We start from the raw sequence: 58,911 nt of genomic DNA, 5'->3' as shown, positions 1-58,911 counted from the left end.
CATTACAAAGACTGAATGGCATAGCATGGAATGTATACAAGCCATCTCTTGTTTAAAAACTGTCTTAGACTTGCTTTCATTATATACCTTAACTTGCCAGTAATTAGGGTCCAGATCCCAGATGTTCAACCAATGATAACCTTTTAATGTACTCAGACTTTCATCTATTAATTTTTAAGGAAAGGTGTAAATGCAAATTACTGTGTCACCCATCTAAAATCAATGCAGCATCTTGGAGTACCTTTCTTCTTCCAAACAATCACTATTAAACACTATTGTGTTTCGGTGTTTGGAACCTCCTTAATACCCCAAGAACGTTGGTGTGGTGATTACTTTATCAGACATCATCACCTTTGTCTATATAATCACAATTGTATGATTCAGTTGACCACAAATATATCAGCATATTAATCTTATAAAACACTGAGGTTTTAGCTGTGTTGGATCTAGATTTTTAGTACGATTCCAACCAACGACCTCAGTTGTGTTGACAGTTACGTATTTTCTTTTGTCCATGTTATAACAATCGCAATCATAAAGCTACCACTAGTGTCAGTTACTTCCACTTCACTCATCATACTCACAACCATTCCAATCTACAGTTGAAAAGCTAATTATTCAAAGTTACAAAGGAGCTTTCGGATTTAATAACCTGTTGAAAAATAACTGTCAAAGCCAACAGGAAATAGTTTATCTCAGGCATGGCTTTTATAACAAACTGTGTACATGAAGGTAATGCAACTTGTGCAGTACACTCTTCCTAAATTCGATCTGATCAGAATTGGATAACTTTTCTATGGAAAATAAGCTTACGTGCTGCACAGTCGAAATTGATGGACAAGCTCCACAGCACGTTTAAATATGATGATTAAAAATGAATACTTAGTTCCGTAAGCCACACCTTCTAGACTGAGACGGAGGTTCCGACTTCCCTCTAATATCTCATCCAATGGCATTTGATAGAATGAAGTCGAAATCTGTTAGCTGTTGTGATAGTTTCACTCAAAGTGCTAAATGCTTAAAAAATGTAATGTATATTAGGGTTCTGGTAATTCCTGAGTCAACCAAAAACACAACCTTTTACCTTTGTACCCTCGTAGGCAAATAACAATCTATACCCAAACAAACGGAGTTGGATCTCTCAATCCATACTTTGGATGTGCTGCAAATCATTTGCCACAGCAGCCATTGTTTGTTGCTGGTCGCACTGCTTCTACTGATCTGGTGGTCTATCCTACTGAACATTTTAGACAATTTTTTGCTATAAAAATAGTTTACTCTTAAACACCCAGTTTTATTTTCCACTTATGTAAACCAGATGGCTGCAGTTGAAAACCAGAGAAAGCATAATTTTATAACAAAATATGTTTTTCAGATAATAATTCACTCAACTAATATTTTACGTAAAAACAAACAGCAAATATCATTTCAGACAAAGAATATACATAAGCTTCGAATTACTAGTACTGTGAAACAGAAAGTTGATTGGTACTAATTTTTCTACTTAACTACATAATTTAATTCCAATATTCTTTGTCACATTTAACTCCCATATACTTTATACTCGTATTTAAATAAATTATTTCATTCCCATGTTCTTTACTATATTTTGTACTTTCATCTGTCTACAAATTTCCGTGTAAGAGACATTTAAACATAAATTTTATGAATAATAAAAATCTCATTGCTTATAACTTTGTAATATCTAATTCGAAATACAATCTGGAAGTTTTTGTTTTTTCTGAATAATTGTTTGACCTTGACTCCAGTACACAGGATTTGTACAATGCTAACACATTTTTTTCTTAAACTAAATCTAACAAACTCTACAGCTCTTAAAGACAATTATTTGCTTCCCTACCTCAAATAGCTCTTTACTTCTCCATTTTCACAAGCTATTTTATTAATTCTGAATGGCTAGATGCCAAAAACGCTATAACCTTTCAAGGGCATTCCAAGCCCTGCTTAGAGACAGGCTATCTAGCTATAACAATTGACCCCAAGTTTATTTAAAAATAAATATAGTTAAAAATTATTTCAAGATATGTATGTTTTGTTTTCTGTTTTGTTTGTTTTTCTGAATTAAGCACAAAGCTACACAATGGGCTATCTGTGCTCTGCCCACCAAGGTATCGAAAGCCACTGGGGAGCTCAAGATATATATATTATTTATCTGTAAAATATTTTGATATAAACACACACCTATCATCCACTGCAACAAAGTAGTAAGGATTAAGATTTACAATGGCAACAGAATTTTAAATGATGATTCTTTTTGTTACGCCCCGCATTGACTCAGCGGTATGTCTGCGGACTAACAACACTAATCAGCGGGTTTCAATACTCGTGGTGGGCAGAGCACAGATAACCCATTGTGTAGCTTTGTGCTTAATTCAAAACAACAATAACATTTTGTTAGTTACTAAAAACTGAAGTAAACCTTGTGTTTCAGTTCAAATAAATTTCTTGTTGTAAGATAATTTAATGAGAGAACATTATATAACTTTATCATGTAAAGTAATCATGGTTTTTATGCTTTGAATAACCCCGTGGGGGCGTTATAATGTTACAGTCAATCCCACTGACGAATGTTAGTAAAAGAGTAGCCCAAGGGTTGGCGGTGAGTGGTGATGACTTACTGCCTTCCCTCTAGTCTTACACTGCAAAATTAGGGACCTCTAGCGCAGATAGCCCTCGTGTAGCTTTGCGCGAAATTAAAAAAAAACACGCAAAAAAAAACAAAAACAGTATTAAGATCTCCTTAACCGAGCAATAATTGTTTTAGTTCTCGTACAGATTAGTTTGTTTCTTTCTATTTAAATAGTTGAAGTGAGCTATTATTAATCTGAAAGAAACAGCGACAAAGAATTAATAATAATAAAAATGATTTAACCATTTCCGTCTGAAATGTGAAATTTATTATTTACGAGACTATTTCTTCTTCAATACAGTACTAAATATACACGGTACTACAAACAACAGATAGCAAAAATCAATATTTTAATTTACAAGTTAAAATTACTATCTTCAATCCTTCATTTTATATTTCTTTCATAAATTAAGTAACTATATCTTTCGTTTTGTTAAACCTAAAATGAAAATGTAATGGAGCAGACAGAAAAAATAAACTTGGTGTGTAAATAGATCAAATTTAACCTTCTCTTACTTCACTTCTTCATTAATTAGATATCATTAGAAACATTCGACAGGCACTAGCCCTTAGTACTTTTCAGACGTCAATTTGAACATGTATTTGATCAAGCTTGTATTTTATGAAATGGTCGAAGAAGTCTGAATAGAAACTGTTTCTCCCAGGTCGCGCACAACGACCAAATACATGTCCAGACAGCTTGATTATTTTGTGAAACTTCCTGTGCAATATCAACTGCCGGTTAGCAGGTGTTGTGTAGAAATTAAGATTTCATGAACATGTGCAGGTTGCCTGTGTCAAAAAACCTATAATTTTTAACATGCTTAAACATAGTTGGTGTATAAATATATATCAGTGACAACTGCACTGAATTAGAATGTATTTTGATGTATATATAGTACATGAGATTATTTTTATATTCCTAGAACTTTCTCCCTTGTATTGAAAATATTAGTAATAAAGCTGTTTTATAGCCGTGTAACTGCTGTATGAATGTTTTTGTTTGTTTGTTTTTAAATTTCGCGCAAAGCTACACGAGGGCTACATGCGCTAGCCGTCCCTAATTTTGCAGTGTAAGACTAGAGGGAAGGCAGCTAGTCGTCACCACCCACCGCCAACTCTTGGGTTACTCTTTTACCAACAAACAGTGGGACTGACAGTAACATTATAACGCCTCCACGGCTATAAGGGCGAGCATGTTTGATTTGACGGGAATTCGAACTCGCAACCCACAGATTTCGAGACAGGCGAGCCCCTTAAACACCTAGCCATTCCGGGCCAATGTTCTTTATAATTTAATGTATTTGCAAAGAGACATATATTGAAGTGTGTGTGTTTTCTTATAGCAAAGCCACATCGGGCTATCTGCAGAGCCCACCAAGGGGAATCGGACCGCTGATTTTAGCGTTGTAAATCCGTAGACTTACTGCTGTACCAGCGGGAGGCACATATATTGATAGTTTTATATTGCGTTTTTTTCTTTCTTCCAACACTTTCCAATCGACCGCTATTCCTTCATTGGTCAACAAACTTACTTTTACAGTTGGTTGAGCTGTACCTTTGTCCACTACGTCCAGATACCTTTTCATTTTTTTTCTAATTTCGGTATTTTAAAGGATTTTATGAGATCAAATGTCAAACAGTCCCAAAATGTATATTTTGGCCTCTTGTGCGATCATACAGCAATCAAGATGAAAACTGGTACAAATATAAATTTTCAACCGCTCAACACACTGACATACAAACAAATTGGGTTCTTTTCAAGAGGATTAGAATTCACAAAGCATAATTTTATGGATTTCTGACAATTACTTTGCCATTTTTCGGTCAATTTACGTGGACTTTTTTTTACAGGTCCCACAAGGAGATATAGATAGTTATGGAATTTTTGTCTTTTGGTCAATTTTTCAGTGAGAAAAGCATTGCATGGAGTTGTTATAAACTGTTTACATGTATGTCAACCAACCTTTATGAGATTTGGTACATAAATACTTTATTGTAGGTCTCATGCAGTGATATAAATAGTTTTCGATTTTCTGTTTTTCACGGTATTTATGATGTCAAAATTGGCTTGTTGGGAATGCGTGACTTAGACATCTATTCGCTCTCGAATGTTGGCCTCTTTAAATTGACATTTATCTTATTACATGCATGACTATATGAATGCTAATATATAATTAAGTCATACAATAAGTACACGGGAACCTATTATATATATTTTTAACAGCCAACAGTATAGTTTTTTATTTGTTTAGAATTAAGCACGAAGTTACACAATGGGCTATTTGTGCTCTGCCCACCACGGATATCAAAATCCGGTTTTAAACGGTGTTAATCCGCAGACGTACCATTGTGCAATTGGGGTCCAACAGTAGAGATCACCTACCACAATTTTTTCTTTTTTTATTGTCATTTGTTTCCTGGTTCACCAGAGCAAAACTGGTTAAACTGACATTTATCTAGTTAAACATTAAATCAGTATAATTTTAATTAAGAATAATACATTTCAGTAAAACACGTGAAATATGTATTACTTAAGTGGTTTATTGCTCAACAGTTCTTTGTTAATCAACCGACTCAATAAAGTAATGTTGAATTATTTGAAAGTCTGTGGAATTAAAAGAATAAAACCACTGGTTCGTGTTCCTTAATGAATATAGCATTTAACTCGATGTGGTTTTGCTAAACAAAAACACGAACACACACGATTAGTGTTTTGTTTATTGTTAAGCATAAAGCTACTCAATAAGCTACCTGTGATGTGCCCACCATGGGTATCGAAACCCGATTCACAGTGTTACAAATTCTCAGACTTACCGCAGAGCAGATAGGAGTTTCAGATTAGTACATTATAATCGATAATAATTATCATGAAATGTTTTCGTCGTCAGTAGAAATGAAACATTCCCTGCAGATAATTAATGTTTTTGTGAGCTTTAGTTTGGTTTGTTTTGAATTTCGCACGAAGCTACACAAGGACTATCTGCGCTAGCCGTCCCTAATTTTGCAGTGTAAGACTAGAGGGAAGGTTTATTGAAAATTTATTTCTGGTTTGTGGGATAGGTTGGCTCATTGGATATAAAACTGGTTAAATAAAAGAAAGCAGAGAATTGTCATAAAAGTAGTTCAGTCAAACTGGTTCCATGTCACAAGTATAGTGGATGGAATGGCCTAGACGCACCAACAGGTTCCTTGTTTTCCTTACATTGAATATAGTATGTATGATTGGAAAAAAAAAATCACTTTTTGAATGCTCTCAAACGTTTAAGTAATATACTGAAAATTTTAATTACTATATATTGAGTGATCCACAGTACTATCTCACTTCGAAGTTTAGTCATTAGTCAAAAAACGTACAATTCATTTTGTACTTTGTGAAACTTAAAAGAACAAGCAATATATAGATATATGATGATGACAAGACAGATTAAATTTGTAAACGACAAGCTATACTTCTATTTCAAGTTTCTAATGGGTTGATTTGCTTCTTTTTTTTTATAGTAAAAGCGCCATCTACAATAGTAGAGATCAGCTCCTTATGAAATGAGAATTGGACGATTTCCAGGTTTTTTTTTTTTTTTTTTTTTTTTTATTATCAGGGGCTGGTATTTAAATACAGCTATGAAGGGTCTAATAGTTATTTGCTGTCTATAATGTATAGATTATTGAGTCAGTACAATTGTTAACCTTTAATTACTGGCATGCATTTAGATACAAGATGCAAAGTAAATGTTACTGTCATTCTAACATCTCTTTCGTTAATGAGCTTTTTCTTAGTGTGCCCTTTGTGACCCTTAGAGATAAGTAATTTTTAATAATTTTCACAATTGAAATTTAGGGTGTCCAATCAATGACAAGTTAAAAATTTTCAAAATATTGCAGCTCTAAATAAACACTTCGTAAGCACAGCAAAAACATAGGTTAAAAAAGGAAGAGATTTTTCATTACATTTACCATCTTCCAATAAGTAATTTTGAAAACCAATTAAATTTCGTTTTAATTGCCTTTATAGCCTTATCCCATATAATTATTTCAAAAACAATATCAAGTGTTTATGTTTGATTTTGAAAACTTAACATCATACATACACAAAAGTTAAAGAAACTTAAAAATATTTACTGATCAGGTCATGCATTATATATCTTAATGTATGAATATAATAGTTTTTTTATCTTAAAGGAAATGTTACAAAAACAGTTCAGTTCATAACTCTTATTTAAAATCTCTGTTTAATTATATAAAACTGAGTAACTGCTTAGTGTTTGGTACAAAAGAAAAACCACATTAAATAATAGTATGATATTAAGGCAAAAAACACTTGTGATCCCTGAAATAAATTCATTGTATAAAAATATATTATATATATTTGCAAAGATTTTAGCATGTAATTGCAATACTGTACTCTTCTTAAATAAATTCAATTTTTTTCTTTACATTCTATAAAATCCTATTACTATTTGTTAAATGTAATATTGTACAGCAGCAGTGTTAAGGTGACCACTGTTTACATAGTACTAGTACAAAAATAGCAGAGAGAGCTCTGTAACATTGTATTTTGCCTAAATTCTGTACCAGTTCCATTAAAGTAGAATGTTTTGTTTGTTGAAAATATAAGTTGAACTAATTCATACTTTTAGTCTCTATTTACTTCAGTAGTTTCTGTATACAATGAGAGAATTACTTGGGATGCAGACAGCTATTCAAGATGAAATTCCAATAACAACATGAAGTAGTTTATAAAACTCGGATTAGATGATAACTACATTCAGGTTAAAGTATTTCCAGTGATATTGTATAATTTAGTTTCCACAAATTTTTCAGATATCTCTTAAATATTCAAGTGACATTAATAAATGTGTAGAAATCACCATCATATATAAAATACTGTTAAAAAAGTAAAATCAAACACTAAAAACATCAAACTACCCAGCAAAATACTCAATTTCCAACATATCAAAAACGTTTTTAAACTTTTTGAGAATCAAATATTCAAATAACATTGAGTATAGAAAGTATCAATATGTATGTATAAGAAAATAAAATAAAAATCACAGAAGACAGTTATGAATTCACTGCATTAACAATATCTTCACCACAGGTTGCAGAACACCCGTTTCATTTCAAAATAAATGAGTGCATTTACATAACATTATTGAATATATTCAGTACCTACTAGAAAATACAAAATAATACAGACAAAATTAAATGTGAATGTGTTAAAGGTGACTGTACATAAATCTTTTTACACTAACTGATAAAAGCTATTGTAACTTAATGCATGTATTAACTGAGAAAAAAAAATTAAACTTATTAATTATATTCTTCAAACTTAAATTGACAAACCCATAAAGTGGTAAAATGGACTCTTGTCACTGGAAGTTGAAATAAGTATGTAATAAACACATGAAAAATGAAAATATCAATTACAACCATGAAAATGTATACATGGTTTTCATACCTTAAGAATAATAACAGCTTGTATAAAATTTGATGGAAACAATTCAATTTGTAAAATATGTACACATTTTGTCAATAAATTTAGAAAAAAAAACAATCTTTACTCCCCAGTTTTGACTTTAACAGCACTAGCAGTATAAGAATTATTTGATTTAAAATATATGTTAACATACTATGTTCATATAATATGTGCAGACAAAATATAAATTAAAAATTCAACAAAAATAAGCCCCATCATCCATTAGTACATGTAAAGGTATTAACTTTTTATTATATAATTTATTTTCTATCTTTTGAAACAAGTTCATTCAATTTGTATTCATAATTAATTTTTCAGTTTCATATTGTTTTATTTTCTTGAAAAATAGAACAGTTAGAGGGGGATATGATTGAAATGTTTAAGATTGTAAAAGGAATTGAAAGTGTTAATGCATAACCTTTTTTTCACATTTAACAGTGAAAATAGTATGACTAGGGGACAAGTATACATTTTGGCAGGGTAGGAATCATCTTCAGCTAAGACAGGGTTGCCTTCATACGTTTTAGAGACAGTAAATTTAAGTGAGTTTAAGGGCAAACTTGATAAGTACCTTAATGACATGGGCTGAAGATATCTTCATTTAGTTTATAGGGTGGAATAGTTAAGATGGGCCAATAGGCTCCACAATGTTATTTTACAGATGTATTGTAAATATTATTTTCAAAATAATCCCTTAACAAAAGCAAAATATAGTGTTGCTAAATAACTTGGATTAAGAGGAATGAATAATATAAAAAAACAAAACAACACCTTTCTCTTTACGAATAACAATAACCTATGACTTCAAAACAACAAGAGAGATAAGTCTCATGTTTGGTTTGTCTGTCACTTGTTAAGCCAATGTGAACTATCTTAGTTGCTGAAAGACAGACCCAAAGCAGTTGATGGATCTTGAGAATATGTCTGTTCACTGGAGGACTGATGAGCCAACATTGATATTCCATCAAAAGAACTGTACAAGACAAAGACATAGACCACATTTTAACGCTACACTAACATAGAATATATTTAACATATTACTCTTCTAATGTGCACATGTAATTCTCAACAAGTACTGAAATGTTTCTTTGATATTGAATAATTAATTTTTATTATTTAGTAACACAAATATTTTCATTTAAGTCATTCCTTACATTGAGGAAATGAAATTAGTTAAAGAAAAACAAAACTCTTAATTAAAATAAAGTACAGAACAATGTTTCAACCTTCTTAAGCCATCTTCATGTTAACAAAGAGAGTTAACAAATTCTCTTTCCGTGATGGCAAGAAAACCCACTTGTAGAGAAAATTATATGTAAAAACGGCTGGTATGGGTAGAGAAAGCGAACAACATTTCAATCTTCTTCAGTCATCGTCAGGTTCACAAAAACGTTGTTCATTTTCTCTACCCATACTAGTCGTTTTTACATACATAAAATTCTCTTTGTTAACCTGAAGATGACTTAAGAAGGTCAAAACATTGTTCTGTACTTTATTTTAATTAAAGTTTTAATATCCATACCAACTGTCTTGAGAATAAATTTTTTACTTCAAGTGATTTTCTTGTCATCATGAAAAAAAAAACCTTTGAAAAATTTAGAGACAACTCCAATTTATAGTTGTAGAACTATAAAGTAGTGGATACCTTTTTTTTCAAAATGATTATTCCCTAACCTCTAAAGTTAGTTGATTTTTATCTATTTTCTGACACATTTATAACAAGTTTTACACTTCAGGGAAACATTGCACTTTGTATTCAACCTAACTGGATTTGATAATAGCTCATTATGAAGGCATACTACTGGACATTAATTGTTAGCTTAATCAATGTTTGTACTATATTTCGTCATAGCATGTGCTATTTGAGGTAGGATTACACCAAAACACAAAGTGTCTTATGAAAAATGGTATTTTAATATTCAACAGTAATTGAACTGAAAAGCACAATTTTATTTTTCAGTACACAACATACTCACACAACAGTAACTTCTGTTAAATTTGGATTTTTTCTGAAATCCTCACTAATTTGCTGAATGTGGCAGCTAAACACAAAGTCCTTTCTTTGTGTAGGACTGAGCTTAGGTATATCGCCTAAAAAACAAAATTAATATTTACTATGACTTTCTTAGAAAAAGCAATTCAGTTCCAGTAAGAATGGCACACCTATAATTATCAACAAAAAGTTTCACTTCAGTCTAATAATTCTATTTTTGAATGAGATTATTCACTTATAATTTACATAAATCACTAACATACAAAGGTTTTATGTGTTTATCAAAAATTACCTCCTGTTACTTCTAAGGGTTAGTTATTATAATAACTGGTTCTTAACTACATTGTACAATTAATAGTTAAAAGAAAATTATCTATAACTGAAGAAAATGCACTTTTAATAAAACTAATATACAATAATAAACATAAAACCTATTAGACATGAGAGGCTAGCAAAATGCTCTTCCATCAAGAAAAATTAAATTAGTGAGGTTTTAACTGTGCTCCTTTATGTGATTTCTAAGCATTACTTTGTTCAATGTCCCACAAGTGCTTTCTAAATAATTATCTAAAAGTTCAAGATGTTAATCACATATCAGCAATAAGATACTATAAACTGTGTACATAACTTTGTCAATAAACATCATATTTATTTCACTGCTGTATTTAAATAATTTTGACAACTATTTAACAAGGAAGTATTTTTGAAATTCAAATATATTACCAGACTTGCAAAATATTTTCTTAGGTAAACCTTTTTCATTTGCATAATCCATTTCCAAAATTGCATATTTCATTTATGAAAAATGCAAGTAAATCTAAAAACTGTGTAATAAAATGTTAAGCTCACTTGCAGTATTTAAATTATAGGTTTTATATGGCTCATTGATTATTCATGCTTTACAACAAAAAAATCTGTTATAATTAAGGTAACATATTTGTGTTACGTGGGTATCAGATTACTTCTTTTTCTTTGGTTCTTATTTCTGTTCACAAACTGGAATTAAAAATTAAGTATTATGTTAGTGTACCTGCTAACATTTCATTCAAATAATTTACAAAGGAGCAAATATCTGACTTCAAGAGGTGGGTTTACTTTTGTTATTGAGAAATATTTATAACTCTGAATCTACACCTAATATAAATATTGATTATTTGTAAATTTTAAAAGTATTACTCTGACTTAGGATGTTATTCTGCTGAGTGTTTTTAGCCTTCTCAATTTGCTCATCGATTTTTGGTATCTTTATATCCTCTTTTTAACATGGTAATATTTCAAAATTAAAATATCATTAACACCTTTTCACACACACTCTCACCATTGGCTCCATTGCACCAGAAATGAGATGCTCACAACAGTACACAGAGAAGCAAACAATTCCTGGAAAACCAGATGACCCCCATGATGTCACTAAACTCTCTCTCTCTATATATATATCACTTGTTCAATCACATTACCACTCCCAGTTTGCCTTTAAAGAAAAGAGGTCAACCCTTTGAAAGCACTCAGGTTATAGGGTTTCTACTTCATTTTTATCAAGACATTTTGGACCTACGTATTCTGGTTTTAGAACATCATGAACCAACCATACTATATTCATCATATCCATTTCAGATGATTAGATAATGAACTAGCAGAAAAATGTGGTGTTTACAAATATTAAGCCTAATACTAGTGCCTTATAAGTACAATTATAACATTGGAAGTTGTTGATTTCATATCCATTTTTCTGTGTTAGACATTAAAGATGAGTGATTCACACATCAAGACAATTGTGTAAACTTGGAAAAATGGAATAATAATTGGTGCAATTAGCACAGGCATGTATCACAACACAAAGAGAAGAATAATACAAACCAGTTTTGTGATGTCACAACTAATTAAAAGCTATGTTTTCACCTAATGCTTTTCATAAATAGTCTCAGTAAGGCTGTGACAATTAACTAATAACTAATCAAAATGTACCTGATAGTTTCCTTCCAATAATGTCAAACACCACTTCATGTTCAACAGGGAGATCTTTGTTGAAACTCTGATTTTCTTCTAGAAAACTTTGTTTTAAGGTTACTTCTAAGTTCCCAAGGTGACTCAAACCCATATTCCACTATTTATTACAAAGAAAATTATTTTATTACCAAATAGAATTCTAACATGTTCCACAAAATAAATTATAGATTACAAAGTAAAAAAGGATTTACACATTATCATATATTTTTATTTTCATGCATATAGTTTTTATATGTAGACACTCACAAACACATTTTGTTTTAATCCAGCACACAATTTTTTTGACATATTACCATTAGTTTTTATTTGTAAATTTTCAATTGAAAAAGTTCTTTTATTAGGTTGAGGAATAATTCGTGAGCGTTTTTAAATAATTTCATTCAAGCATTACATGCAAGACTATACAATACTTCAATGCATGAACACATTACACCCAAAACATTTATTATGATACTTTATTTTATGTAATACCTAGGTATATAGTATGCATTGTTTTAAACGAAATTGCAAGAAATTAAATGCGAAAAGCAGATGGTGTCGAAAATGCTCGATTTTGTCCACTTGACATTCCATTTAATGAGCTGAAAATGAAAGCAAAAATTAAAGACATATGAAAATCAAACACACCATCTATTGAGCAAAAAATTATCTACAAAATGACATGAAATAATTTGCGAAAGCGTTTCATTTATGAATATATTTTTTAACTTGAAAAAACGCTCACGAATTATTCCTCAACCCAATAAATCCTAATTTATATCTACAAATCAGCTCAAGCTGAGTAGTTTATGTTTTGAATACAAAGTAATGTACATACAAAATGAATTAAGCAAGATTTTAAATATAAATGTTCAATATTGCAGTGTAGTGTAGTATTTTAAAATGGTTATCCAAAATATTTAGTAAAACGTTTTTTCCTCTACAGTTCTTTAAAAAAATTGTCACTCACAACATTATTTTTTTCTGTAAAAACAGGTTATTATTTTAAATTATTAAGCAATTACTGCTATCTTCTGGGAAAAGTAAAAATATTTTCCCATTATAACAATTTTTCACAGGAACTATGGTTTGGTTAAATTTGTTTACTCAAGTTGTAATTTTCCTATTCAGAATATGCATTTCCAATGCTCCATACACAAGATTAGCTATTCTCATTCACTGCTGCCCTCTATATGCAAACTTTTTATTTATCCATGCCACAAACCTTCTGCTCCCTCCCTATTGGAAGCAAGTGATTCTAATGTATCTCTCAGTTAAATCACCAAGTGTCACTACTCCACCAATAGGAGCACAGCTCTCATGTGACATGTGGCCCTCCTCCTATATACCTATACTGAATTATCACTTTGAAGTTTGGCAGAAAAAACAAGTACTAAAAGTGTATGGGAAGAAAGGGTGGAAAGTCTGAATGGAGAGAAGTATGTATCAGAAATACATTTTCAGCATAGGAAAATTATAGCTTCTGATGTGTTACTTCCTTCTTTTCATAAGATTGGCAATAATCCCACACTGATTAGGAGAAGGGACCAGTGAAAAGGAAGATAGACATGCTTTCCAAAAGTGTCTGAAGGATAACTCCATAGATGAGAGAGTCAGAACTGAAAAAGGAAACTACATCACTTCTGAGCCAGATGTATTCTTTACCCATGTGTGGAATGTGTGAGATATCAGGGCAAAATGAGAGGATTATATCTGAGTGAGAGAGAATGTGGTAGGAAAGTGATCCTAACCAGAGTAAGATATTGTAATTTAATTCTATTATACAATGAAAAACTTGGATAAGCAAAGATGCACCCCTGAATCTAGAGTGACAGAAGCTCCAATACGTTTATATGTAATGACTGCTTGCCCATCAACCAATGGCCCAAAACCTCCTGGTGGTTGATCCATGCAACCCAGTTCCAAAGGAATACATCTGTAAAGAGAATACATCCAGATGATTAGAAGTAAGCAATACTATCACTAATGTGTGAGTCTTGTCCATCTAATGAGTAAAGTTCCACTGATCATGCACATATGTATGATTAAAACGAAAAAGTAGTTTCACAGAAGACCACACCCCAAAAAGTGACAAAGCCTTATGTGCAGAAAGTGAGGAAACAGACAGGGCATGGCAAATGGGTAATTCCACAGAATGGAGACAGAGAGGAGAAAATTGGGCCTGACTTAGGTGAGTGTTGAAAAGGACCACTAAATGTGTTAAGTACTGGGTAAAACATAGGTATGACATCTCCAACTAGATTAATCAACCCATCCAAACAGCCACATGTAGGAACTGACAAGTATGACTGGCAGAATTCCATTTCAAATGGACCAGAAGGAGCCAGTTCTACAATTAATAAAAGAAATGCTGCTTCAGGGCATGATGAAGATGAAGAGCAAAAGCCCTGATTACTTGATAGAAAACAAAGTACAGAAGGTAACTTGAAGGATAGAGCACAAAATTGGTACATCACTCTGTAATGAATGAACTGATGATAGGAACAAGACAATGCTCAGATAGGAATATGCAGGTAGATATTGGTAACATCCATCTTGGTCATCCACAGGCTTAGAGAAAATAGAACCAGAGGATGTGATGGGTAAAATGTGGAAGGTGAACAAAGCATTTGAGGCAGGAAAATTCAATAACAGGCCTACAGACCCTGGTTTTCTTGGGAACAATTACATATATTAGTAATATCCTAGTGAATGACGTGGAATAGGTTTGCTAGCCTGTTGAATGAGGAGATCCTGAACTGCCTCCAATAAATGCTAGAAAACAAGAGGACCCTGAGGGGAATGGAAAAACACTAGTATGGAAGACAAGGGAGGTGGGGTAAGAACTGGAATCTTAAATTCTCTGATGAACCCACACATCAGTGACAGAAGGGTGTCAATGATGAAGAAAGGCTGTAAATCAAGCTTCCACTGGGTAGTCACTGGAATTGTTGGTGACATACTGTACTTTATCAAGAAAAATGAGGAGCTGTGGCACCTCAAGAAGGAGGGATGGTTAAAGGCTGGGAAAGGGAGAATAGGAAACTGGATTGGTTGCTGCAACTGGCTCTGAATGAGACAAACAAGTTACCAGATGGGAAAAGGTAGGGGTGTTGTTGGACAAATGCCATTCCAGTGACTCTGGGTCTGTATCAAAGACAAAACACACCATAAAAACTGAGCTGTATGTAAATCTTAAAGATCAGTTGCTGATAAATGGGCTTCCAATAAAACAGCATTGTTACCCAGAAGGCCCCAACAACAACAGAGCTGAAAACAATAAATGACCAACTTTAGATATGGAGGGAGAGAATGTCCATAGAAAACTGCACAGAATTTCTGCAAAGAACCTCTAACAGAAGAAGATAACACAAAATATCACAAAAATAAGATGATGGCAGGAAAACTAAGCATGGGTGAAAGTATCAGGGAATTCAGGGCCTACCCTATAAATGGGTAAAACAAAATCCAACAGTTATTGGTCAAGAAAAAGACAATTTACTCAATGAAAAGTGACAGCAGATTAATTTGAAGCCTTTGGGATGATGAGGTATGCTGTTGCTGTCATTCAAATGAGAGGAGAATTGCATGAACCCAAATGCCCGGGAATAGGAGAAAATTGAATAGGGTTGGGAAAAATCTCCATGCAGTAAAGAAGAATGTGGGTCATAAGAAATAGGAGCAAGGGATAAAACATTACATACCTGAGAAATAAAGTCTGTAAAAACCATAAAAGGGTAAACTGAATCCTCAGGAAAGGTACAGGAAGGTATGGTCAATTCAGGGAGTGGAAACGGGGGATCAAAGTGCTTGTCAGCCTGCCTATGTTCAACAGGTTTAGGAGGAAGTGAGAGTGTCTGGAGATAGAGGTTGATCCATGTAACATTCAGTCTTCCTGAGAAAAAACATAGACTAATATCCCATTGGGTTGCCACACCTAAATCCTGTGACAAAGCGCCCGTCAAAACTGAAACACTCGAAATGTCTTCGGAATTCATTCTGCAATAGTTGATAACCACAAATGAATGAAATAAAGGCAACTAGAATTAAAAATATATAATGGAACATGACAAAAAACTGTAATCAAGACTGAAAAAAAAAAAAGACATCTGAGTACAAGCACTGTCAAACAAGAAGTGATTGTTCAGTAGAGGTGATTAAAAGGAGTCATGCATCACATGAGTGTATTATGTTCCTCTTGGTGGAGTAGTGATGCATGAGAGACATGTTGGAATCACTTGATTTCAAAAAGGTGGAGCAGGAGCCTTGAGGCATATGCAAAGAAAAATTTCACACGGAGGGCAGCAATATATGAGAATAGCTCATCTTGTGATTGGAGGGAAGTACTGCATTGAAATGACAATGAAATTTGACAGTGTTTATATCCACTTATTGACAACTATTATAGTAATGCTTGAAATGCCAATTTTGTTTAATGTAATATTATTTCAGTAATTTTTAGTGTACTTAGATACTCATCAATTTTAACAAATTCTGTAAAAAACAAAACAAATACAACAGGATTTTATTCAATGTACAATTATTTTCTTTTTATATCACTTTAACAACAACATGTATATCCTTAAAGAAAATGGAACACAAACAGGTTTAAACATTTGAGAAAAATGTGAATCCAGTTAAAATTTTGACTTTAAAAACACAAATTTTATTGTAGTATTAGGATTATTTTATGTCAAGTTACCTATTAAAACAGAATATATATTTACAGTTACACATTCATCATATTTTCTCATTAAATAATCACCACATCACTAACTTTAGAGCATTTTCTAATAATTTTTTTAGAAACTTACTTTCAAGTACATGTATAAATTTTTAGAGAGATTAACCATTCATTTTATGTTATCACTTTTTAACATCATTTGCTGGAAAGATAATCGATATCATTCTTCTGTGAAAAAGGAAAAAAATTGTTACTGGAAGTCAGATCAGATGTTTTTTCTTTCTAACAAATATCAATTCCTATAAACTCTTTGAAAAGTGACATTTCAAAACCTATATGATAATATGACTGGGACTGATTATACAGGAATATGGATGTTAAGAATATAAATCAGTTTCAAATTTTATCAGTTCAAATTAAAGTACTGTTCTTTGTTTTATGATTTAGTTGTTGCATTGTAACAATACAAGTTTATATTATCCTTTGCTTTTAAATTTTTTTTAGATGTGATAATTTAGTTTTTGTACACCATGAAGTACTTGTTAGTAACATGAATCACATTAATTCCTTTATTAAAGGCAGCCATACGTGATAAAGGAATTTATTTGATTCATGTTACTAACAAGTACTACATGGTGTGCAAAAGCTAGGTTATCACTTGTAAAAGAAATTTAAAAGCAAGAGATATTATAAACTACTTTATAATTATGAAAAATTTGTTCAACTTCAAGTTATACATGACTAACAGGATGTCTTAATAGAAGGCTAAATGAAACCTGGTTTTGTACTTAAAAAGCAGAATAAATATGGTAACAGTAACAATTAATAACTATTTATTTACTAGAAAACTTATTAAAAACAATATTAAATAGATAAGATATATACTTACCAGAGATTGAATATTCTCTGAATGAAACTCTGTTTCCTGGTCCAGAAGAAGAACCATCACCATTTCACAGTGCTTCTGGATATACAGTGTCAATGGATATAACTCTCCCTTCTCACTATAAGTATAGTAGTCTTTGTCAATGCCCTCATCAGGAGATACTGATATGTATCCTTTGGGAACAGATGGTTGTTCATTAACTCCTACATACCTGTAACATTTTTTACAAGAATACTGCCAATAGCTATTAGCAGTGTGCGAGTTTTCTCTCTTCAAGAGACAAGTTGGAGAGTCAAGATTTGAAGTGTTGAGAGAAAGATGGTGTAAACTCAATTTATTTTTACCAATATCAATGCTGGAATCTGAGGAAATATTGCAATTTATTGGATAAAGTAAATTCTCCTGCAAACTTAAGTGAGGGTGAGTGGTCAGAAGAGGACGGGACCAAGAGGTTTCTTCAGTTACAGAAGTCTGAAAGTTTGAATTATTATATTTAAAACAAACATCAAGATTCTGAGAGTTGTGAACATTTTCTTTGGCTCCATCCTTTTGAGCACACAGTGGCTTTACAGATGTATCAATTTTAAGAAAGTCTTGATTATCACAACCAATATTTTTCCTTTCCTGTACACAGTGATGCAAAGATAGTCGAGAAGAAATGAGAGAACGATCTGACATATTTGAAACATAGAAATTCAAAGGATGCTCTTCCAAATTTCTAAGTTTCATCTTATTTTTATGACAATTTTGAGAAATTTTTATATTGTTTGTAAATGTAGATTTATTCGACAGGTTATTAGTTCGGACCTGTAGTTTAAGCTGTTTCTTTAACTTTAAAACTGGACTTACTGAAAGGTCAGAAAGTGAGTTTTGAGATTCATATTCTTGTTTTGCACTTAAAGCTTCAACTAAACAACTGCATCTAACCTTTAGTTTAGGTTTTTCTTTTACATCGACAGCAACTTGAGAAGAGCCATTTTCATAAAGCAGGTTAGTAAAACCTGGTTTAGTTCGAAAGTGATAAAGTTCACTGTAGGGACCTGAGATATCATTCCAACACTCAACATGGTTGTCACTTAAAGATAAATGTTTTGATATGTGGGATGGTGAAAACTTCTTAGTATGCTTATTGCTGGCATTGTTCTTAACTTCACTATCACTATATGACACATACTCTTTACTTCTAAAAGTTGATTCTTTTGATGTAACATTATTTACTTGGGATTTACCGTGCTCCACTATTTTCAAATATGCAGAGTGACCTTGATAAACAGTCGTTAAGACACTAATTAGTTGATTTTTGGTCAAGTAGACTTGTATGAGGCTGACACCAGGAGGAAGTTTTAAATGTCCAAGTGTTTTTGCTGTGAGAACCTAAAAATATAGAAAATAAGCATTCTGAATCCTGCTTTTATATTTATCAAACTGACTTCTATGGCTTATGTTAAATAAGAAAATAGTGAAAATACACATGAAAACATTTCAAGAAGGGAAGTTTATATTTGATCTATTTAATCAATGGCTTCTTGTTTAAAATATTATAGTACAACAAACTACTAAACTTAGAAAATGTGAATTCCTATACCGAATTTTTAATTTCATGCAAAGTTACTTAATGGTCATCCATACTAGACATCCTTAATTTTGAAGTAATAAACTAAAGGTAAGTCTTTTAGTCATCACCAACTTCTGGGTTACTCTCATCAGACTGAATACTGGGATTTGACCATCACTCTTATAATACACCACATCCCAAACACAATTTCTTTTGGGAGTATGAACCACATAGCCTTAGATACACAGCCAGCACATTAACCACCAAGCATTCACTTGGCTCCTGAAAAAAAATCACTCATTTGTTCACAAAAATCTTGTCATAGTGGGGTGTGAAAGCCATTGGTAACAATTACTTTACAAAACATTTATTTTTAGGTAAGGTTTAAAATTAGGTCAAAACCAAAAACCAGTTAAAAAAAAAAAAGACAAAAATCATATTATAAACAATAGAAATATTTTGTGCCTTTCAAAATTTGTAGCTGAAAAACAAGAAAAGGTTTCCAGCAATCAACCAATAACATCATAGTGGTACACCAGTACACCTCATATAAAAACAGCTCTGTAGAAGCTGCAAAATCAAAACATTAGTTATAATAAAAGTTCTTATAATTATCTGGAACATAAAGGTAGTTTTTTCTAACTTTATTACCAAAAAAAACAAAACAAAAGAAGTTGTGGGGAAACTGTCAATGATGGACAGTTTTTGCTGAATGTATATACCGTTAAATTGCAAAATATAAAATTAGACTTACTAACTACATTAACATTTAACAGAAATTGTAAATTTCAAGTTTTGGAGAATGTCTTCTCTTGAAATATAAGACATTGGCCACTTCAATCAGAAGATCTGATTCATTTGTGTGGATGAATTTAGAGGCGTCTTGAAATTAATGCAGTTAAACTATGGTCCATGAATATGTTTAACAAAGCTTTAATACATGTCCATTAAAACTAAGATACATTGCGAAAAACATTCTGATAATCAAGTTGCAAAAATAATATTTCAGTATCTATTTAAGAAATAATATATTTTATAATTAAAACACTTGATTATTTTTCTTTCTATGTTTGTTTCTTTAGACAGCATAAATTTCCTAAGGTTCAATTATGCAGTTTACTATTCCTGCTTTGATTTGCGAGTGAGACAAAATTTCAGTTACTGAAGCTTTGCTACATTCAATAATCAAGGAAAGAGCAGTTTATTATATGTGTCAACCTTACGTTATCTTGTTACATGAAAACTATCTGAAGCAATGTTTAGCAGCAGTTACAATCACTAGTAATAAAGGAACTTGTACAACAATTTTTAAAGCCAATGTATCCAAAAAAGACATTTCAACATTTACTGCACAACTTTTTATACTCCTAATGAGCATTATATCCAAAACTATAATAACTAGATAATGACAATAGATGAAAGAGTTAACTATAAATTATACTACTACTAGCAACAAGAGAAATTAATAAAACTGAAAACATTACCACTAGAGGTAAATCTTTTGATACATTTTGTATAAAATACTAACTGGTTCAATTAAGATTAAATTGAATAATTCTAAACCATGTGCTAGATAAATAAAAGCATTGAAACATTAAGTTACTGTTCATTATTATTGGGAAGCCTTTAAAATTGTACAAGGATATAAAGTCTAAAGAATTTGGTTTCTTTTACTAGATATCTAGTATTTCATTATACCTTTACTGTCTAAAAAGATATTTAACACTGCATGTAAGTTGTTTGTTCATGTAAGGCTTAGATGTGTATACCTCTGCAATTTTAGGGGACCCAATAGCTTTAAAAACATATGAACTGATGACAGGGGCAATAAATATTGGAATCTTCTTAAATACTTTTTATGAAGGAGTTGGGCATCTTTTTTAGTTATGCTACTGCATATTATAGACATTTTTTCATTTACCATGTTTGCCATCACCACATGCATTGAATATGGTTGGTTGGTGATTTGGTGTTTTATGGCGGCACAAAGCAGCTAGGCTATCTGTCCCAAACATCCAGTGAAAATATAAAATTAGAATAAATTTAGTAAAAATCATAAAAGGAAATTAAGGTAAAACAAAACAAAGTTACAAAAACAAACATAAATACCTTTAAACCAATGTTTACATCTAGTCTACAGCAGTAAGAGAAATATACAGTAATACAAGTTGTAAAAGACTTTCTGCAGCATTAGTGTAATTATCAGAATTCACCAGGAAGATTAACAGGTAAGTACGAAAACCACCATCAGTCACCCGAAGTTGGCCTTTCTAGTCCTGGTTCCAAGTTATTTGACATTATGGACATTTGCAAAGAGTAAAGTAATAAAAGTTTTAAAAGACTTGTAGCAAAATTTTAATAATAACTTGCCAGGATAACTAATGGGTAGTTCAAAGAGCAGTGTTAGTCACCTGAAGTTGGCCTTTCCAGCCCTGGTTTTGAGTTATTTGATGTTATGGCCATTTTCTAATTTCAAATCAAACTAGATGAATGGTGATTCTTAAAAGGGAATCACATTAAAAAATTTCTAATGTATAAATTAAAAACCTTAAATTGCATTAAAAATATTAATGGCCTTTAGGAAACTAGAAACATTTCCAAGGAGGACAGTGTCAACCATCACCAATAACACTGTCTATCATTATGGATACACCTTGGGACAGAACATGTTTAAAATGGTGCCATTGTTAAGCCTCTTGATGACAAAAAGACAGTAAAATGTGGCTAATTGTGAACTGAGTGTTACACAGACAACACATTGGTGCACCAGTCCCAGATAAAAAAAAAATGATGAGTTAAAAATCTGTGACCAATGCATAGTCTTGTTAGAACAACTTCCTCTTTCCAATCCTTATAAAGTAAGATGGCCAAAGTCCATTATAGGCTTTTACTTGGAAAAGCTTGTTTTTGTGCTGCTCACTCCAAGTCAACTGCCAACTGGCATAGAGTTAAGCTTTGAATACAGGACTATTGTCCACATATGGAACAGGCACAGCAATTATAGTGCCAGAGCAGATAGATTAAGCTGCAGTGTTGGCAAGCTTGTTCCCTCAAATATCAACGTGACCCAGTATCCAGAAAAACTGGATAGAAGTAGATGTTAAAGAGAAATGGGCCAGTTGATTTTGAATATCCTCAAGAACAGGGTATGAACTAATGTAAAGTGATTCCAGGACCAGTAGAGAACTAAGAGAGTCAGTATAAATAGTGCAGTTAAAGTACTGCTCAGCTTCTGTGTGATCCAGGGCAAGAGAAATGGCGTACAGTTCAGCAGTGAACTCAGAAGCTGTAGAGAGGCTTCCGTGTGCAACCACCGACCCACAACAAACCATGAGAGAACCTACAGAGTCATCTGATTTTGAACCCTCTGTATGAACAGAAATGGAAGGATGGTTTGAAAGATGTTCAGCAAATAACAGACTGTATTTCCAATCGGGAATGTCTGCTTTTCTCAGATGACTTAATGACAGGTCACATTTGGGGACTGTAAGAAGCCATGGTGGGATGAGTTGGCCAGTGGATACAGCAATGTTATCCGAGGACAGACCTAATTCATCCAACTGCACCTGGATACCAAGGCCAAAAAGAGCAATGGCAGATCGTCTGTTCTGAAAAAGTATGGCCCACTGAAGAAGGAAAACACAACCCCAGGTGGGATGCCTTGGTAAGGAACAAAGTTTTGAAGCATATAGTAAAGACAGCTGCAAATGGCAGAAGTGCAAAGAAGGATCAAGAGACTATGTATGAGCTCTAAACTGGGTAAGTTCAGAAAGCCCCAGTGCAGAGCTGAAGTCATTGATGATGAATGCGGTCTAGCATCTTTAAGGCCAAGGTCCTGGCAAAGCCACAGAACAGTTATCCATAATAGAGCTTTGATCAAATAAGAACATAATATATCTTTGACGTAGAACATGGATCCATTCCCCAAGTGGTGGAAGAAAGGACACAGAGCATGTTCAGTGCTCTCGTACAGTTGACCCACAGCTGACTGATGTGTGGTATAAATGTCAGCTTACAGTCAAAGAGAAGACCCAAGAACTTTGTCTCAGGGACCATAGGCAGCACAACTTCACCAATATGGAGTTCAGGATCAGGGTGAATACCTCATTGGCAGCAAAAGTGCATGCAAATAGTTTTAGAGAGAGAGAGAGAGAGAGAGAAGTGAAAGCTGTCTGTTGTGGTCCACTTCAGTAAATGATTGAGGGCAGTCTGTAACTGCCTCTCAATATACCTCATATTCAACAACTGATAGGAGATGTGAAAGTTGTTGCATTACAGCCTGTTTGCAACAGTAAAAAGGAGTTGTTCAGTGATGCCATTAATCTTTATACTGAAAAGTGTAACACTCAGAACACAGCCCCGATGGTCTCCAATTTCCTGTAGAAAAGAATGGAAAAGTGTCAAACCACATGAACTTGAAATCTCCTGTCCATTACAAAATCTTTAATAAAAATGGGCAAATGGTCATGTAACCCATAGATATGGAAGTCTCACAAAATGACATACCTCTATGTTGTATCATAAGCCTACTGACTGCCATAAAATATTGATACAAGATGTTGCCGTTTGAGAAAGGCTTCTCTAATTGACGTTTCAAATTGAATAAGGTGGTTCATGGTGGAGACTGCAACTGTTCAATGAAAGCATCAAAGTCTGATTGATCATAAGTCTCTCCACGTGACAGGTAGAGAGAACAAACAGTGATGGTACAACCCAAGGAAACATGGATGGCTATGGGCTCCAAGAGCATGTCAAGTGGCAAAGACAGGGTGGGCACATGCTGATCAACCAACAGTGTCAACCTTCCATCACACAGCCTGTCATTTCTGTACAAAGAAAATTGCCAAAAGGTGACTGTATCGAGAAGTTTCAGAAATATTTCCTGTAAGGAAAAACACACAATCAGTGTTTTGATGTCATCCAGATCAGAGCATAAACAGTTCCATTGTATCAAGGTAGCCATTTTTATTTATGTATAGGCAACTTGGGTGGAGATCTTCAAATCCCTCTCAACAATAACTCCTCATGATGAATTCAAAGTAGCATGAGATGTAACATCAATAGGTATATTCCCAATCGCGGTTGAATGCAAGAGAAGTTCACTATGTTGAGATGTGGATATTTCCACCTATATGTCACCAGATTGAAGCTTCTTTACTGACTTTGGAGAGCCAGCAAGTCCCTCTCATCCCTTCTGAATGAAAAAGGGAGACAACTGCCCTAAAGGTTTGTCTGAAAGAGAATACAGTATAAGAAAATGAGGTACAACAGGTGTTAGAGATGTTGAAGATTGCTGCTCAGAATCTTCACAACATGGTCGCTTACCTATGGACTGTTTTTTCACTATTTTATCCAAGTTTTTATTTGGAGGATCTATGATAAAAAAGGAATAATTCAGTGCCCACTGACCCCACCAACCATGGAGCCCTAGGAGGGGATGCACTACAATGCCAAACAAGGACACTGCAGCAATGCCAGGGTTTTGTGAGCACTATACCCAAACACCAGCATCAGATACAATGCCTGTTGAGAACAACCAACACTGGTACTTGGTTGACCCTAGCCCAAGTGGACCAGCCAACTAACCCAAGGGGGGGTTACCCCAATTCTGTCCATCTGCAGAAATTCAATCCAAAGTGGTGTGTTAGGGTTGGACCCCTCAAACACCAGGATCTTCTTCTCCCATACACGGGCCACCCTACAAGGCAAACACATGGGAGATAATCTGACAGAACAGAACCTTCACTGAGAGGTCCTCTCATCACGTACAGGAATCCACACTGAGAGGTGCACTGAATATATTATCCATATTAATTTTTATCATACGTATGTAAACTGACAATGAAAAATTTAAACCCAATGTTAAATTCATTAGAAACACAACACCCACACAAAAAGGTACCACAGCTTTTATTAGAAGCTCTTTCAAACTATTACTTAAAATAGTTCTTATTTAGTATTTCCTGAAAAAATGTTAAACACGTGTATCTTATGACTGTCTGTATTAACCTAAATTGAAATAATAAATACTGATGGTTTTGATATTAAATTAAAAATGCAAACATACCTTGTTATTTATATACTCAAGTACTAGTAACATCTTGGTAATATCCAGAGGTAAGTATGTACAGATCACACTGCAAAAATACATATTAAAATAACTTATAAATATTGTTTACAAAATTAACAAATTGTCACAAGACACTGCATGAACTGACACTTGACACATATTTGTACAGGATGTTTTGAGGCACAAAATATATGCTTCACAAGAATGCTGAGAAAAGTTTTTAATCTTTTTGAGCAACAAACAGTCATATATGTACAACCACACACAAACACACACATATATATATATATATATGGTGAGTAGTTTTAAATGTTAACAACTGCCTTATGCTTAAGTCTTCACAAAAAGCAGTTTACAATTTAAAAACTAATTAATAATTATCTACATTTTTAAATGTTTTTACAGATTTTTCTAACATGTACACAAAGCAATGCCTTGCTTTTGCTACTCATAAATAGGTATAAAATTGTGAAGTTTTTGCAGTCTGATACTTGTATCTTCTTGATGAATAAAAATGGAAATATTTATCTATTACATATAGTGAGAATTTTATATAATTTTTAGACTAAGAAATTAATAAACAAAATTTAAGGTTTTTCTAGTTATATGAGAAAATATGTTAATATCAGTATATAATAGCATATTTGTTACTAGCATAAATAGAATTATACACTAGGACTCACTTTTCTCTGTAAAATACTGAGCCTGAAATAACTCCAGGACATTCTTGACAACAGTTAACAAGGTGATAGGCTTCCAATAGGATAGGCACTTCAAGCTAGTAATTAAACAATGTTTCAAAATTTTGTTCTGCCTGAACCTGTAATTGAAGTCATTCAGTACTTGATCCTGTAAAATTTATATCTTTAACTTCATTTCATGCATTTTTCTGGTTGTTTTGATCATATACTCACCTTCTGGCATGTAAATTAAATTAATACTCATTAAAAGAGTGAATATGGGAAACCCAATTCCTTAACTAAGCCTTAACTATATTGTGTTCTCTGGTGCATTAGTTAATTACAAAATTTAGTGCAGTGCTACCATTAGTGTAAAAAAAAAAAATTGTAGGATTAAATTACATCAACAGTTAATGTAAAAAAAAAAAGAAAGTGAGAAGACCCAGTAAATAGTTTATTCCATGCTTTTAATTTTTATTAATTATTTATCATTATAAAAATAATTAAAGTGTAAAAATCAGAAATTTCTTAGGTTAGATAAGATAAAATAAAGAATAATAATGAAATTAAAAATTTTTAAAGTATTCTTGTGAGCAGTTCACAAGTAGCCCATGCATTATATAATTCAATAGAGTCACAAACTCCACATTCACCAACTGAACTGCAAATTATAAGGTGAAAATAATAACTTGGACACACTTCAAAAGGCAATGGAATAATAAAAGTCAGTATAATCAGATGTATACTGTTATGGAAGCCACCAACTCGTATCAGAAGAGTTAATACTTCTGGTAATGTGGTTATTGAGGATATGCTTATAAAATACTGTAGGTAAATTTACAGAGACTTAAATACACAATTCTATTGCATAAACTTGTTTTCAATACTTAAATAACAAGTAGCAACAATTAAAACTGAGTCCAAATGCATCTTGGAAAGACTACATTATAATATGTAATAATATAGTGGAAAGAGATTCTAATCTTGTTAGACTATAGTAAATGTATATACTAGAATAAAAATGAGTAAAATTATTACCTTAGTCACATTAAGATATGGTATGGCAGATAAAGTTAATGAAAGAATGTCACCAAAGCACTGTGATATATGAAGACAGTGTTTCCATATTACTTCCATTTCATTAAGAAACCTGGTTCTGTCTTCTCCACACATCTGAAAGTACAAAAAGCAAGAATTAGAGAAGTCATTTAGAACTAAGAGCATTTGAAAGGAAAATACAATCCACAAACTTTCAGCTAATGTCAAAGTACATCATATATTATATTATGTGGTTCATAAGCTTTGATGAATGACACTTAACTATACAGCAGAATAGCATAAATAAATATATTCTATCACTAATTAAAAATGTTTCTTAATTTCACAATATATTTTACCACTGTATAACATAATAAGAATTATTATATGTGTACATTCAAAAGTCTATGTACTCAAAAAATAAATGAAAAAAAATCAACCAAAGAGTCCAAAAACACCTCTCAAAGCAAACCTGCACATGCATAATATCATTAATGTATTGAAGGTGCACTAAGGAAGCCAAGAGTATACTATTACATTTTATAATTAACAATACAATTTATATTTCTTTTGAAGTGTTTTTAAAAGCAATCTTAGTGTCACTTTGATGTACTTATAGTATTTCTATGAATCTAGTTACAATTTTTGTCTACATTCCACAATGAATAACTTTTAATATAACACTAATTTGATATACTATGTTCTCAATGTTATTGAAGTAAATGGCACTGGACAAAAATCAATTGATACACTACTCTGTATCAGTTTCATGTCTGTGTGTGATATTCTGCTTTTAAATACAAAAAAGAAAGAAAAATCCAACAATAGTCAACACTAAGCAATTGCCAAAATATAGAAAGTCAGGGTCAAATAATAATTCAAACCTTTCAGATAAACTAAAAGAAATGCACACACACACAAACAATATGAACAAAAGCAGGAGTCACCTAACTTAATTCCACATCTTCTTCAGTCAGTTCTTCTTCTTTCTTTTTTATTCATATGAGGGCTATCTATGCTAGCCATCCCTAATTTAGTAGTGTAAGACTAGAGGGAAGGCAGCTAGTCATCACTACCTATCACCAACTTCATAGATACTACTCTTTTATCAATAAATCATGGGATTAACCATCACATTATAACACAACCATGCCTAAAAGGGTGACCATGTTTGGTGTGGCAGGAATTCGAACCTGCAACCCTCAAATTACGAGTTGATCACCCTAACCATCTGGCCATGCTAGGCTCAAAATTATTTTTCTAATACCTTTGAATAAAGTGTGAAAGCTTTTATTAATGATATGGGAAAAGGTAACTAAGCAATGAAGAGAACAAATGTTAACTGTTCTTGTAACAGGGTTTTATTTACAATGTAATAAAATGGGGCTAGATACTTTTTAATGAGAAAAACCTTGTCACTGGTATATTTTAAAAGGCAATATTTTCAGTGATATATATTTGAGTTGAGAAAAAATTAAGTAAATTTTTTACTTTTTTACAAAACAAACACTTAAGAATGACAAATATATATGCAAAAAACAAGTCTAAACAAACTGGGTAAAAGATCAAACATAAAAACAGAAAATTATATGGCACAAAAGTAATGCTGTTAATTAACTGTCACTAATAAAGGTTATTAAAAGATCAGAACAATTCTATCAAAATGTTTAAGTTTTCATACTGCTGTTGCTTTATCTTTGTGCTTAAAACTTATTTAAATGTCTCTCCCCTGATAATAATCCTAACTGAAATGCAAGAATTGATTTTATAATTTTTCCAGTAACAACAGGACTTCATACATTGAATAGTACAATACTTATGCCATGTACATTATGTACCCACTATTGTTTCTATACGGCATAAATAAATTTTTCTCTGAGAAAAGTTTAGTGACAAGTAACATTGATAAAAACAATAAAAGTAAATCAGATAAATAAAAACTAATATGGCCAAAACTATGAGAAAAAAAACAACACAGAAAACAGTTTGACAAAACCAAAAGCATTTCAGGATTGGACACAAAAAATGGAAGATGAATTTGATGGATTGAAAATGGTTGGTTCCAACTGTCACAGACATGGCAAAAATAGATCTCAAGTGAACAGAAGTTACTGGCAAATGTCACATCTAAACCATGTTATGAATTGCTATGCCATTTATAAAATTCACACTAATATAACTGCTCCCCAACATATGAGACCCAGTATCTAGAAAACCTGGATAGAAGTTGATGTTAAGGATAATTGGGCCAGTCAGTTTTGAATATCCTCTCAAACAGGGGGTGAACTAATGTGAAGTGATTCCAGGTCCAGTAGAGAACTAAGAGAGTCAGTATAAATAGTGCAGTTTGAGTACTGATTAGCTTCTGTGTGATTCAGGGCAAGAGAAGTGGCATACAGTTCAGCAGTGAACTCAGCTGTAGAGGGGATTCTGTGCACAACCACCACACCACAACAGTCCATGGCAGAGCCCACACAGTCATCTGATTTTGAACCAACTGTATAAATAAGAGTGGAAGGATGGTTCAAAAGATGTTCAGCAAATAACAGACAGTATTTCCAATTGGGAGTGTCTGCTTTTCTTAAATGACTTAATAATAGGTCACATTTGGGGACTGTAAGAAGCCACGGTGGGATGGGCTGACTAGTGGACACAGCAATGTTATTCAAGGACAGACCCAATTCGTCCAGCTGCACCTGGATATCAAGGCCAAAAGGAGCAATGGCAGATCATCTGTTCTGAAAAAGTATGGCCCACCAAGAAAGGAAAACATAACTCCAGGTGGAATGCTTTGGAAAGAAATGAAATTTTGAAGCAAATGGCAGAGGTGCAAAGAAGGTTCATGAGACTATGTATAAGCTCTGAATTGCTTGATGTGTGATATAAAGGTCAGCTTACAGTCAAATAGAAGCCCCGAGAACTTTGTCTCAAGGACCACAGGCAGCACAAGTTCACCGATATGGAGTTCAGGATCAGGGTGAATACCTCATTGGCAGCAAAAGTGCATGCAAATAGTTTTAGAGAGAGAGAGAAGTGAAAGCTGTCTGTTGTGGTCCACTTCAGTTAATGATTGAGGGCAGTCTGTAACTGCCTCTCAATATACCTCATATTCAACAACTGATAGGAGATGTGAAAGTTGTTGCATTACACACACTTTTCAGTATAAAGATTAATGACATCACTGAACAACTTTTTACTGTTGCATCATGTGGCAGGCAAGATTCCACTGAGACAAAGATATTGTGGAAAACATGTCAAAGTTTTAAGAATACACTGAGCAGCTGCTTGTATAATACACTCAGTTACGGTTGCCTCACAGTCATCTATTGTTGACTTACAGACAATGGCAGGATCAAGTTATGCAAGAGCAGTGAAAGAGGGCCAGTTTGCTTGATCCAGTTTCCATCGGGGCACACAGGTCAGATGGCATCAACCATGGCCAGTCTCTCTCAAAATTATAGGAAAATGATCACTGCCTCGTGGATTATTGTCAACCCTTCATGAAAAGTGAGAAAACATTGAAGGGGAACAAACTGAGAGATCAATAGCAATAAAGGACTGACAAGGTGCATGAATATAAGCAGAACCAGTATTGAAAAGAGAAAGGTTGTGATCAGAGAGCATATGCTCTATAGAGTGACCCCTCCAATCAATATCAGCACTTCCCCAGAGGGATGATGGCCATTAAAGTCCCCCCGGATTAAAACTGGAGATGGCAACTGTTCAATGAGAGCATCAAAGCCTAATTGATCATAAGTCTCTCCACATGACAGGTAGAGAGAACAAACAGTGATGGTACAACCCAAGGAAACATGGATGGCTATGGGCTCCAAGAGCGTGTCAAGTGGCAAAGACAGGGTGGGCACATGCTGATCAACCAACAGTGCCAACCTTCCATCACACAGCCTGTCATTTCTGTTCAAAGAAAATTGCCAAAAGGTGACTGTATCGAGAAGTTTCAGAAATATTTCCTGTAAGGAAAAACACACAATCAGTGTTTTGATGTCATCCAGATCAGAGCATAAACAGTTCCATTGTATCAAGGTGGCCATTTATATTTATGTGTAGGCAAATTGAGTGGAGATGTTCTGCAGATCCCTCTCAACAATAAAACTTGTGATGAATTCAGAGTAGCATGAGGTGTAACCTCAATAGGTATATACCCAATTGCCTTTGAATGCAAGAGAAGTTCACCGTGTTGAGATGTGGATATTTCCACCAATACGTCACCAGATCAAAGCTTCTTTACTGACTTTGGAGAGCCATCAAGTCCCTCTCATCCCTTCTGAATGGAAAAGGGAAACATTTGCCCTAAAGGTTCGTCTGAAAGAGAATACAGTATAAAATGAGGTACAACAGGTGTTAGAGATGTTGAAGATTGCTGCTTAGAATCTTCATGATATGATCGCTTACCTATGGACTGTTTTTTCACTATTTAATTCAAGTTTTTATTTGGAGAATCCATGATAAAAAAGGAATATTTCAGTGCCCACTGACCCCACCGACCATGGAGCCCTATGAGGGGATGCACTACAATGCCAAACAAGGACACTGCAGCAAATGCCAGGGTTTTATAAGCACTATACTCAAACACCAGCATCAGATACAATGTCCACAACACCTGTTGAGAACATCCAACACTGGTACTTGGTTAATCCTAACCCAAGTGGATCAGCCAAATGACCCAAGGGGGGCAACCCCAAGGCTGTCTACAGGAATTCAAGGCCAAAGTGGTGTGTTACAGTTGGACCCCTCACAACTCCCAGGATCCTCTCCCACCCTTCATGGGTCACCCGACATGGGAAATACATGAGTGGATGTTTAGATCCCAGAGGAGGTAAACTGAAAGAACAGAACCTTCCCTGGGAGGTCCCCTTACCATGTACAGGAATCCGTACCGAGGGGTTTTTTCAGGGTAACTGGATCTATATATGTACGGAGAATAAAGACACTGGAAACCATCTTCATGCTGTCTGAAGTAGCCAATCCTGTAACAAAACAAAAATAGCCTAACATGGACTTACTCTCACAAGTCAAACATTTGACAGCATAAGTCAATAATATCAGAAAATACTGAAGTAACAAACAAGCAAAAATTAGTTTGTTTTTCATTTTTAGCTGAAATCACTCATAAACCAACAAAGAAAATCAAACAAGTTTGCTTACAGATATCAGATTAAAGTGAATTTTATTGTTGTGGGATCTATCATCTTATTTTAATGGTAAGGCTGCCTATATATCTATGTATGTGAGCAAAATAGAAAATACAATGCAACCATCTGCTGTGCTGAAATACAAGATTTCTATGCCTGAAGTGGTGGTTGAAGCATATGTTATGCCACCTATTGAATGGTACCACATACAAAAATATCACACTTTGGCCATTCAAAATTCAGATAATTAGAAAAATAACTAGGGTATGTGCAACAACCATTTCTTTATAATCAGAACACAATTTTAAATAAAATACTTTCCTCACAACAATAACACAATTTTGTCTAGGACTGTACATGAGAATTTGATAATATTTTTATTTATGTAATTTTTAAAAACTGGAGTTCTTAAAAAATTATTTTTTCAATAAAGGATAGAACTTTTAATATATAAGAACATTATAGTTTTTATCATTAAAATTTATGAAAATTTTAAGCTCTGTACCTTAAATCATTTTAATGCAATGAGTTGAGTATGACCAAAAGGACAGAAAAAATATATACTTTTTTTTTTTACAATGAGATGTGAATACTAGAATGAGTAGTTATTGGCAAAAAACAAAAAAGTTGCTCTACTGGTGTATACAACCACTCATATGGCAGAATTTCTGCTAGTCAAACCCAGTGCAGCTTAAATTCATCAGACAATAGGATTATTCATCCCAAAGTTTAAAGGGCTCAGATGATTAAAATTGCAATGATGAATATACAAATGAATTGGATAGACAAATACTTCATAAAATATTAATAATAAGACAGTCACTAATATTTTTAAAGATAAAGCATAATTTCAGGAAAGTTCAGAAATCATACCAGTCATAACAATTTAGACGAAAGCAGCAAGTCAAAAATAAACATAATACCATATTGCTAGATGCCTAATTTTCTATCCTGCTTTGGAAAGCAATATAAAATCCTGTTTAGCTCTATCAGCTTGGACAAAAAAGTTGAGCTTCCAAATTTGTTTCTTACTTGATATACATTTTTGACAGGTTTTTCATTAAAAGTATATGGAACACTTAAGTTTGTATACAACTGCATGTAAAAATAATAATTTCATTACATTATTTATAAGTATAATTTTGATATACTTGAAGGAAAAATCATTTCTGTCAAAATACAAAGTGGAAGATTACATGTAGAGTTTGCAGAAATTGTTTTTTTCTATTGTTGTTGCAACTTATCACAGTATCTAAAATGTTGTTTAAATTTAAAAATACCTTCTATGTTATTCCTCTATACAATTTATTCCTTTAAGAAAGCACAAGTATACCTCAGATATGCTGGATATTCAATTTTTTTATTTTTTTTTCCCATTTCAAAATAAGCCATTACAAAGTGTACACATTTACTTCTAATATCACCCTACACAATGTTAGTAACGTTCCAGTAGTAAATGTTTTTCTTTGTTTATCAGAAAATTTAAATACAATAACATGTAATCTTCTTACCTTTTTCACAAATTCAATACTCTGATAAAAGAATTGAAACATCAACATAAGATGATGTAACTGATCCTTTAACATAGAACCTGGCATGTCAGTACTGCCACCTAGTGCCTTTATATGAAACAAATCAAAGGAAAATATAAGTCTCTTTAAATAAATTAAACACTGTAATCATGAATTTATTACCTCATAAATTATTTCATATAATACAAAGTATGAATATTTATAACTACAAATTATTTCCATGTCCCATTTGTTGATATACAAACATTTGACAAGGTTTAACTGCCCCAAGTAATATGATGACAAGAGGGCAATTTTAACAAGGTTAACTATTCCTTTTTGATACACTTTATACTTTAATGTCTATTAGCTTCAAAATTGAGAACCATTAGATAAGTTTGTATTTGAGAGGCCTCTCTGTACAAGTTAAATAAAATTTAATAAGAAGATTATCCAGTATTAATTTGTTTTAAAAATTGATAATCTCACACAGATTTTGTTGTGTACTTTTTAAGTATTATAAAAACTTGAGTTATTTGATAGTTTCAGAAGTACAACACTGTAAAACTAAAAAATTACACACACACACTAAAACTGTATTTTTCTTCATAACCATGAATGTAAATAGCTCCATCTCTTATAATACAAAGTAGTGATTCACATATACAAAATATTTTAATTTGGCAGTAAAATAATTTAAACGATATTTCATTTAAACATTGCTATTTTACTTCATTATTTGATATGAAATATTGTAGCAGCATAAAAACAAAGATAAAAAAGAAGAAAATACTAAAATAAACTGAGTGTTACCTAGTGGTTAACATTTCAGACCAGAGGCATACCTAAAATATTTAGCCCCTCAGGGCAGATCCTTCCTTTGCCCCCCCCCCAACTGTTTGCAGATACTTTTGTGTGAGATTAATTTCTTCCAGGATTTCACACCAGAAAGAAATGTGACCCAGAAAGAGAAATCACATACAGTATACAGCAAAATCTTAGCTGAACCATTTGTATCCACATTTTCTTTAGGATTACAAGAATTGAGGTCAGCTTTTGCTTTCACTTGGTTCACAGCATCATAATGAGCACTCCACCTTGTTTGGTAATATTTGGACTGTCATGTCTACATTTTCCATCAATGAGGTGAGACTGAAAAGAAGAAATAGACTCTTCAAGATTTCAAAAAAAGTCACACATGAATAAATGCTTCCAAATGAGTGCACTCTACAAAGGTTCAGAGAATGATTTGCATGAGGCACAAATAAGGTATTTGGATTAATCTCTCTGTTCTTTGACTGAACACCACCATGAATCAAACCCATAGTTGCAGTGTTGTCATATCCTTGACCATAGTACAGATATATGTCTAGTTGATCATTTTTCAGATGTCTCAGAATATCCTCTGTAGCTCAGCAGCAGTCTTTCCAGCAGTAGGGAAGAAACCCAAGAATGTTTCATTTACTTAAACTTTGTCACATTTAATATGGACTTATTTGATCACTTCACACATTTGATTTATGTAAAACACATTAAGAGTGCTGTCAAAAAGAATCAGAAAATACTTTACTTTATATCAGTCACCATTTTCTCTTTGACAAAATTCCACAAAAGACAAAGGAACTCATTCTGGATCTTTGGAGATAAATACAAAGCCACTCTCCTCCCAAATCAAATAGAATGCTTAATCCTTACAAAATGTTCTTTCAAAACTGTATCATAATTTAACAGTAACTATTCCAATTTCATGATCTTTCCTTTGTTTGCTGATGAAATGTCGTCTTTGTGACCATGAAAAGGAAGATTCTGGTAAGCCAGAAACAAGGTTACATCCACAAAAGGTGATGTAAAATATTCCTCCATTTCTTTCTCTCCTTGTCTATTACTGCTCAATGAACTTGATCAATGTTTTTTCGAAATTTAAACCCTGCTCCCAAGGTCATTCATTTCTCCAGGCATGAGGTGCTGATCATAGTCAGAAACCTTTAGATTTAGGTTCTATCATGCTTGAAACCTGGATGTTCCAACTCCTTTGTCATCAAGAGCAAACAGTCTGCAGCAAAAACAAAACAAACTTTCTTTTGATGGAGAGTAAACCATCCATGTTCTCAAAACTTTTGTACCATTTGGCAGAGCCTCTTGTGAAGATACTTCTTGTATTTGCCATTCAGATTCACCAGGCTGAATGTCTTCATAAAATATTAAGATTTGAAATACATTAACTGAACAAATTGTTTGTGATTATTATTATTATTATTCTTTGTTTTTTGAAGGAGGGGGTTAAGCATAAAGATGACTCCTAAAAAACCAAAAAACTATTAGCATTACTCAAAAGTAACTAGACCCTTGAAAAGATGAAAATTAACAGTATATCCAGTAAATAAAGTAAAACAAATTATTACAACAGAAAAGCTTCAAACAAGTAGTTCTCAAGCTTTTACCAGATACCCATTGAATTATCAGATTATCACCCCAGACAAGCAGAGACAACTAATTATCAATGCCACTACACTAACACTAATTCAATATAGATGAAGCATTAACAACATGTCAAGTATACAATAATACTACACTGGACATTGTATAATTGCTGAAACTAAGATGACTTGACTGAGCCAATAAGCATTAGTACTAATTCAATATAGAATAGTATTGTAGTTGTTGATTTAAATCTGAAATGATGTTTACTATGTTAAACATGTTGGCATTAACACATCTCCATGCAGTCACAATATCACTCTCTCTGTCTACATATCACCATGTAGTTGCATTAAAAAACCCACTCAGTCATAGACATCTTCGTTACTTCAGTAGTCATGATTGTAAAAAACTGCCAAGTCTAAAGTTTAGTGCAAAGTGTGACTTTGTGTCTTTTTGCTGATCACTGATAGTCACAGATATGACCATAACACAAGTTTCTATAACATTTTGATGATGCATTTATAAACACTTAACCATCACTATGATACCACATTGTCAAACATTACTGGACACTGGTATAAGTACCATGATATTGTTATAAACATCAGCACTTTATGCTTTATCATGATTATTTAATGAAACATACCTCATGTATGTGGAATCACAGTGTCAAGTAAACAAAATTTGGGAATGTCAGTTACAGCCAGTTGGCTATGTTCAACAAACTGGTGACTAAAATGTCAACAAATGTTCACCTTTTGATGTAATTTTTATCAAATATTTAATTTTTCATTTAAAAATTTTAATTTGTAAATAAAAATAAAAATGTATTTTATGATGAAAATTAGCAATGAACTGTTGTAATAGTTTGAACATTTAAATTTTTTTTCTTACTTTGGTGAATTTTTCATTTGTTTTGAAAACTTGTACTGGCATTTCAACTCTCCCAATGGCAGCCCCTACTGCCAGTCACCCAGAACAGACTGCCCCCCCCTGCAGCCCCCTTAGTAAGCCACTGTTTCAGACCGTGAATTTTCAAAATTTATAATAAACATCTCATTACATGTTTTTTCCCTAGGCTGAATTACACAACTTGAGAAATTAACAAGTCCATGTCACAAGAGCTAAGAATTTTTTTAAACTCTATGTAAACAGATAAGTGTCAAAGTGCACATGATAAAACTTTTACAGAATTTAATTCAACATGATTTTATCTAGTTGATGTCAGAGTTTAACTATTATATCTACCCTACACTGCTGGTTTAGTGACAGTGCACTGTAGAGGAAAGTAAATACCAGATACAGCATATAGGAACACTGAAAAAACCTACAAGTGTGCATTTCAAAGTTCTAGAGGTTACGCAAATACAATATGTAATCTGTATAATGGATAAAAGCATTTTTATTCTTCACATGAACATCACCTTTCACTCCAGCTTGTGAGAATTTGAGTCACATTGATGTTAATTCAGTCATATTTTGATTACAAATACATTTGTAACACATCTGACTTTTTGTGTACAAAAGACTTATGCATTTTATTAAAAACTTGCCACTTTTGTGCAGATACAGTTATTAATTCAAAATTAGTCAAAATTCCTTCTCCAATACTGGACCAATCTCACACACATTTGATAAAACCAAACTGATTAATTTGATAAGATGTAATAATTTTAATTTATAATGTTCAGAAAAGATTAGATGACAGGAATGTTTAACTTATTTTTTAATAACAGATGTGTGAACAAGAATTGGAATGATTATATAAAAAAAAAAGTACTAATCAAAGATATAAAATCATTTTCACTCCACTCCTGTATACTTAAGTTCTTTGAATTTTCTAAAGATTTGTAATAAATATAACATGTTAAACAGTGGAATTTAACTTCACATACAAATATAAAACTGGAAAAGTCAGAAATTTACTTTTTGACTTCAATATCCAAAAGTTAGGCTTAAATTGAAAAACTTTAAAATTTCTTTCCACTCTAATTAAAAGTTCCAATTTGTATTTTAAAAAGTAGAATTAGCTATAAAATGTTGCTTACAATAAGTTATACTAAGAAAATATAATTATCTTGGTTGATCCAAGCAATTTTTCCTGTAATAGATACTTATTCTCCAGCATAAATATTTTCTTTAAAACTTAATAATGGTTAGATTAACTTCTTTTCACATTTTCTGATAAATATTTATGCAATCTGGTGGGAAAAAAATTAAAATAATACTTAAGTTCACATAACCTTTTAACTAAGATGCAAAATGAATATAATTCTTTAGTAATTCTTATGGTTTAAAAAATGCTGGTTCAAAATAAATTAATGAGCTAAGAAATGTAAATACTTACCACTATAAATTGTTCACTTGTTTGAACTGCAAATTTACCTTTCTCAAGATGGATTACTGTTGGAGTCATCAAACAAGATTTAAAAAACTGGACAGTACCCACCAACTGACAAGATAGCATACAGCGTTGACTATTTGACACCTAATGTAAACAGAAATATTTGTTTACCAATGATGAAAGTTTCTCTGAAAAACATAAGAAAACATACTTCTCTATCTTTAATATACATTTGAGATATTTTTATCCTTAACAATTTTGGGATATAATCCTACCAGGAATTCATTCTTTGTTCATGCTAATGGAACTTTTTCTCATGGAGTTGTTACCACTAATGTGTAACAACTCCTAGTATCACCTTTCATTGCTTCTGCTATCATATGCATAACAATGATTTGATGTTATTTTGCTAATCTGAAAACATATTTCTGATAGATAGTAACCTCTACACACAGAACAGCTTCATTTCTTAAGCATCTGCCTATGCAATTTTGCATGCCACTAGCCTTGAGCTTATTCCCACATAAAATCCATGCATTTAACATGAATTGTGATAGTCAAGATGACATCATCATGCAACAATAAATAGCCCTTCGCCAACAGAAAAGGTGACACAACCTCATAAGACAAAGGTGATAAAAACAGCAAAAACCAGCAACACATATGAGAATGTGCAACATTACAGTCCCAGTTAGGCAAGGGAGTTGGAGAAGAATGATAAGGACAACAGTCAAGAAAAGGTGAAGAAAACACCTGAAGGTTAACCAGAAAGGTGAAATATACTGAATAAGGCTGCCCAATAACAAGTTGTAGTGCACACCAACAAACCATAACTGAAAAACCCAGGAAAAAAACAACAACAAACAGTATAAAGGTGGGTCAAGTAAGATATTTGGGAGAATTGGTGCATGGATGGACCAACAATGTAAGAAAAACCACAATACTCATTGTTATAGAACCAAGCTGATTGACAAAAAGGTATAGGATGAGAAGTAGGCTACATGATCAAAGAGTACAGCCCTAAGGGCAATGGACCAGAAATATTGCATTTACAAAGATAAAGGGTAATGAATGAAAAAGTATTTATGATGTGGTAGCAAAAGCAAGTGGACAATCAAGCAAGGGAAGGAGATATGGACACCAGTCTAAGAAGTAGAGGAAACCAGAGCATAGTCAACCAAAATGACTCAACAAGGATTATTGAGTATCAGGCCAAAGATACAGGGAGGAGTGGAAGAAGAGGCTAAGCATGCAGAAAAAGGTGAGATTAGTCCTAGTTGAGAGTATGAACAGTCAGAGCCAAAATACAAAGAACAGGGGACACAAAAGAGGAAGTTGGAGCCTGGATGAGAAATAAACGGTATCCATGAAAAGTATGTCTAACTGAGAGCAACACTAACAAAGAATGCTAGGGTTAGAGAGATCATACTATGGGCAGAACATGGTTTGGCCAAGAAAGGAGATCTTTCACCAGTTTCAAAGTCCCCATGTAACAAGCAACAAGACAAGCCCCATGAGAAAAAATCCAGAAGAAGAGACCCAGTGACAAAAGCAAAGTGTCCTGGAGTGGGTGTCCTCATAACAGGTGATACAAGGAACAATCTTGGCAATGTCAGTGTGGAACCTGTGAAGAACTAGAGATCTATTTGGATAGGTAGTAAGACATCAGTCATGATATTAGAAAAGTTTACCCACCAAGAATAATCTTCAAGAAGAGAAAGGATGTTTAAAATCAAGGGCAACAGATTCAAAGAAAGATTCAACTGGTCTTACAAAGTTCACTAGAAGAAGCACATATGCACCATCCCCCCAAAGAATTAGTTGTTCTATGGAAGCCAGAGTCCTTAAAAGTAAAATAAATTCAAAAGCAAGATAAAATAAGAAGGTCAAAATATAATAACCACACTCCATAGCTTGCAGGCAAAGAGCTGAAGGCTGAACCTAACTGAGATGAAAGTAGAAAAAAAAGCACCTAGGTGTACTAAATACTGTGTAGGCATAAGTAAGGACTTGGAAAGCATGAAAAGTCTTCCTAACCTAACATCCTCCTACAGAAAAAAAAAGATGTAAAAGAAGAATATCTCCTGAGACTGGGCAAGTAGAAGCCAATCAACAATGCAGAAATTGAAACACAGTCCCAGTGAAACTCCTCATGATTGGATGAAAGACAAAATGGGACAACACTATACTGAAGGAAAGAACACTTAAATGAAAGATTTAATTATAATGGATTAATTACAAAAACATCTGGAGAATTAGGTAATCAGGACATACTAAAAGGCATTTAATATGGCAACCACAGTAACCAGTGAACTGCTTGAAAAAAAAAAAAAAACAGTGGTGAGGAAAGAAGATCTCTATCTGGAACCATGAAATAACAACAAACCAGTTACAAGACAATAGGTCAATTGTCAATGACTCAAGAGTTATACCACTGTCTTTGGGTCAACAGACTAATGTGGTTTTTCAGCAGTATTGCATTCTTTGTCATAAAGCAAGGGCAACATGTACCTGATTTCAAAACAGAAATATTAATGTCATAGAAAAGCATGACCATATCCACAGAACATCTCTGAGGACATATTTTAGTGTTGATTAGCAAACAGACCATGACTCTTCATTCATTATCTTGTTCTTGAAATGACAAAAAAGGAGATAATTATTCAATACATTTTTAGAATTTAAAGTGTGAGGCTGACTACAAACACACACTAGATACTAACACAGATCATTAAATGGATAAAAAAGGAATTTTTGATATTACAGGATTGTACAATCTTTGTTATTCTGTTGTGTAAACTTCTATTAATCACAATTTTACCATAAAATGTATAAAAATCAAGTGCTTCTTTAACAAAAAATGCCTCATGGTAACAAAAGTGAAACTGTAAAATATAAAACTAAGAGAACATTTAAATCTACATATAAAATGTTAAACTTTGTTTGTGAATATCAATAGTTTCCTTATACATAAAACCTCCAAAGAATATCTAATATTTAAATGTTTAGCAAGCAGGCAGAAGTTTCAAATATAAACAAATAATGGGGAAAAATGTACTAAATTTTAGTCAGCTAATGTTAAAGGATATAAATATTACAGTTATGGTACTCTAGATCAGTAATTATTTCTTAACGTAGCCACACTTCTGTAAGAAATATGTTGAAATATAATTTTAATTTATTGTTCATTATCACTCAATCTAAGTTAAACTTTAGAAATATTAACATGATAAAATTATATTAATTAATTTTAGTTAATAATGAAATACTGCACATCAAGAGCTGACGAAATTTTAAATAAATATTATGAGATATTTACTTTCATTATCACATATTAAAAATCTATAAATTGTTTTAATTTCATTTTTCAGGATGACACTTTCTCAGTACAACCATGTTAAACAAAATATGCATTAAAACTCTGCACTTTAATGAGTTTCTAAGATTATTTGGAAACTTCTGAATTTATACACTTACAAGAAAACAATTAATATGGCTATGCTATTATTACCAGGTCTTTCAAAATCAGTAATAAAAAAATTTGTATAAAGAATATCAACTAAAAGCTTCTTTGTACTTTCATCTTCAGTTTTCTGTGTTTAAAGTATGTATACACAGATTGTATCTGTTGGTGAGAATATAGCATTAAGCTACTAGACATAGTTTAGATACACTATAACTTAGGATTTCACACATAAAGAATTGTTCAGGAAATACATTTACCTCACGTGGGTGGAAAAACACTATGGAATTTTTTTGATCATCATCTTCTGATGTGCCATAGGACATTTCATATACGAAAAATACTTGCATGTTGGACCTATACAACAAGGAATGATTTAAGTTATAGTTTTGAAAGTTTCTTCATAATTTTTCTCTGAAGAAGAGTTCTACTGTAAAAAAAAAAACCATCCATAATGCAATTTCAAGTTTATTGGTGTGTGTAAAAGCTTAAATGCAAACTTACTGCAAAATACTTTCATAGCCAAAAAATTCATCCAATGTAAACAATGAGGAGTTTTTTTGTCCAATCTTCAGACAAATATGCATTTCCTACAAAAGTCCATAGAGAAAATCTCTCAATCTCAGGGATGCCCACTACAAAAGCAAGAAAAATTATTATTATTATACAGAAATATAAAAAAACTTTTAATTAACATCACAAAAATAGCAATGTCTGAAACAGTACTTTTCAGAAATCAACGATAGCATGTTCAGTTTACTACAACACTAAGTGAGCATACTCAAGTTACTGTAGGTTTAAGTATTATTACAAATTTAGGTTAACATTAAGTAACAAGCACACTTATAAAGTATCATTCCTGTATTAATCCAAAAGTTATTTATGCCAATAATTGAATTATTACAGATAGATTGTATCTTTTAGACAATATTTTTTACAGGTCTGATTTAAAGCTCAATTTGTAAATGTAAGGTATATTATTATTAAATATTATAATTATGAATGCTTAAAGCTACTTGAAATTGAATTTGAATGTATCCACGACTCGTACGAAGCACAAACTACTTGAACTAGAATATATATCTAATATTTGCAAAAAGTGGTATTGCATTAGATGTTTTAAAAGTTCTAACACTAGTAGTAGTAACACTACTATCAGTACCAACACTGTAACAATAACATTTTTAAAAGTTTAATTTAAAACAATTCGCTCTAGAGTTTAACTCAGCAATTTCCTATCACTTAAATAAAGTTACAATACTAAATTTCCAAAGTCATTGCCAAAATGCCATTGTATCATTACAATTATTAGTTTACCCACTTACATTTCTTATTACGAATAGAATTACATAATTCACTCATACATGAAATATTATACATCTCATCGTACCTGCTCAAAAATAAAACCTACTCCTACACAGCATCTAGAAAACCTGGAGGTTAGAACACAGAAACGGAAAAGCTTTGTTTAAAAAACATACTGCAAACCTCTCGTCATAATGTATATCTTTATTACACGTTTTATTATCACTTGATAACAAAATATTTTTCCCACAATAATTAAAAAAGTTATAAAATGTAAATTGCACATCCGCATTTCACCATTGAAAATTAAAAAAATAATTAATTAAATATTTACAAGTTTAGAGAATAAATCCTAAACACATTTATATTATCCATGAGAAAGGTATATATTCCCCCGCTAGTTCAGCGGCAAGTCCACGAATTTACAACGCTAAAGTCAGAGATTCGATTCTCCTCGGTGAACTCAGCAGACAGCCACATTGAGCTATCTACTGAGACCACCGATGGGAATCGAATCCCTGATTTTAGCGTCGTAAATCCGTAGGTTCACAGCTGTACTAGCGGGGAGCGAGTAAAATAGAAAATATTTTACCTTAAAATCTTATATAATTGACCTCACCAACAATCAAAACTTTGTGTTTGTTTAAAAGAAAAAAATTCTTTACTGTAAAAGCTGTAACTAGTAATGAAATATAGGCTACTGGTTTGTTCTAAAAAATCAGTAACTGAAAAAAATCACAGACAATAAATATTTGCTTAATATAATTATTACTATAACCGTAATTTCTCCCTCAGATCGTAGAATTTCCTGCTAAAAAGATTTTAAATTCTTTTTTCTTTTTTATTACAATATGTTTCCAGTTTTATGCTGCAATTATTTTGTCTAGAAGATCTAATCCTAGAAATGTGAACTTACATGGAATTAAGGCTTACGCAGAATATATATTACATAAGTATTACTGTTCCTGAACCTCTTCCCCATATATAGGATAAACCTCCAGAAAAGTTTTCTTTCTTTGAGTAGAATAGGTGGTTTACTATTGGAAGTCACTTTTGGAAATGCAGATTTTTTATCTTTTATTTTCTAATACAGTGACATATGTATAACTTAGATATTAATTTCAATTACAGATTTGTTACAATATAGTAGTATAAGTTCTCTGTCCAGTAGTTGAAGAAGTTTAAAAGTTAATAATTAATGTACTTAATGAGTACTTAAGACTTTATTAAGACAATTAAAAGCGTTAGGTCAAAAGGAATTCCACCCACCAAAAATGTCGTCACATGAAAAGTGCTTAATTTAATGGACTATTAGTGACTAAAGAAATAAACCATTTTGGTTATTTGGTATCTAAAGAGCTGCCTAAATAAATGATGGATATTATTTACAAGCCACTGGTAAAGGATTTTGAATAACGTCATTAAAAAATAGTAACATCTAAATATCTGACGGGCGTGATATTATTTTATCAAACCGAACAGGGTATAATATGGTTTATTTTTTATTGAATCATTCTAAATAGGTTGTACCTAAAAGTAAAACAGTAAAAACACATTTCGTTACAACCAGGGGCGTCGATTTTTTACACCCTATGGAGGGGATGATTTTTGCAACCACTTATGTGGACTGTTCAATTTACAAATTGGTAATCTCTGATTACGTGAACCTGAAAGCTGTAAACATGCAGTCACAGAGTAATCTTGTTGCCACGATACTTGCATGTATACTTAGGCCTACTAACGAACTATCGCTTAGATCGCCTACATTAAAGCTGTACATTTCGGCTACTGAAAAAGCCTACATATAGGCCTAATTATGTAATTCGATTGGTAAGAACACGAGAATCACAAGAACAAACACACAATTTGCAGGCCTGTGATACAATAAAACAATTCAACAGAACAAACTGTAGGGGGGATGATTGTATGCACCATACCCCCACCTAAAATGACGGGGGGATGTATACCGTCCATCCCCCCCAGGATCTACGCCCCTTGTTACAACGACGTTTAATATTATGCAATATCCCATAATGCTTTTTCCTAAGTGTTTTCTATGTTCTTCATCCAGGCTGCTTTTCTACATCGTATAAGACTTACTATATAATGTAACATTAATAACAAAATAATGAGTGCTAAATATTAAGCTTACCTGTACTTTTATAGTATTATGGGCTAGTCAGCACTGGTTTAGAAAAAAGTTCTTTTATATCTAGACTGAGATTAATCTTAAAATATCTCGTATTGGGAAGGGATACTTAGCTTAATGTAACACATTTTAGTATTGGAATGGCTGCTTTGCTTATATAAGTGAATAGGCTCTAGCATATAATCTCAGGACTGAAAAGTATGTGATAAAAATATGAGAAAGTGGATGTATGGAAGACACTGTCAAGCGGTGTTATAGATGTCAATTCATAAAGATTGTGCAAGCAAAGATTTGAAGAGATTGTTCACCAATAAGCTTCAAGCATCCTCATGAAAAGTATAGACCTAATGTAAATAGTTCAGGTCTACAAATTACCTTATACCCTCTAAAACAATACTAGAACTAAAGTACAATCAAGACCTAACAACTCAATTAAAGTAATACTTCACATAATGTGTTTTTATAACCTATCTTTGTCCTAGGGTACCCATGAACTCAATTTCATATTATATTATCCAAAACCCGAAACCTCTTCTAGTTAGTAAATAAATTACAACATTAAAAGTATACTTATACTCTGCCTCTTTTCTAAATCGTGAAGTCTCTTGAACAGTCCCAATACACGAAATAAAATTAAACATTACATTGAATTGTCCATTCACAAAGAAATTGTTGTGGTTTATTTTTCGTCGACCCACGAAAAATGAATGGGATAGTGTCTTTTCTTTTACTGCTGCTGGCCACTCTATCGCTGGGGGAGTTTTTCCTAGATAGTTATTGTGAATCCACTGAAAGCAATTTTAAGAATTCCAAGCTCCTCAGCAGATTGAGGTTCCACCGAAAAATTAATCTCTGAAGTTACTCAACAACATACTTCTAAAGATCATCACAGTGGACTTCCTTTGATTTGGGTTACCTAATCCTCTGGATTCTGTAAACCCGTTATTGATTCTTATTGATTATTATTATTATTGATTCTTCTTCTTCTTTATTGATATTCATATATGTTTTGCTAGACACTCAGTTAAAAAAAATCGGAGATTAATCCGTCGTCATTGTCATGCCTAATGATAAAAGAATATCCTAGATTTTTATAAAATTTACATACATACATACACAACAAAGCTTTCCTAAAACTAAAGAAACACTTCCAAGATTAACCCATACGAGTTCTTTATTCATTTTGTCTAAGTTCTTACTTGTTACATCTTGCTAAAGCAGTTTCTTTGTTTTGTAGTATTTTCCAGTGCACGAATTTCCTGTTAATTTAAAGTTCAGAATATATCAAGTTACGTTGCTCAAGAAAATCATTAGGTTATTTTCGTTTTAAATGTTTATTGTCATATGTTATTCATTTAAGATACAATTACGACAGAAAGTGTTCGTACCCCTGCGTCATGAGTAGTTTTTCCTCATAACTTAAAAAGTATCATGATTAGGACAATGAAAGCTTGGTATTTTAAAAATATTATACTAGCACACATCTACATACACTTTTATGTAAATTAAGCGACAAATAAACTGTTTATAAACAAATAACCAAAAATAGGAGGAGCAGAAAGTGTTCGTACAGTTCAAAACGTGTGAAAAAACTGATATTCCCGTAACAATTCTGTTTAGTTTGGCGAATAAATTACATTATACCATTCCAGAACTAGACATTGGGTTCATAATTATTGGAATTTAGCCAGCAAAAAATGTACTTCCGGCAATTCAGCACCGTCTCCGTCATTATCTGCTTGGTCATCATGGCGAACAGGAAACAACTGTCCAGTGATTTAAAAAACCGAAATATTGTAAAATACAAGTCTCGTGTGTCTCTTTCCGGTATTGCTACACAACTTAATGTGCCGAAACTTACTGTTCAAAGCATAATTGCCAAGTTTTAGCTTACGGGGTCAACTGCTAACCTCCCTCGTTCCGGACGCCCCACCAAAATTTCAGAGAGAACCAAGAGGAAGGTTCTCAGAGAAATTAGTAGGAACCCTCGTTTAACACGTAATGACATACAGAAACTGGTAAGGGAAACTGGGGTTGAAGTAAGCACCTCTACAGTTACGAACATGTTACGCTCTTCTGGGTTCAAAGCATGCTGTCCTCGTAGAACTCCATATTTAAAGCCTGTTCATTTAGAAGCACGATTGAGGTATGCAAGAAAGCATGTAGATAAACCCTTTACCTATTGGAAGAGTATTCTTTGGTCAGACGAGAAAAAAATCGAACTTTTCGGCCACAATGATGTTCGCAATATTTTCCGTAAGAAGGGGGAACGAAATCTTCCAAGGAACACCGTCACTACAGTTAAACACGTTGCTGACTACTATGATAGCTGATCATGCTATTGGGTTCCTTCAGCTCTTCTGGTGTAGGCAGCCTTCACCGCGTCAACGGAATCATGAAAAAAGAAGAGTACGTTGATAAATTAGATCAAAAATGATGCTCGGAACTTGCGGCTTGGGCGTCGTTGAATCTTCCAGCACGACAATGACCCTAAGTACACATCAAAATATCTGCAATCCTGGTTGCAGAGGAACCATATAAGCGTTTTGGGGTGGCCATCGCAATCACCAGATCTCAACCCAACTGAAAACGTTTGGCATGAGTTGAAGACCAGGGTTCATCAGCGTCATCCGAAAAACTTGCAAGAGTTAGAGGCCTTCTGTAAAGAAGAATGGAAGTAAATACCAGTCAAGTACTGTCAAACGATCATAGAAGGCTATGAGGAGAGATGCGCCAAGTAATTCACCTGAAGGGCTACACAACTAACCATTAAAGTAGACGCACGAACACTTTCTGTCCCTTCTATGTTTGGTTATTTGTTTATAAACAGTTTATTTATCGTTCAATTTACATAAAATTTATGTAGATGTGTGTTAGTATAATATTTATAATATACTGTACTTTCATTATCCGAATCGTCATACGTTTTACGTTATGAGGAAAACACTACTCACAACGCAGGGGTACGAACACTTTCTGTCGTAACTGTGTCATCACATTTTATCCCATGAAAAAGGTTTCTGTAAAGTTGTAAACCCCATTATGTATGAAAATGGAGAGCAACCTTTTTCAATAGGAGGCCATGTGATATCTTTATGACACAACTTTTTTGACGTTTCAATAGGAATGATCAACCGTCATGTGTGTGATGTAAAGTTGCTCTGACAGATCGTCTTATTTTCTCACATATGTATTGCTATGGGTTTACAGACTGGAATAAACTTCTAAATAAATAAAGGAAAACTATATAAAGAATTAATAAAGTTCTTTCCAATAGAGGCACTGTCTTCTGTTGAAAAATACACTCCTTACTGTGTCCGTGAACTAAATAAAGATTTTCTCATTGTGTTGTTCATTTCACGCAATTGTTTTCTTTACCAAACTCGGTTGAATTCAAAGAATTCAGGTTTACTTTGTAATATGTTTATTTCTGGTAGAACCTTCCTGTTATTCTGTAGGTGGTATCTGGTTATTTTTAGAAAAGTTCCCCAGTGGCAAAGAGGCATGTCTACGGACCTACTGCGCTAAAAATCAGGTTTCGATGCCTGTGGTGGGCAGAGAAAAGACAGCCCATTTGTAGCTTTGTCCTCAACTTCAGTCAAACAAACTGTTCTTGAAAAAATTAGTTTTACTTGAGAATGTAGGCCCGGCATGGCCAAATGTTTACGGTGCTCGAGTCGTAACCTGAGTGACGCGGGTTCGAATCCCCGTTACATCAAAACATGTTCATCATTTCAGCCAAGGAGGCATTACAACATATGGTTAATCCTACTCTTCTTTGGTAAAAGAGCAGCCCAAGATTTGGCGGTGGTTGTTGATAACTAGCTGTTGTCCCTCTAGTCTTACACTGCTAAATTAGGGACGGTTAGTGCAAATAGCCCTCGTGTAACTTTGCTTGAAACTCAAAACAAACCCTATTGGGACTAAACTTTAAATTCAGGTGTGGGACTGAAAAGGAACGACTGTTTCTGAGCGCCCTTAGTTGTTCGATTTAAAACGTTAATTACTGCCAAGTTGAGAAAGGTAGGTTTAAGCCAAAGATAAATCGTATTAAACATATCTTTCTAATCAAAACGAAAATACAGAAAAATACAGAAATAAGTTTTATACTGAAATAAAATATATAGGCTATTGTAGCATGTAACTTGGCATTTCTATAGCATTTCACATATCTTTCTTAAATTGAAATGTGTAGTAAAACTGTTTTATATATAATTAACTCTCTATACATGGGAACAATCACATATCAATTTCCTGAATTATCAAGCTAGTTTTATATACTTCTTTTAAGTGTTGAAGACTAAACAATACTACGAGTACCATTTACGTTGTAATTTGTACTTGTAAAGCAAGTTATTATACGAGCGAAATTAAAAAAACAAACAAAAAACACACCTTAGAATGTTGTAACTGTATCTCTAAACGCATGTTTTTTTTATTCTGGTATTATTCACAGAAGTTATAAAGCTAACCTAATTCGTTAAGTGTCATAACTTTTCAAGAAATATTAGTTTTGAGTAAAATAAAAAAGCTATGCATTAAGCTAATTTTTTATGATTGTATATTTTATTAATTGTTTTTATTGTCATAGGTTTCGAAATGTATTATTTCTTTCTATATCAAATATTTGCTGATTATTTTAATATACACGTATTTTATTGGTCCCTAGGATTGCTCGACGGTTTTCATCAACTAAGTAACTTGCTTTTTAGTAATCACTGAACTGATTTTAAATTGACTTTGACATAAACTGAGTCCTTAGTAAAAGCGGGAATATTGTAGATATATATATTTTTATTCGCAACATGAAATTGTTGTTTGCAAACGTTTTACTCACAAATTTCTAGCTTCAGGTTTCTGGTTACTACTAAATCAATGGAAACATATTTTCAATATTACAAAAATAACAAACAAGTTAATCTGTCTGTAAGATGGATTCATTCAGGTAATGCTTCTTAAACTTTGTTTGAAAAAAAGTTAAAATTTAGTTCTGGACAATTTAAATTCATCATAGTTTCTCAATATTGTTTTCGTATTTAATTCACTTAATCTGTTTTTGTTAGTTTAAAATAACTTTTAATAGTCTCTCCTTTTCGTTCCTAGGGTTAACAAATGATATATAATGCTTACATTGGTATAATTGCCAATAACTTGTAACCATTTTCTAAAAAACTAGTTATACGTTATTCTTGTGAAAAGCGAAATAACAATTTGTAAATAAAAAACTGTACAAATAAAACATTGTTCAGACTTTTTACACTAAACTTGTATTTATTCTTCTTTTTGACATTTTATATTTCTGTCATTATTAAACACAAATTTCGCAAAAAGTTAACGAGATGTTTCTTTATATTATTTGCTCCAACATAGCAACGACAATGTTTTAAAACTATAATATTTATTCATAAAAGGGAGTTTAGAATGGAGAAATTATTGTCATATAATTTGTGAGTAGACAAAATAAACGTCCATGCTGCTAATGAAAGTGAACGTAGATACACTAAGTTATTGGAGTTTATTAGTTGATACTTCGCAACACAACATGATATCGTAATAATAATAACTTAATAATTTCCCTCCGCTAGTACAGCGGTATGTCTCCGGATTTACAACGCTAAAATCAGGGGTTCGATTCCCCTCGGTGGGCTGAGCAGATAGCATTTGTGGCTTTGCTAAAAGAAAACCACACACAAAAACACACTTAATAATTTTCTTGATGCTAACTATCCGGATTTACTTCCACTTGTACGGCTCCAAACGAAGAGATTTATAGAATAAAATTATTGTTTGCTTACAAAAAATTCGCAAACTTAAAAAAAGTGTTTTCTAATGTTTTAAAGATGGTGAAATTAAAAAAAAAACGATATAATTTTGTCCATCCAGATTTTCGATGATAGGGAGCGATGTCAGTGGCGTATTTAGGTAGGGGCTAATGGTCTAATGGGAGCCCATTGATAATTTTATTCTATTTAAAATTACATGGGATGTAGAACCCACAAAATTTGTTAGCCCCTGGGCCCACACGGTGTTAAACCCGTTACTGGGTGGGGTGATTTATAATGCTTAAAAACCTGGGTACGTTTTTACTGAACTGAGAAAAAATCCATGTGCAGTTCAGTATGTTTTTTTCATACGTTAATTACAAGATACAACAGTTGTTTATTAAATGCGGTCGTTCATTTTTATTGAGCACAACTCACAACAATGTTGTTTCAAATATATTTTAAGCAATGTAAACATTCTAAGAACATAAAAGTGAAATAAAAGAAGAATATGTAATAGTATTTAAACCACATGATTTCTACTTTATATAGTGCCGACGAGACCTTTCGTCAAATACCAAGGTTTATCAAGCCATCTAGGATACGAAAAACAGCAGTGGCCGAGGTGCAAGTTATATTATCATTTGCATGAACAACAACAGTTATGGTGTGAGCTAGATTAAATAAGTGAATTTTAGTAGTAATTAATAAACTAATTCTGCGTATTTCTAAAGTTAGATTGTTTGTTTGTTTCTGAATTTCGCACAAAGCTACTCGAGGGCTATCTGTGCTAGCCGTCCCTAATTTAGCAGTGTAAGACTAGAGGGAAGGCAGCTAGTCATCGCCACCCACAGCCAACTCTTGGGCTACTCTTTTACCAACGAATAGTGCGATTGACCGTAACATTATAACGCCCCCACGGCTGGGAGGGCGAGCATGTTTGGCGCGAGTCGGGTGCGAACCCGCGACCCTCAGATTACGAAGTGCAGGCCTTAACGCGCTAGGCCATGCCGAGCCCAAATGAAAGGTTATTGGTACAGTCCATTTAAAGGGAGTAACTCAGCAGCATGTCTTCGGACACTTAATATAAGGTTGATGGACACAGCACGGATATCCCACTCTGTAGCTTTGTGTTTAACTACAAATCAACAATTTTTTTTTTTTTAGAATTTCGCACAAAGCTACTCGAGGGCTATCTGTGCTAGCCGTCCGTAATTTAGCAGTGTAAGACTAGAGGGAAGGCAGCTAGTCATCACCACCCACAGCCAACTCTTGGGTTACGCTTTTACCAAAGAATAGTGGAATTGACCGTCATATTATAACGCCCCCACGGCTGAATTGGCGAGCATATTTGGCGCGACGGGGATGCGAACCCGCGACCCTCAGATTATTTTAAAGTTAGAATCCTAGGGGTAGGAAGAAGAGATCCATTAAAGCTAAAACTTTACTCATAAAAATGTTTTTAATATTTTCTAGTCAGTGTTTACACACTATATTGTTAAACTTAATTTAGTTTATTACTTACGAAAATTCTAATTACTCGTTGTACAATTTTTGAAATCAAATAGAATATTGGATATTACGTTTTTTCTGTAAGTTTAATTACCCAGCATACCATCTCTGAATAAATATAAGTAAATGTTTGTTTTACCGCAAAGTTGAAAAGTAAAAAAAAAACCTTTTTAAAAATTATACAACTGATTAAAGTATGGTAAACATAATTACAAATAAATAAAACGACCGTTATCTCTAGAGAATCTTTTAAGGTTTTGTATTTGCTGAACAACTCAAAATATTTTTTGGGGTTTGCGGTAGTTTTATTTAATGGTAAAAGAAATAGTTATTTTTTGAAAGAATTATTGTAGTTGAACAAGTTAAGAAATGGAATTTGACTCACTTGTTTTCTCCGAAAGTATTTTCACTAGTACATTACACTATATTAACAAACTGGCATATTAAAATAAACCCCTTCCAACATGTAAAAGTAGGCTTGATACAGAATAAAATCACATAATCAAGTACCTACATAACGCAAAGCCAAAAGCACGTGACCGTCAGGAATGCTGAAACATTGAAAAAACAACAACAACAAAAAACTTGAATAGGTGAGTTTTTATTAGTTAAGGGAAAGTTAACGATTTTCTGGTATACATGATTTTTTAATAATATGCAAATTGTAATCTAAACGAGGCGAATCTTGGATAAACTATCTACTTATGACAATAAAGAATTGTGGATTTTAATATTCGGCTAATAACATGCTGACAAAGTTAGATATTTCGTTAAAACCACTAGCCTACTTAGTTTGGAAGATTTAATTCTATGAACGTCCGAGCTTGGTGTACATTAAAGGAGTAGATCACAAAAATGATTAACTTTTGTTACTATTATTTTACTCTAGACAGTTGTTTGGTGGCCAGGTACGTTCAGGTGGTTAAAGTGCCCGTCTTGTAATTTAAGGGTTGCAGGTTCAAATTCTTATCACACCAAACAAGTTCGCCCTTTCAGTCGTAGGGGCCTTATAATGTGACGGTCAATCCCATTATTCGTTGGTAAAAGAGTAGCCCAAGAGTTGGCGGTGGGTGGTGATGACTAGCTGCCTTTCCTCTAGTTTTACACTACTAAATTAGAGACGTCTAGCGCAGATAGCTCTCGAGTAGCTTTGCGCGAAATTCAAAAACAAAACAATACAATGTTTATTAATTTGTGTTTAGGAAAGTTTCTCTTTAAAAAATTGCTGTTTTTGTTTTCTTTTCCAACAAGTATTTCTAATGTGATGAAAAGCCCTTATAAGAAACTCCAGGAGTGAAAAAAACAACCAGAAGCACGTCGCAAATGCCTCTAACCAATAGAAATAGTATTTTTTTTATGGTGGCGTTCGTTTAGGTATCCATGATTTCAAAAATAGTGTTTGCTCAAAATTACTGTTATGACATTGAAGCATAATGTTACCTACTGAGAGTTTACTGATCTAAAAGCAATAGATGAAATGTTTACTGAATATGTTAACTGGAGCAAATATTGTCGTATAAGAATGGGCACAAGTCATCTATTATTTTTTTCATTGATAATCGTAATCGGCATTACTTGCAAATATCGAATCGAACTGCAAAAGTGATAATTGCTTAACACTTGTTATCAGTGATGAAATTAAAACATTTACAATGGTTACAAATTACCAGAAAAAAAGAGAGAAAAGGTGCCTCTCTTTCAAGTCAGTAACTAACAATGAAGCTTTCTGTTATGGCAGTGCAGATTAAGCAAAAACACTGATTGTACGATAATCATTTTTTGAATTTGCCAGAGGTTAAAAAAAAGTGGGAAGACTTACCCCTCCCACACTGCAAAGCCTTATGACAAACAACTCAAGAGTCTTGTAATCAAATCTTCTAAGCAGTTTAAGTATTCTACAGTGAGTAGTAATGATTTTAGCCTTTAACTTATACGTAACAAAATTTAGTTTCTCATGTTTTCTCTTAGGTTACCCTTTTGACACAAATATTGGTAGCAACGGTATTTCTATCTAGTAGTTGTCAAACTCAACTCATGTTTTTATTTCAGTCAATACAAAATAATCACTGGTAAAATTTGGGCTGAATAAGACTTTCTAATCAAAGAGCTTAATCAGCCATGGTTAATATTCATGCTGTTACTACTGAATCTGTATATGTGAGAACCTAAAGAGTACAGACTGGCATAGCCTATAGAAGTTCTCACCACTCAGATGAATTATGGGAGTGATTATCTCAACAATTCAAATAACATTTCACGTTAGAAATTTTGTTCAGTGTTTCAGAAAGCAAAGGTCATAAAATTATTTCAATTTCTGATTTTTCAATCAATGAAGTACATTAATTGGTAAAGACGCGAATATAGTGCTTAATCCGTGATGACGAGAAAACCCACTTGTAGAAAAAATATATATTTAAAAACGGCTGGTATGGATAGAGAAAGCTCTATGTAGAGGAGCGAACAACGTTTCGACCTTCTTCGGTCATCGTCTGGTTCACAAAGAAAGAAAGGGTACTGATCGGTAGCTGACCACATGTTTGAAGGGGGTTGTGTAAATGAGTGAAGGAATGTAGAGGGCGTGCCTAAATGTTGGATTATACTTATTAATATAGGTATAAATGTGTTCCTTTGTATTGGTTTATTTTGGGTTTGAGTTGTTGTATAAGTAAGGCTTCTTTAATTTTGCGTTTGTTTCTTTATTTAGTATTTGGGTGTTTTCTGTGGTTATGTTGTGTTTATTTGATTTGCAGTGTTCGAAAATGTGTGAAGGTGACTTTTCATGTTCTTTGAATCTGGTTTTCATTTTTCTACTTGTTTCTCCAATATAGAAATCGTGGCAGTTATCACATTGTATTTTATAAATAATGTTGGTGTTGTGTTTGTCAGTGTAGTTTTTACGTAGTATAGACTTTAGTTTTGTGCCTGGTTTTTGAATAAATTTGGTATTAACAGAGATGTCATATTTTGTTGCTAGTTTTTGCCAAATGTTGGTTATTTTTCTGCCGATATCGGGAATATATGGTATGCAGCCGTATATGGTTTCGTGATTTTTTGATTCATGAGATATACTTAGTTTTGTTGGTTGATTTTGCTTTCTGTCTAGGTGTGTGTATATAATGTTTTCTATGGTTTGTGGAGGAAACTTGTTGATGTTGATGAAGTATTGTTTTATTTTGTCTAATTCGTTGTTAATTTTATCTACTAGCGCTATCTCTACCCATACCAGCCGTTTTTAAATATACAAATATAGTGCTTAGTTCATTCTATAAAATACCACCTGATAGCTCAGGAAGTAAGGGTTGCAAGTCCCTTTCAATTGTGTTTGCAATCTCCTAGTTAACACCTGCAACTGTACGAACTTTTGACGTTCTAGATATTATATCTATTCATTACAGCTGTCCTACCCTCTGTTCGTCAATTAGTAACTATACAAAGTAATACATACAAGATATTTCACGCCACTCAAAAAATACATTGATCACAAACCCTTTCTGCTATTCATTTTTCAATCACCTGATAGTTTTAGCTGTTGACAATCAAGTAATAGTCACAAAATGTGGTCCATACATTTTGCTGTAGAACACTATCAATAGCTTCTGAAGAAAGGGTCATAAAATTCTTTCAGCCATTGGTTCATTGACCAAAAAACTGTCCTAATTATCATCCAATATTTAGCAGATATGTCATTTATTGAAACCCTGATTGTTAGCTTGGAAAACAAAGTTCATAAAACTCTTTCAATCACTGGTTACTTGTCCTAATGATTGTCATTGCTAATGATAAACACACAATGTGGTGCATACGTTGTAACTTTCAATACGACTAAATAACTCAGATAGCAAGGAATGCTACTTCCTTTCACTCATTGCTTTCTCGACCTAGTCTTGCTTAACTTAGATAATGGAGTGGGTATCGTACAATGTAGTACATACATTATGTTTATCTTACTATACCAATTGATGACTTAGAAAATACGAGTCACAAATGCTTTATAGTATTTGTTGTTTTAACAAACTGTTCTAATTGTTGATGATCAAGTGGAAATTGGATATTGTAATGAATAACAGTTGACAGCTTAGAAAGCAAGAATCGCTAAATCATTTCATCATTCGTTGCTTGGCCTGATTATTGTTGTAACGTGAGCTGCAACTTTTACGTTAATGGATAAAATGCTGAAGTATCATATATTAATTAGGTTGGCCACATCCAAGATGTTTCTTTGGTGCTAGTATGTACCACAACCAGGCTAATTCCACACGTTTAAACATCCATTGTTTTTATTGTCTTGTCATAGCACGTAGTCTTAACCAGTTGTTGTTGGGCAAAGTCGTGTGCAGTGATCATTGTAGAGGTTAATCATTCCACATATTCCTGTGGACATTGTGGGACATTTCTTGTGAGGGTTTACCATTACTAGTATTTCAACAGGGAGTAGTATTTTATATCTCAAATCAAAATATGTTTGACTAACAGCCTGAAGAACCCTTTCTGTTGTTCTGTATGCCATCAAAATAAATGTAAAGTATTAATACCAGTAGATTCTATCAAACCATCTGTGTGGAGGTGCTAAGGTGAAGCGTGTATCATCACTGTACCTAACACATTACACAACCCAGCAAACAGTTAGCTTAGAAATTAGCTCTCCGATCCATGTATATGTTCTAGTGCTCCAAACAATATTATCATGTTCACCAACACAACAGCAACAATGCTTTATTTCGTCACCTTTTGTTATGATTTAGACTTAATTACGGCCCGTTGGTCTAGATACCTTACGATGAAAATTGAAAAACATGCAAAATTTATATATTCAGGCTTAACATATTTTAACGTTATGATCCTGAGTAGGCTTTATTGTTATATCTGTCCGGTATATAGTTCCTCCCGATGAACAGAGATTTCAATCCCTTTGCTTTGATTTTCACAACAGATTCATTGACTTTAAACCAATAAATGAACACTTTCCACTTTTCGGTTAATGGCACCCACTGAATTAACGAATCTTCCCAATTCGCTCAGTAACAATACATTTTTAGTGACCGCGGTAGAACTGTGAAAGAGAACTTGGTATTTCATTTTCTATGAAAACGTTTAATGTATTAACACTTTATACATTCAATCCACTACTACATCTGTCGTATCTAAACCAGCCTGATGAGTACTAATATTGAACAAAGACCTCGTCATCACTGGATATGGAAGATATAGCGTGGTTACCGTAAACTTACACATTCTTCTTTACTTTCACACTCAAATTCCTATAATTTACTTATCTCTACTACACACACTTTACACGAAAACGATCGAGTAGATAATCCAGAAAATAAACAGTGAAAGATAAGTAGTTTTCAGGGGGCTTCTCACATAAAATATTTTCAAGTTTATTTAAAGACTAAAGGTTATATTTTTCCCAATTTTATGCTTTATGCACTAACTGATTTTCTGTCATAATCTGTTCTTTTGCTCAGTATTTTATAAATATTAGAAATACTTATTTTTCAAACATATGCTTAGTTTAATAAAAAGTGACTCAATTAAGAAGGTAATTCAACAAAAATGAAGGGTAGGAAAAGTTCAGGGTACTCATTTTCTTATCAGATCTTGCAACTTTGATCATATAAGTATGTAATACATGATATTATTTCCTAGAACTGTTGCAGATGACAAACTAATCAGGTATAATCCGATTGGTATAAGAGTTTCCTTCATATTCACGTTGTACTCTTTAGTCTTCTACCATGAATGTTTGAATGTTTTGATTATTGATAAAGGTTGGTTTTTTTTTCTGATCAAGCTAAGCTAAGAATTGTACGAGAATATTTCCTAAATTATTAAACTCCATGTTTCCCATCTTGTATTGTAGTTGATGCCTCATTACATTTTAGAAAGAGAAATGGAAATGAGACGTTTTAAGAGAGTTTCTTTCATTATTTGTCATGTGAATTTCAAGTATCACTTTCATTTCTTAAAAACAGTTTTCAACTCATTTTCTCTGGAACCTTGTGACGTCATGTTTCTCAACATGTACTTATGAGTCATCTTATGCTTGGGAATTACTTTAAAAATATGAACAGAACTCTTCAAAACGTTTTATGAGGAACTTCCTGTCACACTAAAGTTTATATTGTTCTGATTGGTAGTTTCTCGAGAACATTCTGCAGTTAAAAAAATATAGTTATCGTTTTTTTACTTTTTACCTTATATGCAGTTCATACATTTCAATAAACTGAATGTGACCAAACTTGGCTATGATCGTATTATAAGCAGTAAATG

General features: G+C 33.0%; 1 protein-coding gene across 6 annotated transcripts; it reads right to left on the bottom strand.

The window, feature by feature from the left end:
- Positions 1–6,860: 6,860 nt before the first annotated feature.
- LOC143222799 (uncharacterized) lies at positions 6,861–43,392 on the bottom strand. Of its 6 annotated transcripts, none has more exons than XM_076449804.1 (12): positions 43,301–43,392; positions 42,415–42,545; positions 42,171–42,267; positions 38,451–38,591; positions 33,683–33,790; positions 27,019–27,153; positions 25,984–26,078; positions 25,298–25,367; positions 17,679–19,049; positions 12,085–12,223; positions 10,103–10,217; positions 6,861–9,099 (listed from the first exon to the last, which is right to left on the bottom strand). In XM_076449804.1, exons 2-12 carry the CDS (start codon positions 42,495–42,497, stop codon positions 9,000–9,002), a joined length of 2,454 nt encoding a protein of 817 aa, XP_076305919.1. In that variant the 5' UTR covers positions 42,498–42,545; positions 43,301–43,392; the 3' UTR covers positions 6,861–8,999. The 6 variants fall into 6 exon arrangements, with proteins under 6 accessions (XP_076305919.1, XP_076305941.1, XP_076305908.1 ...); XM_076449826.1 differs by having other exon boundaries at positions 38,489–38,591; positions 43,301–43,345; XM_076449793.1 differs by having other exon boundaries at positions 43,236–43,317.
- Between the last annotated feature and the right edge of the window lie 15,519 nt (positions 43,393–58,911).

This window comes from Tachypleus tridentatus, chromosome 1 (assembly GCF_004210375.1).
Source record: "Tachypleus tridentatus isolate NWPU-2018 chromosome 1, ASM421037v1, whole genome shotgun sequence".
Classification (NCBI taxonomy): Eukaryota; Metazoa; Arthropoda; class Merostomata; order Xiphosura; family Limulidae; genus Tachypleus; species Tachypleus tridentatus.
This window is presented reverse-complemented; position numbering and strand designations above follow the sequence as displayed.

Excerpts from the sequence above, each read along its gene's own strand:
- LOC143222799 (XM_076449804.1), bottom strand. The coding sequence starts at position 42,497 with ATGCATATTTGTCTGAAGATTGGACAAAAAAACTCCTCATTGTTTACA. Across the intron at positions 38,592-42,170 it reads TGTTTTTCCACCCACGTGAG|GTGTCAAATAGTCAACGCTG; the intron begins GTAAATGTATTT and ends TGTTTACATTAG. Across the intron at positions 27,154-33,682 it reads GTATTGAATTTGTGAAAAAG|ATGTGTGGAGAAGACAGAAC; the intron begins GTAAGAAGATTA and ends TTGTACTTTCAG.